Raw genomic sequence first — 67500 nt, forward strand, 5'->3', positions numbered from 1 at the left:
CTCCCACCCATGTCAAGCTGCTTAAGAATGTGTCTTAAGATTAACTCATCCCTGAAATGCGATTTCCAGTGCTCTGAGAGATTCATATCTCCGTTTGACTAATGATGGCGGATTCCAGAATCGTTCTTCGAAGAACAGGTCAACTGGTGATGGCAGATTCCAGAATCGTCCTTTGAAGAACAGGTCAACCGATGACGGCGGATTCCAGAATCTTTGAAGAACAGGTCAGCTGATGATGGCGGATTCCAGAATCGTCCTTTGAAGAACAGGTCAACTGATGATGGCAGATTCCAGAATCTTCCTTGGAAGAACAGGTCAACTGATGATGGCGGATTCCAGAGTCGTCCTTTGATGAGCAGGTCAACTTACGATGGCGGATTCCAGAATCGTCCTTTGAAGAACAGGCCAACTGATGATGGCAGACTCCAGAATCTTCCTTAGAAGAACAGGTCAACTGATGATGGCGGATTCCAGAAATCGTCCTTTAAAGAACAAGTCAACTGATGATGGCGGATTCCAGAATCGTCCTTTGAAGAACAGGTCAACTGATAATGGCGGATTCCAGAATCGTCCTTTAAAGAACAAGTCAACTGATGATGGTGGATTCCAGAATCGTCCTTTGAAGAACAGGTCAACTGATGATGGCGGATTCCAGAATCGTCCTCTGAAGAACAGGTCAACTGATGATGGCGGATTCCAGAATCGTCCTTTGAAGAACAAGTCAACTGATGATGGCGGATTCCAGAATCGTCCTTTAAAGAACAAGTCAACTGATGATGGCGGATTCCAGAAATCGTCCTTTGAAGAACAGGTCAACTGATGATGGCGGATTCCAGAATCGTCCTTTGAAGAACAAGTCAACTGATGATGGCGGATTCCAGAATCGTCCTTTGAAGAACAAGTCAACTGATGATGGCGGATTCCAGAATCGTCCTTTGAAGAACAGGTCAATTGGTGATGGAGGATTCCAGAATCGTCCTTCGAAGAACAGGTCAACTGATGATGGTGGATTCCAGAATCGTCCTTTAAAGAACAGGTCAACTGATGATGGTGGATTCCAGAATCGTCCTTTAAAGAACAGGTCAACTGATGACGGCCGATTCCAGAACCGTCCTTGGAAGAACAGGTCAACTGATGATGGCGGATTCCAGAATCGCCCTTGGAAGAACAGGTCAACTGATGATGGTGGATTCCAGAATCGTCCTTTGAAGAACAGGTCAACTGATGATGGCGGATTCCAGAATCGTCCTTGGAAGAACAGGTCAACTGATGACGGCCGATTCCAGAATCGTCCTTTGAAGAACAGGTGAACTGGTGATGGCGGATTCCAGAATCGCCCTTGGAAGAACAGGTCAACTGATGACGGCCGATTCCAGAATCGTCCTTGGAAGAACAGGTCAACTGATGACGGCCGATTCCAGAATCGTCCTTTGAAGAACAGAACTGGTGATGGCGGATTCAGAACTGGAAGAACATGATGGCGATTCCAGAATCGTCCTTGGAAGAACAGGTCAACTGATGATGGCGGAACAAATCGTCCTTTGAACAACAGGTGAACTGGTGATGGCGGATTCCAGAATCGCCCTTTGAAGAACAGGTCAACTGATAATGGCGGATTCCAGAATCGTCCCTGGAAGAACAGGTCAACTGATGATGACGGATTCCAGAATCGTCCTTTGAAAAACAGGTTAACTGATGATGGCGGATTCCAGAACCGTCCTTTGAAGAACAGGTCAGCCTCAGTCCGAGTTGAATCTATAGACCTTCCCCCTCCCGTCCAATGTATGGCACGAACGGTATCCCTCCCATGTACGAAATTCCCTGGGGTCCCTGAACCATAACCTACCGATTGTTTTTGCTCCATTAATCATTGTGAGATGGGTCTGGCCTACCTCTGGTCCAGCGGTCTCCCCGACGTAAATTTCTTTACAGCTACTGCGTAAGATTTTACAAACACAATGGATTTCGGATAATGAAAAACAAAGAGATGCCTGTTGAACTTTCGTTAACTTCGTGACAAAGCGCTGTATCTCCATACAAGAGTGAAACATGTTATATTCCATTCCATGCTTATCGCCAGCCAAATTCTCCAACGATATTTGTAGAATCGACATTAGTTTTATTTGAGTAATAATTCTTAGCCACGTAAAATAAGTCTAATCCTTCGGGCCAGCCCTGGGAGAGCTGTTAATCAGCTCAGTGGTCTGGTTAAACTAAGGTATACTTATAATATAATATTAATAAGATGCAACTTATACTGTTACCCTACGTTCTATAAGAGGCGATGCTTTATTTATTTCTCTATTTGTTACGCCCACATAACTATCAATCAATCAATCCATAACCGTTGAAGGGGTGGGGGGTTGACGGATTTGGGCCACTGACACCGACTTTTGGCAATAAATAATCATATCACTTTATCCTAAAACGACAAGGAATTATCTAAATTTGTCAGAGAATGTGAAGAACAATGCATATCTAAATTCTCGCCTTGCGGGAACCTCCTATAGTATTAAGATTCATTTCTAACGTACACAAAAATTCATCGGTACCCTGAAGACTATTTCGTGAGGGATTACTTATATGAGCATTCCTTGAAATTAAAAGATTATTAAGTAAAGCTTAAGTTAGCTGGAGATAACTTGCTTGGTTATCGTACAAAAAAGAAAAATGACTTCGATCAACAATATCTAATAATACTTTATGTTCGTGATGTCCTTTCAGTATATCAAAACAGCTGAGGTCTCCGGATTTTGATAATCTGAACACGGAAGCTTGAAAAACACATTTCTTGGTAAAAATCTGCGTTTTTTAATGGCTACCGTTATATTTCATTCTGCTTATCAATAATGATATTTATAATCTTCCAGCTCCTGTTTACTCATCCCGAGTTATCTATTTTCGTTTCTGAAAAAAGTGTACACACTTATTTTACTCGATGCGGACACATAAAAAAAGTACATGTATGTCGTAATGCAGATATTTTTTGTTTATGTCGACTGAGTAACCATAAAAATTTTATTATTCTTTATGTTTCTATACAGACCGGTGTAACAGCTACAGACTTTTGTAATGGTTGGGGCTTTTCTGTGCCCATAACTATTATTAGATATTACTAATAAAAAAAATTTATAGTATACATTCTACTAACTAAAAATCATAGTGAAACTACTAGTTAATCATGGTGCTATTCGGTGCATGTCATTTCCCTCTGTTCAGACTCAGAAATTCTTGTTTTAAAATATATTACCATCAGCTGTAATCATGGCATATTGCAGTGTGATAGGAATATTAACGTCGTTCCTGGTATCTATGTACACATGTGCATGTACCAGCATTACAGCTATCCCGCAAACAAGGTACAGAAAATTCTGAACTACAGTAAATCATTTGAATTCCTCATACCCCGTTTCTGTACACTTCACTAATTGATATTATAAACTATTACTATATTTATTGATATTTTATCATTTTACTATTCTATTATTATATTTGCTGATTTTTATATTCCATTCAATTATTGATGAATTTTTTTACGATATTTTCAAATTATTTCACCACTTTTTTTTACAGCACTGCATTAAGCCGTATGTTTAGATAGGTCCTAACTATTTGCCCACAGGCATCAAAACCCCCCTTCTCCAGCCACACCCCTCCCACTCATCGGAAAAAAATCTCAAGGCTCCGCCCCTGCAGTCACGCCCATGTGGACATACAAGTAGAAGTAAACAAAGAAATAAACAAATGAAGTCCTAACGCCACACACAAACACGTATACTGTCATTAGAATGACTTCCACTAAAGCTTCTACATGAGCGCGCGGGCGCACGCACACAAAAGCACATACACACACACAGATTGACTGACTGACTGATTTCTATAGACTGGTGGCGTCACAGCATCCATGGTCATGATGCCGAGAGAGGGAGAGAGAAATTTAAGTCTAACTTAGTTTAACCAGACCACTAAGCTGATTAACAGCTCTCCTAGGGCTGGCCCGAAGGATTAGATTTATTTTACGTGGCTAAGAACCAATTGATTACCTAGCAACGGGACCTACAGCTTATTGTGGAATCCGAACAACATTATAACGAGAAATGAATTTCTATCACCAGAAATAAATTCCTCTAATTCTTAATTGGCCAGTCGGAGAATCGAACACGGGACCAGCAGAGTGCTAGCTGAGAGCGATAACCACCCGTCCAATGAGGGACAACAGAGAGAGAGAGAGAGAGAGAGAGAGAGAGAGAGAGAGAGAGATGGTGAACAACTTAAGAGGTTTAATGTACTCGACAGAAAGAGAGAGAAGGAAGGACCACCGTAATTGTTTAATAACATCGTATAGAAAAAAAGTAATGAAGAAAAAATTGCAAACTAAAACCCGTTACTTGCATATGCAGTTTCAGTCAACACCAGTGACTTTAGCATTCGTTCATCGTCCCAATAAGAAGGACATTGACACCCCCCGATGATGTTCTTTAAAACGACATCAGTACCTCGATGGTACATACATCGGTACCGCGATGGTACATACATCGGTACACATACATCGGTACCGCGATGGTACATACATCGGTACCTCGATGGTACATACATCGGTACCTCGATGGTACATACATCGGCACCGCGATGGTACATACATCGGTACCTCGATGGTACATACATCGGCACCGCGATGGTACATACATCGGTACCTCGATGGTACATACATCGGTACCGCGATGGTACAACCATCGGTACCGCGATGGTACATACATCGGTACATCGATGGTACATACATCGGTACCGCGATGGTACATACATCGGTACCTCGATGGTACATACATCGGTACCTCGATGGTACAGGTCGAGTATGAGACGCTATTCGCTTTTTTCTCACCCTATCATAATTATCCTTGCATTTTAATAATTTATTTACATTTTTATCTATTCATCAATTTGTTAAATTTTCTCTATTTTAATAAGTGGGATCTCTTCTTTCCGTATTGCGCATCAACTTCTTCATACCCTGATACAATCCTTGCATACATTTTCATCTTTTTATTAATTTGGTTTCTTTTTTCTTTTTTAATAAGCGGTATCTCCTCTTTCTGTATTTCCCTTTACTTCCTCTTACTTCTTCCTAATGAACACCTTAATATTCTTTGGAAGTTTGAAATTCAAGTCAATGGCCCCTGTGGGCTTGTTCCATATGAATAGGGTTCATCTGAATAATAATAATAATAATAATAATAATAATAATAATAATAATAATAATAATAATAATAATAATAATCTCATAAAAGATGAGTCACTAAAATGGTGAAGAAATCCAAAATGGTGTAAATATCAACAATTATTTCTAATATTTATTTACACTGGCACCACTGTGGATTTCCTCACCAATAATAATAATAATAATAATAATAATAATAATAATAATAATAATAATAATAATAATAATAATCTCATAACAGCTTAAGTCACTACAACGGTGAAGAAATCCAAAATGGCGTCAATGAAAGATATATTTCTAATATCTCTTTACACCACTGTGGATTTCTTTACCAATAATAATAATATAATAATAATAATAATAATAATAATAATGCTAAGAAACCCACAATTATATAGCAAACCTTATTACTAAGTAAGAGATAAGAGAAGAGGGAAACAGTGTGGCAGAACGCGAGCATATTATGCAATGCAGCCAACTGAGATGGAATATGGTCTTCCCTCGCGGCCGAACGAACGACTTTATATGGGGAAGGGGGAACCGGGGGAGCCAAGTGATCAACGCCGAATATCCTAGAGAGGGTGAGCCAAATAGCCGAGGTACCACCCAGTGCCCATCCCGACTCCTATACCGGGGGTAACTGACCAAACAGTTGACCGCCGACGCCCGGAAAGTGAGGTAGGCAGAGGGACCCGGTTTTAATTTGCTCTCGTCTCCATAGCATACGGTAGGTGGCTCCAAAGCCTGGTAATTGCACGAGCGCCCGGATATACGAATGGCGACAGTTGGTGTTGGGGGGGGGGGTTGAGGAGGCCGCCATGTTACCCGGGGCGAGTTCGCAAAGTTACGGTGGTTTATAACAACAGTGATGGACGTTATGACAACGGTGAAAAGAGCAAGATCGAAACCAGGCGTGCATTCTCAAAATGCGATGGATATTACACCAACGATGAAACCAGCGGGGTCTCAACTAGAAATGCATTTCTCACAATACGGTGGATGTTATGACAACAGTGATGGATGTTATAACAACTGTGAAACCAGCGGGGTCTCAACCAGAAATGCATTTCTCAAAATACGGTGGATGTTATAATAACAGTGATGGATGTTATAACAACAGTGAAACCAGCGGAGTCTCAACCAGAAATGCATTTCTCAAAATACGGTGGATGTTATAATAGGAGTGATGGATGTTATAACAACAGTGAAACCAGCGGAGTCTCAACCAGAAATGCATTTCTCGCAATACGGTGGATGTTATAACAACAGTGATGGACGTTAAGACAACAGTGAAACGAACAAGATCGAAACCAGAAATGCATTTCTCACAATACGGTGAATGTTATAACAAAGAGTGGTGGATGTTATAACAACTGTGAAACCAGCGGGTTCTCAACCAGAAATGCATTTCTCATATTACGGTGGATGTTATAACAACAGAGGTGAATGTTATAACAACAGTGATGGATGTTATAATAACAGTGAAACCAGCGGGGTCTCAACCGGAAATGCATTTCTCACATTACGATGGATGTTACAACAACGGTGATGGATGTTATAACAACAGTGATGGATGTTATAACAACAGTGAAACCAGCGGCGTCTCAATCAAAAATGCATTTCTCACAATACGATGGGTGTTATAACAAGAGTGATGGATGTTATAACAACAGTGATGGATGTTATAACATCTGTGAAACCAGCGGGGTCTCAACCAGAAATGCAGTTCTCGCAATACGGTTTATGCTATAGCAACAGAGATGGGTGTTATAATAAGTGATGGATGTTATAACAACAGTGGTGGATGGCATAACAACAGTGATGGATATTATAACAGCAGAGATGGCTGTTATAACAACAGTGATACCAGCGAGATCTTAACCAGAAGTGCATTACCACAGGTGTGCAAAAATGGAAGTGGAGTGTTTACAAAGAAAAAAAATATATATATATATGTATACATATAATAGATATACATAAACATATATATACATATATATATATATATATATATATATATATATATATATATATATATATATATAATATATATATTAAGAACTTTCGCAGTGTTTCAATGTTGTTATTATCAGTGGTGTTTAAATTCAAAATGTTTGTTTAACTTGAACATTGAGACGAAGTCGAATCAGAAGGGATTTCGATGCAAGTCTCGTATCTCTTAGCTGGGAGTGAATAGTGTATGAGATGTTAATTTCAGTACATTGAAATGTGACAAACGTACGCGCGTAGTTAATATACATACATACATAAAATATATGTGTATGTATGTATATATATGTATTATATATACTGCAATATAAGTATATTTATGTACACAATTACATAATCTATATATACAATATATATTAATATATATATATATATATATATATATATATATATATAATATATATATATATATATATATATAATATATATATATATATATATATATATATATATATATATATATATATGTATATATGTGTGTCTGTGTCTCTTTGGTTAGGATGGGTTAATATCGATTCGAGGTACAAAACACCTGAATTACGACGGGAATAAATACAGAATAGTCGATATATATATATATGTATTTGTATATATATATAATATATATGATATATATATATATATAAACATTGTATATACAGATATATGTATATATATATATATATATATATATATATATATATATATATATATATATATATATATATATATTGATAGCCGAATGGTCAAGTCGACTGTCCATCACTGGCCGGGCCGGGTGGACTAATCGATAAAAATTAGTTGTCTTTGGCTGGAAGTTATTCCCCAGCTAAAATGAATCCGAAATCAAGTGATATTTGAGGTTTATTATCTATTATAAATTATATACATACATATATATATATATATATATATATATATATATATATATATATATATATATATAATATATATACACATACATACATACATAAAACCCCGCGCCACTGTGATACTGAGAATGAATTCATGATCAACGAAGTTATGACTGTCTCTATGGGGCTCGTATATTTGTTTACACTGCAACTCTCTCGCATTTAGATGGCGTCACTTTGCCCATCATTGGATGGTAGCCAAGAATTGTCATATCTCCTATATCCAATCTATCCTGATCAACTTTATGGTGTTTCAAAACACACACACACACACACACACACACACACATATATATATATATATATATATATATATATATATATATATATATATATGTGTGTACATAAAATATAATTGTATAAAATACCTTCAAGTTGATTAAATAGATTGACTAGGAAAACGTTGTATATGTATATGTATATGAAAAATAAAAAGGCCCATAAAAACACTATTTAAACGTTGAAACCATATAAAGGCATGCCCTGTTCACTGGTAGAATATGGACAGGTGGAAAGTTACAATGGTATATATACAAAAACATGAAGGTGTGGCCTTAGGCCTGATGTTATGGACGTATATGTATATATAATAATATACATATATAGATTATATATATATATATATATATGTATGTATGTATACACATACACAGACATATATACACATATATATATTATATATATAATATATATATACATATGACAGACTGACATACGTGTAATTACGTAACATAGAACACTAAACGGTGGATGCTGGTTACTAAGTGATACAATCCATCATTAATTTATACAATGATCTCGTTTAGGCTCCGTGCTGCATAATTTCTTCGGCCGTGCTCCATTAGCGGGAACTCATGTTTAATTGCCGTTTCCATAATCTACGTAAAGATACCTTTTATCTGATATGCTGAATATGCATGTTCATAAACATTGCGTAATTTACCCCAGTGGATGTGCGTGAAATGACAGTTTACGTAATTTATTTATCAACACATTTCATTTGATAAATATGACGTGAGTGTCTTTCTAAACCTTTCCATTTTTAGAAGGAAAACTAACACAATGATATTTAATTTTTAAAAAGGACCTTATCATTTCTTTGAGCAATGAAAACTCGCTCCTAGGTTATCACCCCACTGACGAATGTTGCAAGGAAGTACAGTTTACACTATCATAAAATCACAAGCACTAAGTTAAACCATGAAAAGGAATATCTTAAAGACGGCCTTGTCAGACTGTTTAAATATTCACCATCACTGCGAACTTTGCACTTGGATTTGCACCATGATGCAGATAGGTAACAGAAGGTGTACACTAGAATGATATTCCACCTGCTAAACCAAAACTTCAAAATAAACAATAACACATTGAAACAGCCATATCTGTTTCATTAAAAGGTGTGTGAGCTAAACTATGTAACGTGAACAAGTTTAGGGTAAAGTTGCCACAGACATCGTTTCAAAAATTAAGCTAACATAAAATACCTCTGGTTCTGCTCTTTCCCAGTTATACAAGTTATGAAGACTTCTTGGTGTTCCTAGAACCAGAAACACATATTATGAACAATGTCTCTGCAAAACGGAAAGAGGGATATCAACAAAGACGAGTTCTTCATTTAAAGGTGAGATAGCAATTTCTCCTCACTGGTTAATAACTATGTGATTGATCCATAGGTGGAATATTTTAGGGCTAGCTGACAAAAAATGGATGATTTTCATTTAGTCCACCCAAGGGAAGGATGAGGTATTTTTTCATTGGTAGAAGTATCAGTAATAATTGAGGCAATTTCTGGACTTGTCAGACAAAAGGTAAAATTAGTACTGAGCCTCTTTCATAAAAGAAAAAAATGAAACGGCAAAATAGGCCGATTACGCAAAACAGGGATTACGCTCCAATAGGCTTAATTTATCCTTCTTTTCCTCGTTTAATTATCACTGGTTCCAGAATTACCGGTTCACGGTTGTAACAGGCTCTCCATAAAACTGAAAACTCCTCATTTTCAATAGAGGTCTTACACATTTTCTTGTGTTAGAAAACTATCCCTTGAGATCAATCACAGCTCCAAACTTCACAATGAAACTACACAGATTTGGATTTTATACCTCAACTCCTCTTTGTCTATTCTCGTTCTTATCATTTTTATTATTATTGTTATTATTATTAAGAAGGAAGCTTACCCTCTCTTGAATAAGGCACGTTGAATAGGATGGTTGCATAATTAGAGTTAATTTATACTAAGTATTCTCAGTTTTCCGTATGATTCTTTTCCTTTCTACCTTAATATTGGACGATTGCCCATTGTTTATACACCAGCAGAGTGTTTACAGCAGTTTACATTCCCTATTCAACAGGCGATCCCCTAAGACAGTGATTCTCAAACTGGGTGCCGTGGCACCCTGGGGTGCCACAGAAAGTGCCCAGGGGTGCCGCAAGATTGTCATGAATTTTGGCTTTGCTAGATTTTCTCAATGAACATTTGTAAAAAAATAAATTGCAGAAGTCTTCATATAATTATTATCAGTGTCTACTCTAATATAAATATATATAATTATATATATATATATATATATATATATATATATATATATATATATATATATATGTGTGTGTGTGTGTGTGTGTGTGTGTGTGTGTGTGTATTGGTGTTAATTCATGCGACATCGTGGGATAGTGAAGAAGGGGTGCCACGGTAATGATTACATTTAGTTAGGGGTGCCATCACTAAAAAAAGATTGAGAACCACTGCCCTAGGAAAAAGAGCTGTGGGGGCCAACCCTCAGCAAAGAAGGAAAAAATTGGGGGGTAAACTCCAAGGAAAAAAGGCTTGGGAGGCAAACATGAAAGGTGCGGCCTGCCAGCGTCCCTGGCAAGTGAACCAGTCAGGAGTCTCTATCTGCTGACAGCTATCCTCCCATCACCACCATCCCCCTTCTCCAAACAATGGAGGTTAGGCTGGTGGGGGTGGTGGGACAGGGAAGATCTCTGCCAGTGGATGGAGGCTCCTTATTGGTTTGCTTGCCAACAGACAATTACTGCCCATGCATCCGGGAAGCCCTGCACATCAGGAGAGAGAAGCCCAACTGAATGATGTATGGGAGACTCTCTTCCTCTAGACTTCGGTATGGATGGCACTGCTCACCAGGATCCCTGGCGAGCGAACCAATCTGGAACCTCCATCCACTGGCAGTGATCTTCCCAGCACAACCATCTCCAATGCTCACACAGGTGGAATGGTGCAACCATCTGTTGCACCTATGTGAGCGCCAGAGAATGGTGGGGGGTGGTGGGGGTGGACAGTGATGGGAAGACCACTGCCAGTGGATGGAGGTTCCTGATTGGTTCGCTCGCCAGGGATCCTGGTGGGCAGTGCCATCCATACCGAAGTCTGGCCAATGATCTTAAAGTTGTCAAATCTTAATATTGAGGAGGTGTCTTGCAACCTTTAGCAAGATACATAAGAAATTTCAGGACTAGACATTCTGCAACCCTTACGGTAACTCACGCCCAAGTTAGAATCGGCTCTGAACTTGCGGAGACCATCGAGGTACAGAGCAGATCCTTGAAAGGAAACAGGTCTTAGGATTTTTCTGGACAAATTCAAGACTTAAAGCACCAATATGTTTTTGAACGATTCTAGCAAACTGCTCCGCAAAATTTTCATTCTATGGCATAAAACAAACGTTTGCTTATATGGTAAGTTTAGGTACATTATATTAAGATATTTATAGGTAAGTTTTTCCTCAAGAACTTTCTTAAGAACTGCAAGTACTAGATGGGCAGGGAAACAGTTATTAGAAAAGAACTGCTTTAGGAAGAGAACTTTAGATTGAAAAGATTAGAACTGCCTGCTAAAATCGTTCTAAGATATACCGGTTTGAATTGGTTCAGAAAAATCCTAAATCATTGGCTCTCTGTTTTTTACCAAGGATCGGCTCTGTCCCTTGATGACGTCGGGCTTCGTAATACCTATGTAAGTAGTGACCCGGATGCAGTTTCGGGAATTATACTGGTTCGACTCAACAGCTCTCTCATATAAAAAAATTTTAACGATAGAACACGAACTTTTATCTGTATTCACACCTACCAAGAAACCTTCAGGTAACATAAAGAGAAAAGAACAATATTTATCTTTTGTTTACAGTTTCGTTTATGAGCAGCTTAAGCTAAAACCTCCATACTCTACATCATAAGCAGTTACAGGCCGGTTGCCGCCTTCAATTCGTACAATTATTAATGTTTTTAAGCATATTTTTCTTAATGTTTCAGGTCACGATGAGGAAGGTTTCTCTTTTGACGGCGGTGATGCTAATAACCTCCTGTTCGTGGAGCTCGTTCTCAAACGCTTCCAGGGAGAAGAGATACCTATACACAAATGTCCACGCACCTGTTACACTTGGTAAGGAATCTTTCTTTCCCTCGATCAAAGTACCAAATATCAGCTTTCAAATATTTGGTGATATTGCTCATTTTTAAACGTGATGTATGTACAGACGAAACTTTTGACTGGAGAATCTAATAAAAAATAGGTATATGTTTCGTTTTGTAACTAAGGATACGTTCCTCACTTGGGTTAGGTTCCTATTCGTGTCACGAATTATTTTTCGTAGTTTTAATCATTGGCACTAAACGATCATCCAAATTTCAACTGGTACTATGCAGGGGAAATGGAAGATTTTCCTTCAGGTCTGTTCAGAGCCTCGAGAATGTTCCTGATACCTGAACACAAATCATAAAGAAGTCATTATGATAGGTTAGGAAAACAGACAGCAAGAGAGATAGCATTAATGCTTACAGTATAGCTCACCCACAGTGCAAAACAGTAAATAAACTTAGTCATGATCTACGAGACAAAGATGGACATCAAAAAGAAGGGTCTTACTCTCTTAAAGTGTGAAAACGCTTCTTATCACTAGACTGACCACAGGCTCTGCTCATAAAGTAAACAGACCAGAGGCTCTGCTCATCTTTAGACAGACCAGAGGCTCTGCTCATCATTAGACAGACCAGAGGCTCTGCTCATCATTAGACTGACCAGAGGTTCTGCTCATCACTAGACAAGACCACAGGCTCAGCTCATAACTAGACATACCAGATGCTCTGTTCATCACTAGACAGACCAGAGGCTCTGCTCATCATCAGACAGACCAGAGGCACTGCTCATTATTAGACAGACCAGAGGCTCTATTCATCATTAGACAGACCATATGCTTTGCTCACCATTAGACAGACCACAGGCTCTGCTCATAACTAGGCAGATCAGAGGCTCTGCTCATCACTAGACAGACCAGAGGCTCTGCTCATCATTAGACAGACCAGAGGCTCTGATCATCATTAGACAGACCAGAGGCACTGCTCATCATTAGATAGACCATAGGCTCTGTCCATCATTAGACAGACCAGAGGCACTGCTCATCATTAGATAGACCATAGGCTCTGTCCATCATTAGACAGACCAAAGGCTCTGTTCATCATTAGACAGACCAGAGGCACTGCTCATCATTAGACAGACCAGAGGCTCTGCTCATCATTAGACAGACCAAAGGCTCTGCTTATCATCAGACAGACCAGAGGCTCTGCTCTATCACTGAACCTAATACCACATTCCCTTCATTACCAGGCTTCATCCTCAACTTACCAATATCTTTCGCTATTCCTTCGTTTGCTCACAAGCTCTCGAGGTCCCTCAGCGTTCAGAACATCATCTACGAAGATGAAGAGACTCCAGAGTTAATGTACTGGGACGCAGCCTACTTGCCGCAGTTGCAAAAACTCACTTCATACTTCGCGTATTTGGAGGTAAGTCTCACACAGCTGGATGTCTCGTTGTATTGTCATATTGCAAAGACCAACAGAGTGAATCACGTTTATTTTCTGCGATATACTGATGATGCTAATAAACTAGCCTAGACGGAAGGGGTAACTTTCTGTACAGTGCAATGCTCTACATCTGAGAACGACAAAGAAACAAAAGAAAGAAAAAACTACTATTAGGAATATTTTTATTATTATTATTATTATTATTATCATATAGCATATTTCTTTAAAATCCTAAACAATGAACATCTCTAGCAAGCCTCCACAAAAATGTCGTAAAATAATGGAACATCTTAACTAAAATGGAAGTGAAACTGAACATTGTACAGAATACTTAACAAAAACCCATATTGTCGGGAAGTAAGTATCTTTTAAGGGAATAATCCTGAAATTTCTCAAGCAAAGCTGAACTATACCCCAAGGTTCAAGGATATTGGTTGTTATAAAGAGTGAGGAAACTCATCCCTGTTCTGAAAACGACCCATTTACCACAAAGGACGTAAGACGCTTTGTCAATTGAACAAACCAAGACTGAAAGTTACTTATGTCAGATCAAATAATCATCACCAGAATGTATGAAATGTATAAACTTGTGAAATAATCAGCAAAGAAACCAATAACAATAGATTAAGCAACATTTCCAACAATAACAACGTTGATAATAAATTTCTGACGTTACATGAGGGAGATCTAGGATTTTGCAAAGTAACAAGACTAAAATTTGGACGGCCTTATGGACAAAAGAAATTTAGCAAGAAAATATCCTAAAATACTCTTCTTTCTAAAAAAAAAAAAAAAAACAGTATAGCATAGCTTTTCTGTGGCAACCTCATCTTAACGAATATTGAAAGGATTATTGAGCGGATACTTTCCATTCCATCCAATGAAATTTGGAACTCAAAACTCATTTAAATAATACCAGTTATCAAATTTGTATGATGAAAAAAAAATACCAAATCATTTTTACCACACTGATGAATGACCCCCTCGTACCACACCTTCAAAAGTATTTTGTGATAATTGTAAAATTTGAAAACTAAGATACCTTATACCCATACCATCTTTATAATCCCTTAGTGGTATGTGGACTAAAAATTGTTTCCTCCCCAAAATATAAAAACAGCATAACTGATCATTCTTCCACTTGCAGCTCTTCTCCATGGGGTGTCAAGAAAGGCTCATATGTGAACTGGCTGCAGAACCAGAGACCTTTTCACCAATGGCGGAGGCTTTCTTGAAGGAACTCAGGTACGAAATTGCATCTTTTCACTCCTTGCTTTCATCAGTGATGAGTTAGTTCACTCAACTATTTATACACATTAATTTCTCTTCGATAAGCCACGCCATTCAACTCACCTAGGCCTTTGTAATTCAGTTGCAGTGCAGTCTTGTTTTCCATCAAGAATCTGGATGCTCATAAAATCGATATCTCCCTGCTCTCTCCATATTCAATTAAAGGAGAGAGAGAGAGAGAGAGAGAGAGAGAGAGAGAGAGAGAGAGAGAGAGAGAGAGAGAGAGAGAGAGACCTACAAATCTATACATTTCTACGTTTTTCTTTTCGACCCTGAATTCGATATCTTCCATTTACCTCCATTTTCTCACCAAATGGCAGTCAGTTATTACAATATTTAACGTAAAAGAATAATACTGTTTTTCAAACGGACGACTACAATCCTGATTCCCCTCCTAATCTTGTTCACTTCACTGAACCTCCCGTGCGTTTTCAAGAAACCTCTGGGTTTTGGGTGACAGGGAAATCTCTCTATTTCAGATTATTACGGGTTACACAAATGCATTAAAACTATTTCCATAAAGTTGTATACCTGTTAAACAGCTGAATTCTATAGCTACTTGGTCTGAAGATATTTTTACCATAAAATGTGAGACTTTCTGAATGCAACCATTATATTGAAAGTTTAAAGGTCTCCGAGTAACAGAGACAGTGACAGGTCGACTGGCTGTAGCACAATGTCCTGAGACTGAACCACGCCTAAGGCTACTGATGGCTCAGCAAGTATACCTATGCCAAACACCCCCTACCCCCAACCTATCTCCCCCCTCCCCTAAAATCCCTCTGCCTAGAATCATGGACACGGAAAGGTCGTGACTCGTCTTACCAGTGAACTCGGGACCACTACACTGGGAAGTTCAGACACCCATTACCTAGCTATGGCTTATAGAATCAATTCCCTTTCAGGAATCAAACATACAATCCAGAGGCTATTTTGTAATCGTTTAGATAAGTTGTCACCTGCATGAGACTGATACAAATTAAATATGATTTTAAAGTTTTAATTATCATTAAACAGAATTTCCTTAAAATTCCTGAACCGCTGACGTTAATTTCAACGTGAAAACCATTTTCTGACAAACAGATAATTGAGGAATTTGGTTCCACAAGTCACATTTGACCCTCTTGACACTCTTCTTCTGTAAAGTCTACTTTTCGCATTCTGTTTCTGTTTCATTGGAAATACATCATGGGTGAGAGAGAGAGAGAGAGAGAGAGAGAGAGAGAGAGAGAGAGAGAGAGAGAGAGAGAGAGCTTCCGAAGAAAATTTCCTCGACGTAGAAGATAACTAATTTCACAACATAAGCTCAAAATTTTATAACTAAGCACCTAACGCAAAACAGAGAGAGAGAGAGAGAGAGAGAGAGAGAGAGAGAGAGAGAGAGAGAGAGAGAGAGAGAGAGCTCAGCTTCCGAACTAAATTTCCTGGACGTAAATAACAAATTTCATTACTTAAGTAGCTCAAAATATCACAGCTAAGCACCTAACCCAGAAAAGACTGATTGATTTATGGCTACTAAAACTGGCGTCACAACATCTAGGTTACTGACGCCGTCCTAAGTCTGGAGAGAGAGAGAGAGAGAGAGAGAGAGAGAGAGAGAGAGAGAGAGAGAGAGAGAGAAATACCAGTCTCAATACAAAAAAATCCTCGTTTTTTGCAGACCATTGTACGGGCCCGTCAAACGCTCCTCGGACGGCCTTATGTGGCGCTACATGTTGGCCATGAAAGACGGCTTCACAGCACCCATTGAGGCCTGTGGGAGGTCATACCCCAAATGCCCGCTGACTGCGAAAAGGATATTCAACATGCCGTTGCTGAAAGTGTGGCAGTTCCTTGCTTCGAAGTTCAGTATCCAGCTAGTGTAAGAGAGTGGTTACGTTTGTCATGAAAATATCGAAACTATAAAGTCCTTTGTTATTTTCGGGAGCGATAAATCTACCTCGAGATTACTGACATATAGAAATATATACGTACCAAAAAAATGAGAAAAATAAAAAATCCTACACAATTTAATTTGTCCACTAATTCCATCCAATGATTGATGTCACTGAAAATTTACACGATCTTACCAAAGGGGAAGAGAAGAAGTTACCTTTTGAAAAGCAGCAAGGTCATTATTCCTTTAATTCAAGAACTGTAAAAGGGAAGGGAAGCACGAGAGTTACAGTTTCGGTACAAACCTGGAGTAAAAATAGAATAGAATATGGACTTACGTCCAAAGGCCAAGCACTGAGACCTACGAGGTCATTCCGCATTGAAAGGGAAACTGAGAGTAAAAAAATTTGAAAGGTGTAACAGGAGGAAAACATCGCAGTTACACTGTAGAACAATTGTCAGGACAGTTTGGAAAGTAAGATGGAAGAAAGAGAACATTAAAGGAGGTACAGTAAAAGGAATGAAAGGGGGTGCAGCTTGGTGCCGAAAGGACGCTGCAAAGAACCTTAAGTAATGCCTACAGTGCACCACCGAAGGTGCACTGACGGCACTAACCCCCTTAGGAGAATAGAACATATACTTTAGCCCAAAGGCAAAGCGCTCGGACCTACGAGGTCATTCAGCGCTGAAAGGGAAATTGAGAGTGAAAAGGTTTGAAAGGTGTAACAGGAGGAAAACCTCGCAGTTCCACTATAGGACAATTGTCAGAACAGTTTGGGAAGTAAGATGGAAGAAAGAGAGTATGAACGGAGGTTCAGTGAAAGTAATGAAAATGGTTGCAGCTAGGGACCGAAGGGACGCTGCAAAGGACCTCAAGTAACGCCTACAGTGAGACCAAGAGTAAGGATCTGCATTCCTGGGATAAAACCACAAATTGGAGAGTAAATATATTCAGAAACACAGGCTACAGTTTCAGAGGGCCATGTTCCCTCTCCAGTATGTAGTTGGGTTTAATGTCTCCAATTTACGCTTTTTTTTTTTTTTTTTTTTTTTTTTTTTTTTTTTTTTTGAGGTTGAGGAGGTCGATACTGATCTGCCATCATCACTCCTGAGATAACTGCTCTTACTATAGTACGTGATCTTGTATAGATATCCCTTATCAAAATTATAAAGAATATACTTTCGTTAGAGGGAACGCTAATCTAGACCGTGACATTTAACATACAGGGCTACATCAGTCTCCTTTCATGACATCTAAGGTTGAGAGGTACATCAAAAGCATTCCACAACACAAACCTTAACAAGGTATCAAATATCAGAAAGCATCTGAATTCTGTTACATGTCACATTCAGAGCCTGTTAATAAACATGGAGAACTGCTGGGTAGCTGGATTTTATCATGACGCCTGGTGTAGACCTCCATATTTTGCCCAACCAAAAAGACAGAGGTAGGTTTCCAGAAACCTCTTAGCAATGCGCAACGGATGATGGTAGCAAGATAATATAAGCTAATTAAGGATTCACTTCAAGTTTGTTGATTTCCTCTGGTTAAAGTCATAAAAATGCATACGGATAAAATATTGTAGTAAATATTATTTACTACAAACTGTATTCCTAATGGGCAAATTTGTAATCAGCCTTCAACTACATACAAGAATTGCTTACAAAAAAAAGGAAACTTCTTAGATCCCACTCAGAACACTGGTTAAAAATCGTATAGTTGAAAAATTACAAAAACCAGGTGAGCACATTGACCACAACAGCAAAACCACCCTAATACACGCAAAAAAAAAAAAAAATACAAAACACTACTCTGAGGACAGGTCTGCTCTTTTGATCCTGCCGGGTGGTTAAAAGTGCGGGGATGAACGAACTCTCGTACTGTTCTAACTATTACAGTACCTAAGATTTCCCAAGCCATGTGGCTCTTTTTGACTGGAATATGTTTCCCCTTTCCGCACCATAATAAATATTCAGGTCTACTACTTGAAACAGAGGTAAGTTCCCAAGAACCATCGATCCTTTTTATGGTGCTAAAAGCTCCATCTCATGTAACATGCAATCTACAGAACACCAACGTGTTATCTGAAGAAAATGTTATAGCAAATTCTGTTACCAAATCCACCAAAATGAAAACAGAACTACAACCAGAGGTTTTAAAAACTGCACTAAATATGGGTGTTATCTATCAGATTCAAGAAATGTGAATCACTTCTACTGTATGTCAGACTTCCAAAACATATGTCGCATAACTCAAAAATGTTCCCTTCAAGCTACTTGGACTGAAATATTCCTCTGAAATTTTCGTGCCTAGTTATTTAATAAGTTAACATTTTGTTATTTATTGGTCATTCATGTGTTACCCCATATTTTTTCTACATTGCACATTTTCATAATTCCTGACCTTTTTCCATGGCTATTTCATTTATTGCATATTTGTACAGTTAGCATAATCCAACAGGTTCCTTACGGACCTTTTCATTTGTTTTCCATTATTTCACTTATTAGTCTCTTTCTTCTTATTGGAGTATGTCATGGCCATTTAATTTCCCAAGGGAAGAGTCATAATATGTCGAAAATATAGGTGTTGATAATATATATTTTACAATATTTGGATCTTTCCAAGATAGTGACCCCCAAGGGTTTTAACCCGGTAAGTATCCGCCTTTAGTACAAGCCCGTTAGGGATTACCGTAAAAACATAAACAAGATTTAAATATCGTAAAGATAATGACCCCCAAGAAATGTTAGTCCTAGACAACGACCCTTGCGGGTTACTATCCAGGAAAGAACCCAGTATTTTATATTATACAGTTCGAATGAATTTGTCTCTTTAGAGGAGTAAAACTGAAAGTGAAGTTGCGCATCTCGGAATGGGGCAATCAAAAATGAAAACATTCATTGTGAAGAGTGATGAAAGCTATGCTATTTGTGAATGAAGAAATGCTAAGCAATAATCGAAGTGATCTATGCTTATGGGTTTTCGTTGGTATAGACTACATCACGCGCAAGCTCTGTAAAAGTTCAACTTTCATTTGATAAAGAAAAGGTTTTCAATGAAGAATACGTTTAGTGTATTTTCAATGAGAATTTTATTTTTAATTATTCTATAATTTTGAAAAGTTTTTGTCTCTTTGGACAGTTTGATGAAAAAAAGGGCTTTAGTTAATCACATTTTTTTCAAGTTTAGCTCACATGTACAAGGTTTATGAATATAATAAACAGTTTTAAAAAAGTATAATGAACTTTTATTTTCTTTCCATAACGTTACTAAGGAGTATAAAATTGTGAGGAAGATTAGGCAAATTCTCGCAAGTACTCCCAGCAGTGTATTAGCCCGAAGAAGATATATTTCAAGGCAGTTTCCTTGACGTATCAAAAGACCACAGAAAACTGAAAAGTTACAAGGCAACTCAGAAACCTTCACAGAAAGGTGGTGCAGATATTCGAAACAAGCCAGTCCCCTATAAGACACAAAGGCTCGACAACTAACAGCTGGAAGATAATCGTGTGCAGAACTTGCAAGATTATCGTATGGGATCCAGACGCAAAAACAGCCACATTAAGAACAGAGTATTCTGAAGTTATAAAATGTAGTGATAAGTGTCAATACTTTGAAAATAAAGAAGCATATCTTATCCAAGAAAGGGAGGGAAAATAACGGCAACTCAGACAATAAGACACAGCAGTGACAAGAGAAGATAACAAAATATTAGCAAACTATAAATTTAAAACCTGAAGTGGATTTTTAAAAATGGGAACCGGAAGTAACCAGGAACAGCCAGAAGTCCTTATCAACAAACTGGCTGGAAGACCCTTATAAAGTTTTAAGATGAACTATAAATCTCAGAGCGCCTGCAATTCAGAAACAAGGGAGTCAAAACAAACAAAGAAGAAAACGAATGTAAAAAAAACAAGAAAAGAACGACAATGAGAAATGCTGCATGAACATTTCAATGTTTATTACTTCAACGTAAGAGTAATAATAAAAAATTATTACTTCAACGTAAGAGTAATAATAAAAATTATTACTTCAACGTAAGAGTAATAATAAAAAATTAAAGGTCTTTAGATGAAATACAGCAGAAGGTAAAGTTAGTTCAGTCGCAAGTATGTGTGAACATCATGAATAACAGGAACTGTGAACGAAGTGTAAAACTGTCACTGGAAAGAAAGCTAAGTTAACAAGTGTCAAATTTTAATTAAAACGGCACCAATTAAGCCATAAACGGGACTTTTGTTCATAAAGAGGTACACTTCTATTAAAAAGGAGATCAATAAACAGACCAAAACGGAGAAATTAATCGTAGTGGGAAGATTGACTGATTTATAGATTTTAGGCATACATACCAAGCACTGGGGCAAATAAGGCCATTCAACGCTGAAACGGAAATTGACAGTAAAAGTTTGAAAGGTGTAACAGGAGGAAAACCTCGCAGTTGCACTATAACCCAATTGTTAGGAGAGGGTGGAAAGTAAGATGGAAGAAAGAGAATAAGAACGGAGGTACAGTAAAAGGAACGAAAGGGGTTGCAGCTAGGGACCAAAGGGGTGCTGCAAAGACCCTTAAGTAATGCCTACATTGCACCGCATGAGGTGTACTGACGGCACTAACCCCCTACAGGAAATCGTAGAGGGAGACTGAGTGTAAAACAACAAAAACTACTGGAGATATTACAGAAAAAACACCCACATACACACACACGCAAATAGATCGAAAATGTACAAGTCCATGAAAAAAAGGATTAAAATTTCAAAGTCACCGTTCGGTTAGAGCCTTCGATGTATACCAACAAGGATCGATGCCCTCTGTGATATCGTAATCCATATTAATTTTAGAATCAGACCCAGAACGCGTGGCTAATACAGAGCAGCAGTTGGTACATTCCAGTTTTGTCACTTCTTGCATGACGGAACCCTTACCAGTATCAAGACTGCTCCAAGTAAGCTGTTTTAGTGTATTTTGAATAAATAATTACAGTCTTCATTACCAAATGAATAACGATTGAATTCTGAAGCCAACTACACCGCAGGAACGAAGGTAAGTTATGAATTTTAGTGTGGTATTTCTATTTCTTAATTATTTTGGCTGCGATTCTCCATAAGAGACAGGCCATGATTACTTCCATTTCTGATTATCACCAACTGAATTTTCCTGCGATCTCTGTATAATCTACTTTGTTTGCACAAACTAATAATGCCCCAATGCACTTACAATTCAAGAAATAATTCGCAGTGCTGTAAGAGGTGATGATGGTTCCGTTAATTATTAAATTCTTCTACAGTACCTACTCACGGCCAAGGGGAAATAACAGACAAAATAACAGCAGAAATCAGCAATACCCTACTTCCATTAATCTGAGATCTTCACTTGCTGTGATGAGAGAGAGAGAGAGAGAGAGAGAGAGAGAGAGAGAGAGAGAGAGAGAGAGAGAGAGAGAGAGAGAGTTAAACATACGCAAAATTAAAAAGTTATAAAAATAGGTACATAAAACCCCGTTACGCGGATATGCGGTGTGAATCAATGTCACCGACTGGAAGTACGCGTAACCAGCCGAAACCGGAAGAAGCTATTGGCACTCTATATATAGCCTTACCCGCCAAACCGATTTCAGGAGCTTGGCCCACCCACTTAGTCACTATTTTAGTGAACGTTAACCCCTTTAATATCGTTAGAGTTGAAGATAACCCCACATTCCTTATTGCTGCTTAATCTGTTTATAAAAGGAGAGTCAAAAACCAAGTGCTACAACAAACATTAACTTGGCGTTTTTAAGATGTAGCTAAATTAAGTAACAATGCCTGATCACTTTGTCTCTGATGAGGACACTATGACCGTCCAGTCGACTGCCGGCATCCGCAGAGTGAGGGCCAGATAGGCAAAGGATTAAGTTGCTTTGGTCCACGAAATAAGGTGAGATATTTCGCAGCCTAATAATTAATTATACATAAGTCATCATATGATTATATATATATATATATATATATATATATATATATATGTGTGTATGTGTGTGTATGTGTCTGTGATATGTGTGTCTGTGTATATATATGTGTATATATATATATATATATATATATATATATATATATATATATATATATAGTGTATATAATGACCGCGTCTTTCTTTTAACAAGATTTTTATGGCATAAATACGCGTTTTGGAAGTGCAGTGGTTCCAAATAAGTGTCCTAAGTACAGCTGGGAAAGAGAAAAGCTGAGATTTAACAGATGGAAGAACACGCTGACGGATGCAGCTGTGACAAAAGGACTTGCTGAATGTAGACTGAATCTTTATTTGACTCGAGTGAAAGATAAAACAGATGGAAGTCTTAGCTGGTATTATAAGAATTAACTGAAAAGAAGATAACGATAAGAAAAACTCAATGAAAGATGGGGTTGGTTTAAAGACGTGAAAGATGGATGCTTATATGAAGAGTTGCAGAGTTCACAAGGAGGGACTCTTGCTTCAGAATGGTGAGTCGCGGAAACAAAGACAATTAATGGTGGGACAGAGAAATGAGAAATTCATTAAAGGCAAAACAGATGTTACAATCATGCAGTGCTGTTGAGGATATTAGGTGGTGTATTAAATGACTGAAGAACTGAAAGCACCAGGAGTTTGATTGATTTTATGGAATTTAGGCTGACAAGCCAAGCACTGGTGCGCTTTCGGGCCATTCAGTGCTTAAGACTGTGAAAAGAGCAGGAAGCTAGAGTGGGTGGACAGCCAGACAAAGAGATCCAAAAATTAAATTAAATGAAATACAACACACGTGCACTAGGAGGGAATAGATAGAGAGGTTGAACAGCAAGACTGACGAAAGAAGCTGGAATGGAGGTATAGCTAAAAGATGGGTGCAGCTAGGGGCCGCAGGAACGCTGCAAACACCTTTTAGTAATGCCTACAGTGCACCAGTTGAGGAGTACTGATGAAACTAGCCTCCCAAGTGGGGAACGACACTTTTACTACTTGACTATCCACACGTGGCAGTTAAAACACAAGTACAAAATGCGCAATCAAGTTTTCTGTACAGCCGTTACAGCGTATAATCAAGGTCACCACCAAAAACACATCTACCTTTCGGCGGTCTCGGTATAATGCTGTATGAACCGCGGTCCATGAAACTTTAACCACTGCCCGGTGGTGGCCTATCCTATATCACTGCCAGAAGCACGATTATGGTCAATTTTCACCTTAAATAAGATAAAAACTACTGAGGATACAGGGCTGCAATTTGGTATGTTTGATGATTGGAGGGTGGATGATCAACATACCAATTTGCAGCTCTCTAACCTGTGTAGTTTTTAAGATCTGAGGGCGGACAGACAGAATAAAGTGCGGACGGACAGACAAAGCTGGCACAATAGTTTTCTTTTACAGAAAACTAACAAGGTGAAAAGAGGGCACAGAATAAAGAAATACAAAGGGCGAACAAGTAACTGAAAGGGAATAGGAAAATGGGAAATGAAAATGGGGAAAACAGGATATGTAAAGATGATTTACCACATCCAAATATTGAAGATAGTTAGAAGTGTTGGCTTTGTTGTAATGCCACTATTAACTAATAATGAAGAAAACGTATCAACTGCGGCACAATTATTTCATTATTTACTAACGGGCCTGACCCTGACTTTGTACCACAAGGTCAAATAGATATAAGTTGTTCATTTCGATAATACTGCTAATTTGAAACAATAAACTGAAAAGACACATAAACACATCAACATTTCATCATTTTATGACGACTTAATCATTCCAGTTTGCACAACGAACCGGTAAAACAATAAAATTTAAAATTTCTACTAATGAAATTAGGTCTAATATGATTTCGAAACTAAAAAAGAAAAAAAAGGGGGCGTGGGGATCTTCACTCTAACCTTACTGTTTCAGTGTGCACTGAGAACCCTGAACCTCGGTTAGGAACTTAGAAACTGTTGGCGCAGACAAGTAATCAAAGGTGCAAGCTATGGTAATATTACAACTAGTAAATTTACCTTTTGAAAATAAACAGTTAACACATTCCAGTTTGAACATTTCCACACCGACTCTGCCATCTCATCGTGCATACTAAATACACGTGCCTAGGTTTATACGCTGGATGCACGATGAAAATACTAAAGGTCTTAAACCATTACTTGGTAAAAACAGTAATATCGTGAAATTAAAATACCTTTGTACTGACTTTGTTATTCCTGACTCGGGGTTTATACTCCCAGGAACAAGTGAGCCCATCACTCGAGAAACATGCTAAGCGTCATTCTGTTTTTTTCAATCAGTAAGTCGTTATTGAAAATCTACTACTTTCCAATCGAAATAACATCGTTATTTATCATTTCATGAACTTAATATTTTATTCAACTGAACTTAATTCTACGTAAACATGCTCCTATAACGAAAAAGGTTTTATTAGTTTTGGAGATACCTGCCAAAATATGCTGGTAGGTCTTCATTTTCTTTTCCTTCTGCTCCAGTTCCCAATTTTATGCATTACAGTTTTTATAGTATGAACCCATCAAGATATTTTTGTATTCTTACCTCACATTGTTTTACAATGATGTATGGTAATGAGAAAAAATTTTGCCCACAACCCAACTAATTTTTTTCTTTCCAAAAATTTCCAAAATTTTCCAAAAGCTTTTGTCACATATTACACAAACAGCAATAAACATTGATAAACAGGTCACGGATTACGTTAATAATAATCCAAACAACCTGAGAATGATGATTACTAATGAAGATAACACCGATCAATGCCAAAAAAAAATTAATACTGTCAAATACATTTAACAAACATTAATAAATACGGAGCATGTAAATTGTAGCCCTAACAAACCTGCGACTGATGATTAATGATGAAAACAATGGTGATTAATGTAAAAATTTTATAAACAAAGTTTTATAAATACAATAATTAAAATATTCACACCTGGTTAATAAGCATTAATAAACATGAATAGCCTATGCCAATATTAATAATAATAACAAACTTGTGATTAATGATTGATGATGAAGACAATGGTAATTATGCATAAAAATAACCAATTATGGATGAAACAGCAAGAAAAAGACGAATAATGAAAAAAAGTTTTACTCACCTATACTGGTGAAGTTCTTATCTCGTTTGTAATTTTTGTAGAGTGGTCAGTTGATCCTGCTTTAATCCATAGTCAGTCGGGGAGGGGAGGGGAGGTTACGCTCACCAATCAGTGGTGGAGGGGGATAGCAACGTTGAAAAGACTACGTCACAGTTCGCGAGTGCCAGCAGACTACGCCAAGCTGATGGGGGAAAGAAGAGCAAGTGGCATGATCTGCAGTAAGTCCATGTAAACACGGGAAAAAACTAGGAAACGTCATAGGCCTACGTGTTCATGGACGCCCTGTTATTTTCATGATCTTGGGGTTCGTGCCCCTCAGGTCCTTAATTGCTTTTCCATAGCAGCTTGGGACCTCATGGCGATTACTGCTTGATTGAAAAGGAAGGCAGCTGTGCAGATTATTTTCTTGCCATTGAAGGTAAGTTATTCAATGGCCACTTCTTTCTTCGACCTTAGATCATTGCCTCTTGATGGGTTCCCTACAACTATTTCTTTGGAGGTAAGCTGTCTGCCAATATGCCCACAAGATCACATTAATACTCTCATATCCCACTTTGTAAACAACATTCTTCTTGCTGGTGCATGGGTGACGGACCTTCTTAGCTGGACCAGTTTTCCTAGTACCAGTCTTCTTTAAAAATTAGCCTAACATCAGCAGGCTGCGTTCTGGTCTATTAACACAAAAGTGTTGATAGACCTTCCTTGTTCCTGAATTACCGGGTGCTCAACCTCATCAATAAAACGTTCCACAGGTTGGGAACCACTATGGTGGAGGCACCGGTACTAGCTTCAAAACTAATGGAAGAGGCACTCTTGTCCGTACGAATGGGGCTGCTTATAGGTGCACGGTACTACTGCATCAACATCACTGTTACAGGAATGCACCCAATCGTCAGCTGTTGTGTCACTGTAATCGTCATAATAATGATGATGTCCTTTTTTCCCTCTTCCTTGTTACACTAGGCCTACGCCTAGCCTACTTGCCTTCCCTTTACCCCTTCCACCCCTGATCTTTAATATCACTGCTTTCCTCTTTACACTCAGCTATTATGTCACGGTAATGCACAAAAATATCATCACAAGATCTATTACACGAAAAGGCTCATAATCATCACACTTGCCATCATCTGAACGTCAGTCATCCCGAATAACTTGGCTTTGTTGTCACAGACACTGAAGCCTGGTGCTTGTTTTCTTGTTTTCCACACTATCCGGGGATGGCTCGTCACATCGAACACTTCTAAAGAATCTTTGTTGTCTAAACTCGTTATGGCAGTAAAACCATCACTCGTTGATTAATAATACCGAGACAAATAGCGATAAAATTGTTCGTTAACGGAGCATCGCATGCACTCAGAAGATACGGAATACACTAATACTGATCGGCTTTCAAATGTTAGTAGTAGAACACGGGATTTGCCTTCGAAACAGATCCCTTCCTCGTTCTATTCCTCCTCTGATTATGTTTGTTCAAGTTTACTGCCTCGCATTGGCTGGTCAGTCGCTCGGTCTATAAACATTATTAATGATGTTAGGAATCCCTTATGACGGCTCACCAGAAACCTGGTGTGTTGACTGCCTGGCCTTCTCGATGAAGTAAAATCTCCCTATCGTTTCTCTAGAAGGATGGTTATGCCGTCACTCGCGTTGGGTGAAAAACGCTTTGCATTCAAAGCAATTTCCGACCGTAATGGACGCGACGCATGGCATTGTTTTCTCGAACGCTTTAGGAACGGATTCTTTCCCGTTCTAACCTAAATTTCGTTGGAAGTGGCGAGGAACTTATTTCTCCAGCAGGGTTGGAGTAATTACACTTGAAGAAATAAATTACAATTACAACTACAATTACTTTCAAAAAATGTAAATTACAATTACAGTTAGAATTACATTTGGAAATAGCAATTACATCACAATTACAATTACTTAACAACAAATTCAATTACAATTACAGTTACAATTACAAGGGGTTTGGATGCAAGAGTAAACGCTAATCTTTGGCTCAGGAAACAGTGCACTGAGGCGAGCAAATCGAGCTGATAGAGTTTCATAATTGATTTCCAGTAGTGTAAGTGATAGAAGAGCAGAGGTCATATTAAAACAGCATTTATTAGCATTAGTGGCGGAGCACCAGCAAATTGAAATCTTATAAGCAAATTGAAAGCACCCCGTCACTCCTAATGGAGCCCGACCTCTAGAACTTCAATTTCATAATTACAATTAAATTACAAATTACATCATCCTGTAATTAAATAAATTACAATTACTTGCTATAATTTCATTTTCAATTACAATTACAGTTACACGGAATTCTATATTTAATTATATTTCCATTAAATTATAATTGCAAATACTCCAACCCTGTTCTCCAGTGATGGACTCAAATAATGTAAATGGGCAGTACATGGTCTACCACCATAATATTAAATCTGCTATAAACAAACAATTAAAAACCTTTGTATGTATATATGTAAACAAAAATGAACCTATTATCATTATTCTTAATGTCCATACGATGCTTTACAGAAAAGGAAAGCTAACCTTGCAAGCTTCCGGAGATCAGAACATCAAAAACAGAGAATGATATTCACATTTAATAAACTTTGCGGTCTGAGCCAGATCTTCTTCATTTACTTATCTTCCATACATTTCAGGTTACGATGAGGAAGATCACACTTTTAACAGCGGCTGTGCTTATAACTGCTTGCTTGTGGAGTTCGTTCACAGATGGTTCCAGGCAGAGGAGGTACGGGTTCATGAACCCAAGCGCGCCTACTCTTATTGGTAAGGAATGTGCTGTTCCCATATTCAAACCATTAAACATTAACTTTCATCAGGTTCAGCCGAAACTCAAACAGTTAATCAAATAAATAGATAGGTCTAATTTCTATTTAATAATCAATGTTTTCACTTAGTCTACTCCTAATTTGGTGTCACACATTAGTCTTTATTATTTTAATCGCTGGCTATTAACTAAACATTCAAATTTCAAGCAGAATTACGTAAGGTAAACACTAGTGCTTTCCTCAACTTTTGAATTAAAGCTCCGCAGAGTCTTCAGTATCTAAACGCACCATACAAGGCTACAAGTCACACACTCACAAACACACGCACACAGCAGTTATCTTGCTTCTAGTTTTTAGCATAACCATACAGAAAAACAATCAAACATTCAGTGGCGCTGCTTCACTGGTAAAGTTTGTCATCAATTACCAAATTTTTGGCTCCTTGAGGCTTCCCATTCCTTGCAAAGTGTTAAAACCTTCCCAAATCACTAGACCGACCTTAGACTGTGCTCAGTCATAGCACCTAAACGCACTTCTCTTTTGTGAACAGGTTTACTTCTCACTCTCCCCATATCTCTGGCCGTTCCCTCCATAACTCAGAAGTTCGGGAGGTCCCTCAGTCTTCAAGAACTGATTGACGAAGATGGTGAGATTGCAGAGGCACTATACTGGGACCCTGCGTACGAAATGCCGCTACAAAAACTCGCCGTGTATTTCGCGCATTTGGAGGTACGTTTAATAGACCCATGTAAGAGCCCAAGACTATCGTGTTAACATCAACTTACACTGACAGTGTATTTGAAATGACAAAAAACGATAATTATATTAATAAGTATTATCATAATAATAATAATGATGCTACTGTGATTAATTACATGTAGTGAAGTACCTTATTTTCTGTACGATTTGACGCCCTTTAGTAGAATACATGTGATGGAAGAGAAAATGAATGCAATGAACAGGATGTGCATTTAAAAACAAATGACAATAACTTATTGGCCATTGAAAGGACCAATCAACCAAATGAATAAATAAATAAATAAAACGAGGGAAGTATCCGTAATCCTTCCATCAAGCAAAGGATAAAAAAAAAGAAGGCTCAAGGAAGCCATAGTCCAGTCGCTACGGTACAGCCAGAGATTGGAGCACCCAGAGGAAGACGACTTAACTTGTTTCTCAAGCTAGCCTGCGTTCCACTATACTATCTATAGCGTTCTCCCAAAAACAATTACACGTCGGAGCTGAGTCTAGTCGTGTAAAAGATATATATATATATATATATATATATATATATATATATATATATATATATATATATATATATATATATATATATATATACATACATAATCACCATACCTTAAAATACTGCTTGTGATACGAAAACCAAATCAGCACAGCTTTCATCGGGAAACCATCACTTAGGCTGATTAGGCTACTATATGTACAAGGTGAACACTGAAATTCTGCTTAAACAGATGATGTTCAATGAATCGAAATTAGCCAAAAACATTCGATTTTACATACAAAAATCATTTTCAAAACCGAAAAAGGATAATCTTGCCGATTAGTGAAACAAGATTTCAACCCAAAAACTGCCTCCATTTCTATATAGTATCAACGAATACCAAGCCTAGTACCACACTTCCAAACGCACACTGTAATGAGTGTGAAATAATCACTTTATGTTACATGGTCTCAGAACTCAGTTTCTTCCCCCAAGAATAATTAAAACAACATAACTGATAATTCTGATAATTCTTCACCTTGCAGCTCTTCTCCATGGGGTGTCAAGAGAGGCTCATATGTGAACTGGCTGCAGAGCCAGAGACCTTTTCACCAATTGCAGAGATTTTCTTGAAGGAACTCAGGTATGAAATTGCGCCTTGCTTTCATCGCTTGTATTATACCTGGTAGTTTACCGTTGCCATATATCCAGTTCTTACCAGTAGAAGAGTTAGTTAACCATTAGCCAGGCTGAGCTACTCTTTGTTCTTGATTAGTGCAACCCTATAAAATTGTTCGAGATTAAGGGTTTTCATTATAATCAGTAAATGTCGATTGCGAACTATACATTAACGGATATTATCTTTTTAAAATTTTCAGCTTTTATTTATGAAAGTTATACGAATTTTTACATAGGAAAGTTATGCGAATTTGCCACCAATTTATTACTCTTGGTAAAGACATGGCAAGCAACTCATCAAACCGTTTCTCAATCAATAGTTATGCACTCTACTGAAGAGAGAGAGAGAGAGAGAGAGAGAGAGAGAGAGAGAGAGAGAGAGTATTCTTAGTACTAGTCCGGAAAAGTGAAGTAATAAAAATTGCTTGTTTTCGCAGACCACTACACGGGCCCGTCACACGCTCTCCTGATTCCCTGATGTGGCGTTACATGGTGGCGATGAGAGAGGGTTTCACGGCCCCCATTGAGGCCTGCGGGAGGTCATACCCCAAATGCCCACTGCCAGCGAAGAAGATCCTCAACATGCCAGTGCTCAAAGTGTGGCAGTTCCTCGCTTCCAAGTTCAACGTGCGGCTGGTGTGAAAGGAAAGATATATCTAATAATATCTAAAATATTGAACTGAAGTCCTTTCTTACTTGGTGGAACATTAAAATTAACGACAAATATGTGCAAATGAGGTTACATGATAAACCTCCAAAATCCTGACATACTAACCCTGAAGCCTTATTCAGCAGTCATATCCTATGACAGTTTATTCCCACAAAAACTTAATTTACTGAAAACTTACATAATCCCTTAAAAAGCAGATCGATCACCAGTCCATGATTTCAAGATCTCTAAAAGGAAGAACACCATAAAGTTCTGAATTCCAACAGCAATTTCTGTTATTGCATATTGGATCTTTCCTAGACAATGACCCCAAAGGGTTTTCGGGGTTCGATATCTAGGAATATTTCTTGGGAGTCATTATCTTTATGATATTTACAGTCTCTTGTTTATGTTTTTACGGTAATCCTCAACGGGCTTGTACTAAAGACGCCGCAAAGGTGGGTACATATCGGGTTAAAACCCAGAATATTAAATACATATGTCCGTTAACTAGAACGCCAATCAAGACAGTGATCCGTAACATACAGGGAGGGCTACACCAGTCTGTTTACACTCCTGTGGCTGAGACATCAGAAAAACATTCAATAAAAGAAGCCATGAAAACCTATCAATTGTCGAAAGCATCGAAATTCTGATGCAAACCACAATCATTTTCTACTAACATACATGGATGCATGTTGCTTAGATGGTTTAAATTAAGGGGACTGGCGTGGGCCTCATTAATATGACCAACCAGCAGGGCACAAGAAGGTACTCACTAACCTTTAGTAAAATGTACAATAGAAGATGGAATCTTTACAATCACAAGATATCAAAACAAACCCCTTTCAGCTGTATTCATATGATACAATCTATGGACACTAGTCTCTACGAAAGAAGCATTAAAATATTTGAACTAGCAAGGAACAGGACCAACGGTACTTTTAGCTCTTTTCACAAAAGTTCAAGGTTCTCGTATCATTTTCTTTCTCTCCTGAGTTACAACCGTTTTCTGTGACATGGAAGACTTCCAGCTACAGAAGAGGTTCACAGTCAAAGAAGTAAAGTCATGAATAAGTGGTGAGCACTTTTACCACAATAGCAAAGCCATCCTAACACAGAAATAAATCACAAAACTGCCTTGAGGATAGGTCTGCTCTGGTAGTTGAAAACGACTGGGGATGAACTCTTGGTCTGTTCAAGTCGTTACAGAGCCTAATACTTCCCAGGCTAGCTGGGTCCTGTTCTTGACTGAATGAAATATGTTTCCCCTTTTGTACAACAGTAAATATTCTGGACAGCTGTTCAAAATGCTGGTAATATCCCAAGAAACCACAACGCCAACATTTCAGTGCCTTTCGATGTTGCCAAGAATTCCACTTTATGTAATATTCAACATAAATAACAGCTAAATTCTGTCTGAAGATATTAACACTTGAGTAAATTCTGTTGCCGAATACATCAAAATGAGACAGAAAAAGTCAAATATTTAGACCACGTACAAAGATCGTCATTCCATTTTAAACTCAAGAGGAGTGACTGATTTCCTAATTAACTTAACAAAGGCACATGGCATATATAAATAATTGTTCCCTTCAACTTCAACAAGAAAGGACTGAAGTATTTTTCAAGGAACTTTTTTTTTCTAATAACAAGGCTATTCAGTTAGATATTCTTATAGTGATAAACTGGGCATTAGTGTAATTTCTCGTATTTTTTTATACTGTACATCAGTGTTAAGTCTTCTCTATATAAGCTATGTTGTTAAATATTCTGTTAATAAAGTATGTTTCATTCATTACATTCATTCTTTTAGTTAGTGTTTTGCACTCCTTGTTGAATAGATAAGGTTTGGCAAATGACCACTGACTTGTGTGTCTTTTAATGAATGTATGGCAATGAACTTCCTAAAACTACTGCCATACATCAACAGGTGTTACTGGCACCTGTCAAAATCACTGCAAATTACCACGGGAAACAGATGTTCACGCCTTTTTTTTTCTTTTTTACTGTAATTGCTGGCATACAAAGCTTCACATTTCAGAAACCTACCAATTAACAGAGACTGAGTAAATTCAATAAAAGACTATTGATTTTAGAAGAAATTCTCGTCAACCTAAAGTAATCAGTTTTTAATATGCACTGAATAAATGGTATGCGTTTGCTTAACTTTAGTATTGAATCTTGTTGAGAATGCTGTAAATACTGATGAGATACAATTTAGTACTTAACTATTTAATCAACAAATAGTTTGCACTGACATTGGTGTATTTGTGTATAAGTGGGATACAACAAAAGATTCATACATACAACCCAATTTCAAATGCATGAATAATTCACTAGTTCCATAGTTTGAGGATAATTATCGAATATAATACATTATGGAAATGATGATATTTTGTTTGAGGTCACTCTCATGAACTCCCTTCTCTGCTGACAGTAATTCTATTCCTGTAGGTCGTTCCACAAAAACCTCTGTGACTTCATATCTTTTTAAGGCAGTTGCCGAGCTAATATAGACTAAATTCCTTTGCTCTTATAATGTATTTAGTTTTTGTTATATATATGTGTGTGTATATATGTATATATAATGTATATATATAATATATATATACACACACACACACACACACACACATATATATATATATATATATATATATATATATATATATATATATATATATATTTAATATACCTACATATAATATTTACATAAACAATACACCCTAACCTATCCTAATTTTATACACATATACACACATACACACACACACACATATATATATATATATATATATATATATATATATATATATATATATATATATATATATATAGGTGTGTGTGTGTAACAAAACTAAATACATAACGTTTTTCATGGTTATTTTATATTCACTGCATAAGCCTATAATAAATTCAGTAGTTATTGCGTGGGTCTCTTAGCTTCCATTCCACTCTCTCACCATTCTGTTCCTGCACGTCGGAAAACGTCGTGGAACAGAAGGACTGGCTTACCTTCTACCTTGCTATAGAATGGCCACATACCTGGTTCTCTCAATCCAGTGGTTGCTCAGACTAACGTCACAATCCTGCACCTACTTCACACTTTTGAGCCCAATAAAACCTCTTTCATGTAACTCCATGTCTCAATGTTTACAAATGACGTTGGCAACACTACTGTTTTCTTTTTCTCTGACTTTTACTAAGGTCCCATACTTCTTCGCTTCCCCAGAAGGGAACTCTGCCTAAGTCTATTATTATTATTATTATTATTATTATATTATTATTATTAAAACAATATCTTCAGTCTTCTGTAAACCACTCCTCATAGGGTTATTCATCTGTATTCAACTTGGAAAAATGAAAAATGTAAAGCTAAAGGTATCAACATTTACTGGCAATTTCAACTGAATCTCTCTCAACCTCAGATTTTATCATCTTTTTTTTGTTGTTTTCATTTACTAATTATAATCACTGATTTACTGTTGAATTTTTTTTTTTTTGGCCAGTTCATCAATCAACATTTGCCCCTTGTTACTGCTACTCCTAATATCAACAAATAGAATTATATCTAATGCACAGCTTCTTATCAGTGTTTAAAATAATATATATATAATATATATATGTGTGTGTGTGTGTAAGAAGAGTGCTGCAATAAAAGAAATGCTAAGTAAAGCTTGACATCAATGCTAAATATGAAGTAACTTTTGAGCATTCATTCTGAAAGGAAATGATGGGAAAAAAATATTTTGTGAAAATATCCAACAATTTTTACATTTCCTTAGGAGAAATGTAAGAGTAGAAATTTCTGAAGAAACCACTTTTAAGATATATAACTGATAGCTTTCTTTCTTGTTTGCTTTCAGATACAAAGATGAGGGATTAAATTAGCCTCTGACACTAAGAAGAAAAAAATACATGGAAGGGGGTTGGGTGCGTACTAATTGGATCAAATAATATGGGTTACCCCAATTAGTACGCAGTTTTTCAAAACATGTTTAGAAGGTCGTATGCAGCGGTGACATAACATTCCACCTTTGTCCTAAGGGCCTTTGATAAAAGGGTGCATTTCCAAAGAACATTTTAGGAGTGACTGCCTTATGAACTTTGGAACTTTTGCACCAGAGAGTACGCACGTATAAGACCCCATTTGTACGCGCGTACTAGTAAGAGCTGATTTCTTTGACGCGCGTGCTAATGGGTGCTGATCACTTTGACGCACGTACAGATACTTGTATGCAACATGAAATAATTTGTACGCACTATTAAATTATGCATGTCATTAAGAGTTTTTACTTTCACAGGTTGTTGAAAGTTAATTATACAGTAATTAGGCCTAGCCTACATTCTTAAAACTGAACCCCCCAGTTAAACGTACAAAGAACAGAGAGCCAAAAGGAAAACGAAGGCAGTATAGTGAAGAAGCTCTCAATGCTGCCATTAAAGATGTAACAGAGTGAGTATCCCAGTACTCCATCAAAATTTAAAGAAGCAGGTCTATGATGACATTTCTCTCTCTCTCTCTCTCTCTCTCTCTCTCTCTCTCTCTCTCTCTCTTACTTGCAATTTTCTGGCAGTAAATGGAGCCTGCATGTCTTTTTATTTTATAGGATGGGTATGTCTTTTCGAGGTGCTGGTAGAAAACATAATGAGCCAGAAGCCACAGTTAGGCATAAAATGTCTGGATTTCGTCCAAGAAACTGTAGCAAACCTGTCCAAAGACGCTGTTAACGGAGGCAGAGGAAGAAGTTTTGTAAATTACATACCCCAATCCCGCAAGAGGGCACACATCCTCTGTCACCAAATGTAATGTACTTTCTGCTGTCACGAGTACACTTCAGGAAGAAAAGAAAGAAGGAATACAAAGAAAAAAAACCTCCCACATTCCATGGAAATACCCCTGGAAAGAAGTGGTTTTCCCTATTTCTGAAAAGACGTCCAAACATCTGTTTTTTAGAACTCCAGAGTCACTTAGCAACGCAAGGAAAAATTTAAATGTTGCTACAATCAAACAGTGGTTTAACCTAACCAGAGACTACTCACAAGAGGTTAATGCTTTGGATATCTCGAATGACTCCTCCAGAATTTTTAACATTGATGAATCTGGCTTTACGCTCTCACCAAAACATGAACGAGTCCTTGCAATTAAAGGATCAAAGCACGTTTTTGAGGAAGTTTCAGTGTATGAGAAATCAAATATCACAGTGCTAGCAAATGTATGTGCAAATAAATGGTTCAGTACCACCACCAATGATAATATATCCAAGAAAGAGAATTAACACTATGATTGCTGAAAAATTCCCAGAGGGGTATGATTTCACAGTAGGGAAGAGTGAAAAAGGCTTCATCACCTTTGAAACTCTGTATGAGTACTTATGTAATGATTTTGGTGATTGGTTGATCCAAAAGAATATTCAACGGCCAGTGATAGTTTTCACAGATTGGCATGAAACAATGAATAATTACTACCTAGCAAAATCCCTTAATGAATTAAATATCATTCTGTAGGTTTGCCTCCAAACACGACGCATCTATTGCAGCCATTAGATGTGGCCGTGTTTGGCCCCCTTAAAAAAGGATGGACAAGAGCTGTGAAAGAGTGGGAGAAGGAACATCAAGATGAAATTCTGACACAAGCTAATTTTGCAGAGGTGTTTTACCTGCTTACAGGAAGTATGTTACAGAAGAAAAAATCCTAGCTGGATTTAGGCAGTGTGGTATATATCCCTTTAACCCTGAAGCACCTGATTATTCAAAACTGATGTCAGCAGCGGCAGAAAAGGAGCATGAATCTACAATTTTCGAAGGAATCGATTAAGGGGGATTTAAGGAGAGTTCAACCCAAACTATGCCCCCTTATCTTATCAACAGATCCTCTCAAACAGATTCTTTTTTTCCATTCAGTCTCATGACATGAGAACAAAGAAAAGAATTCTTCCAATATGAGGGGTCACTTTGTGATATGATCCTGGATAATGCAAGGTATGCTCCCATGCGAAAAATGTAGATGGAATCTACCATTACCACACTCAAGGAAAACTTAACAGCTGATTTTACAAGCACGCCTATGAGGACTCCAAATAAGCCTCTACCAGAGATCGAGTTGAGTCCCAGTCCAAGTACTTCCACATCATATAGTTATAGATCAGAGAACAACACACCAAAAACCAGCTCAATTAGAGGTGTAATGCTACGACACAAATTTTATCTTGAACGTAGGCCAGGGCGTGGACCAAAGTATGTCAAGACAATGCTCGACAGATGTTTTTCCCTTTCAAGTAAAAAGATTATAAGGGAGTTGGAACTTCGTCAGAATGTACAATAGTAAAAAAAAATAAAACAGGCTCCTAAACAGAAGAACTTTACAAAGAAAAAAACACATTTAGCCACTACAAATGAGCCTTCTACCGCCTCAGTAGCATCAGTAGCCTTTCCAGAGCCACAACCTCCTGCATCGCCAGAGTTACAAGATACTTCTGATTCTGCTGATGAACACAGTAAGTACTGCCGATTTTTACTGAACCAATCAGCATGGATATCTTGATTGCCCATAAGTTTTAGAGAAAATAAATAACTCATGACTGAGTAATAATCTATCTACAATACATATTATTTTTTACATTTAAAAGTATGTCTTCCCAATTTAAAATTCTACTGAAAAATTGTCAACTTGTGTGTCACACATAGCATGAATTTCTTTTTCCTCAATCCAGTGAGCGTGCACGATACCTCAGATAGCAGTATAGGAGAAAGTCCTGATATAGGTTTAAGTGACTATTAAACTTCCCATGGAGGAACCTGAAGTAGGGTCTTGGGTTGGAGTGAAAATAAAAAAGTCCCAGGTATCATCCAAAGGGCGAATTACAACACCCTATGAGGTTTATGTGGCAAGGGTAAGTTACTGTAATCGGTACAGGCCTTTTATGATAATTATAAAATATAAAAATAACCTCACCATGCCACTGGCTAGAGTTCCAGGCTAAACTTTTCCTTTCCTTTTTCTGTTCAACTACTCACTTGGATGGAGTCTATAGAGATGTACTATAATCCCTTGCCCCTCCCTTTCATTAACAACTTTACAACGGTATTACCGTTAAAGCCTATTCTTTTCATGTCTTCAGGTGAAAGATAAGGATGATGGAGGATTTGCGGTGGCCTTTCTCAAGGAGAAAACTAAAGGATTTTACTTTACTCCTGAGGCAGAAGAATTGTCATACCCAGTGCACCCCGAAGAACTGGTTGTCTTACAGCCACCAAAACCTCTCACAATAAAAAGAACATTTGGATTCTCGTTTCCCATTTCTCTGAAAGAGACACTAGAGGCTTACTTTGAACTGTAGGAGACAAGTAGCAGCTTCGTATGAAAATTTTGTAATCAGAAGCTAAGTACACTATTTTGTTAATATTTTAGAACTTTACTAAAGGTTTAAAATTGTTTTGCGACGTCGCAATTTTTTTTTTCATATTTCTTCCTATGTCATCTAAATGGCCCAGTAAACATAATTTTAGTTTTTTCTATCTATAAAAGCTTTCAAAACATTCATTTTTGTTAGTTTATAATAATTTTCAGCATGTATTTCGCTTCAAATTTGCATTTTATCATCTTTGTGGCCGTGAACATATAGGGAATGTTATGGCTGTTTTGAAAAGTACCAGCCATAAAATAGTCAGTAGACCTTCAATTCTGATATATTGGTCAGCCAGTTCAATATCTTGAAACATCTGAGAAGTACAAGACAATGAGTCCTAATTGGGTCAAGCGAGTACAAAATAGAAATCGTTATCCTAATCGTACGCACCCACATTTAATTCATCTATTGTCCAAGATAATGCACTCAGCCAAAACACCTCTATACTCGTATATGTTATTGGGAATTTACCTGGGTTCACACTATCATTGCTAATTCTCTAAGCCTTGTTGTTTTTTATTTGGTTACTAAAAACTTCGACGTAAGTGACGCTTTCCGAGTACTAATTGGGGTCTTTACCTCCAGGGGGGGGGACCTGGGCACGTGTCCCCGCATGAAAAATAATGACAAACTAATATTATTGAAGATTTACATAATAATATGGAAAATGGAAAAATACCTTTTACAGCAATAATAAAATTGAGAAAAAATTATAACAACCTTAATGATTTTATTTATATATATATATAATCATTATATATATATATATATATTATCATTGATATATATATATATATATATATATATATATATATATATATATTATATATATATATTACCTCGATATATATATATATATATATTTATATATTATACATTAAGATAATATATATAATATATACTGTATATATACTGTATATATAAAACACTAGCGGATCTGAAAAATTTCATGGAGGGGCACCAATTTTCATATTATACACACATATATATATATGTATATGAAAATTGGTGGCCCCTCCATGAAATTCTTCTGGATCCGCTAGTGTTATATATATATATATATATATATATATATATATATATATATATATATATATATGTATATATATATATATATATGTATATATATTAAAAATAATTATCTTTGTTATAGCTATGTATTTATTTTGCTATTTATATATACAATATATATATATATATATATATATATATATATATATATATATATATATATATATATAGATTATAGATTTATATATATATATATATATATGTATGTATATATATATACATACACACATACATACTGTACAGGTACATATAAGTAAAATAAATATGTAGCTATAATAATGATAATTGTCTACTCGCCCCTGTCTCATATACATAGTAAACCACAGAGCTGTTTGTAACATAACCAGTGTGGAACCAGGAACAAGAACCATTAGAGATGAGAGGTTCACCAGGGTGACTTCCTCATTTACAAAGAATCCACCAATGACCAAGTGATTTGATATACGGGAATTATACCCAAACAAGTGAGAATGGTGGATGATACATGTATATGAAATTGGGTTGTATCTCTGAAGCTTTATATAGTCTGCACTGTTTCCACTTGTGTACTTAAACTAAAGTAAGCTATTTGTTGATTAAACAGGTAAGTGCAAAGGTGCACACTATCCACCACTGCCAAAATGATATGGAATTTGGGAATTATTCCCAAACAGTAAGACTGGAGATGATACAAGCACACGAAATTGGGTTGTGTCTATGAACCTTTATCTGCATTGTTTTCACACTGAAGTAAGCTATTTGTTGATTAAATAGTTAAGTGCAAAGTTGTATCTTATCAACATCATCAGAATTCTCAACTGGATTTGATACTCAAGTTGAGCAGAGAGATAGCATTTATTCAGTGTGTATTAAAAATTGTTTTTTGACTTGTCTTTGGTCGACGTCATTCCTTTTTGAAAGCACACGCATAGAAACAATCTTTTCTGAAGCTCACCTTAGGCAGAATAAATATTCATCTAGGGGTGCACATCTTTAAGTCGTGGATAATATAACCTACTTTATTAGATACTGGCCAAATTGGACTTACATTACATAACAGCATAAATAGATTACGCTTAACTTAGATGTACAATACGGAAAACACGAGAAATTACACTAATGCCCAGTTTATCACTGGAAAAATATCCCACTGAACATCCTTGTGAGGAAAGTTTATAGGAGGAATACTTCAGGCCCTTGCTACTGAATGGAACATTTCAGATTTATGCGATGTAATTTTGTTAAGTTTATTGGGAGATAATTTACTGTTCTTGAGCTTAAAATGGAACGACCGTCTTGTTATAAGTGGTATTAAAGTTGTTCTTTCCTTTTCTTTCTTCCTTTGGTGTATTTGCTGACAGAATTGGCTCTAGTATTTGCTTCACACAGAATTCAGGTTTTACTTATATTGAAGATATCATACCATAAACAGGACTTTTGTTCATAAAGGGTTACACTACTATAAAAAGATCAATACACAGATAAAATCAGGGAAATTAATCGTAGTGGGAGACTTTGAATGTAAAACAACAAAAACTACTGAAGATATTACAGAAAAAAAACACCCACACACACGCAAATAGGTTGAAAATTTACAAGTCCATCAACAAAAGGATTTAAATTTCGAAGTCTCAGTTCGGTTAGAGTCTTCTCTGTATATCAACAAGGATCGACGCCCTCTGTGATATTGTAATCCATATTAAGTTTTGAATCGGTCCCAGAACGCGTGACTAACACAGAGCAGTAGTTGGTGCATCCCAGTGTTGCCACTTTTTGCATGACGGAACCCTAATCAGTATTACGACTGCTCCATGTAAGCTGTTTTAGTGTTAATTTTGACTAAATCATTAAATTTTTCGTTACCAAATGAAAGAAGACTGAATTTTGAAGCCAGCTGTTTCACTTCGGTGACCAAAAAGGGTTAATGTTATAACTGCAATAATAAATGAAGATATATAAGTTACGGAATTCAGTTTGTGGTGTTTCTATTTCATGTCTTTGAAAACCAGATACTTTTATCATTTTGACAGAGTTCTGTGATGGTTCCAAGCACAGTCATTCTAAAGGGCCACGCTGGAAGGCAAAGAGAATATTCATGCAAAATCTATCTATTTAACATAATTTAGATCTATGTAAGGCGCATTTATATATATATATATATATACAGTATATCTAAATCATAAATTATGTATAATATATATAATTTATGATTTAGATTTATATATATATATATATATATATATATATATATATATATATATACATATATATATATCTAAAATGTGTTAGATAGATAGATATATACAGTACCGTATATCTAAATCATAAATTATATATACTGTATTATACACACACACACACACACATATATATATATATATATATATATATATATATATATATATATATATATATATATATAATATATTTACAGACATATAAATGTATATACATATGTATATGTTATATATATGTAAATATATATAAATATGTATATATATAAATTATATGTGTGTGTGTTTGTGTATGAAACTGTTTATGTCAACCTCGGTCATTGTATGAACCTATTTATCACATTATTCCAGCGCAGACTCCACAGCTATTTCTAAGGAGAGAGAGAGAGAGAGAGAGAGAGAGAGAGAGAGAGAGAGAGAGAGAGAGAGAGAGAGAGAGAGACCGAAGGTTAAACAAATGCAAAAACTTATAAAAATACGTACATCCGTTACGCGGACATGCGGTGTGAATCAACACCACAGCTTTACCTCTGAGATTGACACTGACCAACCAGTTGACTGCTGGCATCCGCAAAGCGAGGGACAGATAGGCTATACAGGTTAAGGATTACCTTACTTTGATCTACGACATAAGGTGAGATATTCCACAGCCTAATAATTACATAAGTCATCATATGATTTTATATATATATATATAATATATATATATATGTGTATGCATATATGAAATTACATATAGGCCTATACTAATATATATCTATATTTATATAAAACTTAAGCATATCTTAGTTTTACCAGACCACTGAGCTGATTAACAGCTCTCCTGGGAATGGCCAAAAGATTAGACATATAAATACATACATACATACATATATATATATATATATATATATATATATATATATATATATATATATATATATATATATATATATATATATATATATATGTTCTTTCAATAAAGCTGGTATGATATTAATCCACGTTTTGGAAATGCAACGTACCCAAATAAAGGTATTCCTAAGATAAGCATCCACAAAAATTAGTTGGGATATGTTCGTGGATGTAGCAGTGAGAAAATTAGTAGATTGTATATTCAATATTTTATTTAATTAATCTTTATTTGAGTAAAGTGAAAGATAAAATAGATGTCATTTTAGGTTGAAGTGGAAGGGGAGAAAATGCACTTGTTAAGCCATGTCAGAACAAGCGATTTTGTAAGAAGTAAATGAAAAGATGATAAAAAAGCGAATGAAAGATGGGCTTGGGTTAAACACAAGAATGTTGAATGCGTATGTGAAGAGTAGCAGAGTCATCAAGGGGGGACTCTAGTTTTAGAATGGTGAGTCCAGGGAACAAAAACAATTAATGGCGGGATAAAGAAATAAGAAATTCAGTAAAGGCAAAACTGAAATTATAATTATAAATGCTGCTGAGGATATGAGGTGGTGAATTAAATGGCTGAAGAACTGAAAGCCCCAGATATTTGATTTTTTGAAATTTACGCTGCCAAGTCAAGCACTGGGGCACTTTCGGCCATTCAGTGCTTAAGACTGTGAAAAGAGGGCGGGAGTTAGGGTGGTTGAACAGCAAGATAAAGAGATCCAGAAATTAAATGAGATAAAATACAGGGACCGAAAGGCTGAACTGGAAGAAAACCCCACAGTTGCACCAGGAAGGGAAAGTTAGAGGTGCTGGGCAGCAAGACTGAAGAAAGGAAACTGGCTACAAGGTGGATGCAGCTGGGGCCGGAGATCACTGCAAACACCCTTTAGTAATGCCTACAGTGCACCAGTTGAGGTGTACTGACAGAACAGCACTACTACTCTTTTTATATGGGGAAAGCCACAAAGAATTGTTGAGGCTATCAATGAGGCCTAGCGGTATGGTGGCTGACAATACACAGAGGTGAGGAAAGTGTGACAGAAATGACCCAGACCTTAGACATTACCCAAGACAGAAGCTGACCATCAGGTTAAAGGAAGTTAAGCTGCTCCATATCCAAAAATCCTGTCCTCTCACTTGACTGCTGAACTTCTACCTAACCATCCACACGTGGCAAGTAAGAAACAAGGTGGAGAGAGGGCACAAAATAAAGAAATGCAAAGGGCGAACAAGTAATTGAAAGGGAATAGAGAAGTGGGAAATGAAAATTGGGAAAACAGGATATGTATAGCTGATTTAACACATCCAAATATTGAAGATAGTTAGTAGAAGTGTTGGCTTTGTTGTAATGTCACTATTAACTAATAATGAAGAAAAACGTATTAACTGCGGCACAGTTATTTCATTATTTACTAAAGGGCCTGTCCCTGACTTTGTACCACAAGGTCAAATAGATAGAAGTTGTTCATTTCGACAATACTGCTAATTTGAAACTATAACTTGAAAAGAAACATTAACACATTAAAATTTAAGTATCTTTATGACGACTTCATCATTTCAGTTTGCACAACGAACCGGTAAAACAATAAAATTTCAAACTCTTAAACATCGTGATTTTATATTGCACTAAGAACCCTGCCCCCTGGCGGCAACTGATGAAATTAGGCAGTAGGTGGTCTGCCCTAATATGATGTCGAAAAATTAAAAACAAAAAGGGGGAAACATCTTCACCCTGACCTTACTGTTTCAGTATGCACTAAGAACCCTGAACCTCGGTTAGGAACTTATAAACACTTACATCCTGAACATTTTCATACTGACATTACCATTTCATTATGCATACTAAATACAACTGCCTGGGTTCATACGCTGGGTACACGATGTTAATATTAAAGGTAAAAACAGTAAGTTTACAATCCTGAATCTGGGTTTGCACTCCCAGGAACAAGTGGGACCATTACTCGAGAAACATGCTATGCGCCAATCTATTTTTTCAATCAGTAAGTCGCTCTTGAAAATCCACTTCTTTCAAGTCGAAACAGTATCGTTATTTATGATTCCATGACATTATTTCTTTCCAATTAACGGTGATTCTATGCATATTAGGCCCACGTAACAATTTTTGAAAAAAAGGTTTATTAGTTTTGGAGATATTTGAAAAATATGCAGGTAGGTCTTTATTTTACTTTCCTTCTCCTCCAGTTCCCATTTTATGCATTACAATTTTTATTTCGCTCTAAGTCCAACTAATTTTTTTTTTTTTCTGTAGTTTTCAAAAATTTTCCCCCAAAAATATTGTCACTTACTGTACACTTAATAAACACCACTAAACATTAATAAAGACAGCACGGAGCATCTTAATAATAATTTTAACAAACCTGTGAATAATGAGTAAGAAAGCAGATGATGGTGATCAATGCAAAAAAATACAAAAAATTAATATCGTCACATACATTTAACAAAATTAATAAATAGGGAGCGTGTTAACTATAACCCTTACAAACCTGTGAATAATGGTAAATGATGAATATAATGGTGATTAATGTAACAAATTGTAAAAATAAAAACATTTCTACATAAATTAATATTCACACCTAGTTAATAAACATCAATACACATGAAGTAACCTTGAAGTGGCTCATGTAAATAATAATCCTAACAAACGTGAATAATGAATAATGATGAGGATAATGGTAATTAATGCATAAAAAATAATCATTTATGGATGAAACAGTATGCAAAAGAGATGGATAATGGCAAAACAGTTTTACTCACCAAAACTGGTATAGTTCTTGTCATGTTTGTAATTTTTGTAGCCAACTGACCCTGCTTGAATCCACAGTCAGGCTGGAGAGGGTCTTCACCAAGGCGTTGGGGGGTGGGAGGGGGGGACAGCAATGTTGAAAAGACTACGCCAAGCTGACGGGAGAAGGTGGAGAACGTGGAAACATGGAATAAACTAGGAGACATTGTAGGCCTACGAGTTCATGGCCGGCTTGGAATTTTCCTGGTTTTGGGATTCGTACCCCTCAGGTCAATTGCTGTTCCTCCTTCAGACAGCTTTTCCATAGCAGCGTGGGTCATCATGGCGATTATTGCTTGAATGGAAACGGAAGAGAGATTTGCAGATTGTTATTATTTTCCTTGCCCTTGACGGTAAAGTTATTCAATGACCACTTTTTTCTTCGACCTTAGATAGTTGCCTCTTGAAGGGTTCCCTACAACTATTTCTTTGGAGGTCAGCTGTCTGCCAATATGCCCACAAGATCACATTAATACTCTCATATCCCACTTTGGAAACAACACTCTTCTTGCTGGTGCATGGTTGACGGACCTTCTTGGCTGAACCAGTTTTCATAGTACCAGTCTTCTTTACAAATCTAGCTTAACATTAGCAGGCAACGTTCTGGTCTATTAACACAAAAGTGTTAATAGACCTTCCTTATTCCTGAATTACCGGGTGCTCAGCTTATCAATAAAACGTTCCACAGGTTGGGAACCACTATGGTGGAGGCACTGGTACTAGTTTCAAAATGGATGGAGAAGGCACACTTGCCCGTAGGAATTGGGTTGCTAGATGCATAATGTCACTGCATCAACATCACTGTTACAGGAATGCACCCAACCGTCATCTGTTGTATCACTGTCACTATAATCTTATACTAATGATGATGTCCTTTTTTCCCCCGCTTCCCTGTTACACTAGGCCTAGCCTACTTGCCTTCCCTCTACCCTTCCCATTCCCCTTCTCTTTAATATCACTGCTTTCCTCTTTACTCTCACCTATTATTGTCATGGAAATGCACAATAATAACAATAACATCATCAACAAGATCTATTACCGGAAAAGGTTCATAATCATCACACACTCGCCATCATCTGAACACGAAATGTCAGGTTGTCAGTCACCCCGAATAACTTAGCTTTGTTGTCAAAACACTGAGGCCTGGAGCTGTTTTCCTTTTTCCCACACTATCGGGCGATGGCTCGTCACATCGAACACTTTTTAAAAAGCTTTGTTGTCTAAACTCGTTATAGCGGTAAAACCATCGCTCGTTGATTAATAGAACCGTGATAAATAGCGATAAAAATGTTTGTTTACGGAACATCTCGAGTATTCAAGGGATACGGAATGTTACTGGGGCTGATTGGCTTTCAAAGTTTCAAGTGAAGAGACAAAAGCGCTAGTTGTGGTAGTAGTAGTAGTAGTAGTAGTGATTTGCCTCTGAGACGGCCCCCTTGCTCGTTCTACTCCTCCTCTGAATGTGATTATTTATGTTTATTGTCTTTGATTGGCTGGTCCGTCGCTCGGTCTATAAGCATTATTATCGATGATATGAATCCCATATGACGGCTCACCAGAAACCCGGTGTGTTGATTGCCTGGCCTGCAGTATGGCGCATGATTCTTGGTGAAATCAAATCCCCATATTGTTTCTCTAGAAGCATGGTTATGCAGTCATTAGGCGAAAAGCGCTTGGCATTCAAAGCAATTTCTGACCATAATGGACGCAACCCACGTCATTGTTTTCCCGAATGTTTTAGGAAGGGGGTCCTTCCTGTTCTAACCTGAATTTTGTTGGAAGTACAACTCTACACCGTCACAATGTTAAATCTGTTAAACGGAGAGTTCATCTATTACGTAAGGGTTAGTCACCAGTCTGGTTTTTATTGTTCATTATTTTCACCTTTTCACTTAGGCCTAGGTTAAGCTAGGCAGCGCGAGGATTTAACATGAATTTTATTTGCATTCTCCACGATAAACAAACAACTGCAATTCTTTGTATGGTTATAAGTAAGTAAAATCATCTGTACGTATAATTAACCTTCTCTCATTGTTCTTAATATCCATACGATGCCTTACAGCAGAGTAAAGCTAACCTAGCAAGCTTCCGGAGATCAGAACATCAATAATATTATTTCCGTGAAACACAACCATAAGAAAAAAAAGTGAGAATGATATTCACATTTTAAAAAAAACTTGTGGTCAGAGCCAGATACTTCTTAAATTCTTATCTTCCATACATTTCAGGTTACGATGAGGAAGATCACGCTTTTATCAGCGGTTATGCTTATAACTGCCTGTTTGTGGAGTTCGTTCACAGATGCTTCCAGGCAGAGGAGGTTCGGGTATTTAAACACTGGCCCACCTATTTCTCTTGGTAAGGAACGTGCTATTCCCATATTCAAACCATTAAACATTAACTTTCATCAGGTTCAGCCGAAACTCAAATAGTTAATCAAATAAATAGATAGGTCTAATTTCTATTGAATAATCAATGTTTTCACTTTGGTGTCACACATTAGTTTTTATAATTTTAATCGCTAGCTATTAAACATTCAAATTTCAAGAGGAATTACGTAAGGTAAACATTAGTGCTTTCCCCAGCTTTTGAATTAAAGCTCAGCAGAGTCTTCAGTGTGTAAACACAACATACAAGGCCATAAGTTACACACTCACAAACAACACACACACACACACAGCAGTTATCTTGCTTCTAGCTTTTAGTTTAACCAAACACAAAAACAATAAAACATTCAGTGGCGCTGTTTCATTGATAAAGACCGTCATTAATTATCAAATTTTTGCCTCCTTTACGCTTGTTTCTAACCTTTTCTATTCCTCATAAAGTGTCAATCCCCTGCCATATCACTAGACCGACCTCAGTCCTTCCCCCGTCATAGCACATAAACCCACTTCTCTTTTGTTAACAGGCTTACTTTACTTCGTCCCCATATCTCTGGCCGTTCCCTCTATATCTCACATGTTCGGGAGGTCCCTCAGTCTTCAGGAATTGATTGACGAAGATGATGAGATGGCAGAGGCACTCTACTGGGACCCTGCATACGAAGTTACGTTACGAAAACTCTCCGTATATTTCGCGCATTTGGAGGTACGTTCAATAGACCCATGTAAGAGCCAAGGACTATCAGGTAACTGCATCTTACACTGACAATGTCTTTGAAATAAAAATAAACCATTATTATATTAATAATTATAATCATAATAATAATGGGACTACTATGATTAACTATATGTAGTGAAGCACCTTATTTTCTGTATAATGCGACGCCCCTTAGTAGAATAAATGAGATGGTGGTGAAAATGAATGCACTGAGCAGAATGTGCATTTAAAAACAAAATGACAATAACTAATTGGCCATTGAAAGGACCAATCAACCAAATGAATGAATGAATAAATAAAACGAGGGAAGTATCCGTAATCCTTCCATCAAGCAAAGGATAAAAAAAGAAGACTCAAGGAGGCCATAGTCCAGTCGCTACGGTACAGCCAGAGATTGGAGCACCCAGGGGAAGACGACTTAACTTGTTTCTCAAGCTTGCCTACGTTCCACTATAACGTTCTCCCATCTATCTGACAAAATAATTGCACGTCAGATATATATATATATATATATATATATATATATATATATATATATATATATATATATATATATATAATCACCATACCTTAAAATACGCTTGTGATACGAAAACCAAATAAGCATAGCTTTTATCGGGAATCCATCACTTAGACCGATTACTATGAGTGCAAGGTGAACGTTGAAATTCTGCTTAAATAGATGATGTCCAATGCATCGAGATCATTCAGCCCCGCACATTTAATCTTCCGACAAAAACTGATTTTCAAAACCGAAAAAGGATGACCTTACCGATTAGTGAAACAAGATTTCAACCCAAAGTTTCTTTATGAACAAAATTTATATCATTTGTGAACACCAGGCTAGTACCACACCTTCAAAAGCACATTGTAGCCTAATGATTTTAAGATTATTCCCTTTAAGGTATGTGGTGTCAGAACCGAGTTGCTTCCGCAGAAGATAATTAAAACAATATAACTGGTAATTCGAATGATTCTTCACCCTGCAGCTCTTCTCCATGGGGTGTCAAGAAAGGCTCATATGTGAACTGGCTGCAGAACCAGAGACCTTTTCACCAATTCCAGAGATTTTCTTGAAGGAACTCAGGTATGAAATTGCACCCTTTCACTCCTTGCTTTCGTCACTTGTATTATGCCTGCTAATTTAATGCTGCCACGTCTCCCTTTCTTACCAGTAGAAGAAGGGTGAGCTAGACATTATGCCAGGCTGACCTACTCTTTGTTCTTGATTGGTGCAACCCTCTAAAAAATGTTCATGCATTGGTTATTTAATGCTTGAATGGCTATAAAACTGTTCGAGATTAAGAGCTTTCCTTATATTCAGATTTCAACATGTTATTCGTGAGTAAATGACGATTGCGAATTATACATTAATTAACTGATATTAGTTTTTTTAAATTTTCAACTTTTACATATGACAGATATACAAATTTGCCACCAATTTATTACTCTTGGTAAAGACATGGCAAGCAACTCATCAAAGCCCTTTTCAGTCAATAATTATGCACTCTATTGAGAGAGAGAGAGAGAGAGAGAGAGAGAGAGAGAGAGAGAGAGAGTATTCTTAGTACTTGTCCATAAAAGTGAAATGAAAAAAGATTGCTTGTTTTCGCAGACCACTGCACGGGCCCGTCACACGCTCTCCGGATTCCCTGATGTGGCGTTACATGGTGGCGATGAGAGAGGGTTTCACGGCTCCCATTGAGGCCTGCGGGAGGTCATACCCAAAATGCCCACTGCCAGCGAAGAAGATTCTCAACATGCCAGTGCTCAAAGTGTGGCAGTTCCTCGCTTCCAAGTTCAATGTGCGGTTGATGTGAAGACAGCTATATTTAACACGATCTAAAATATTGAACTGAAGTCCTTTCTTACTTTGTGGAACATTAAAATTAATGATAAATATGTGAAAATGAGGTTAAATGATAAAACTAGAAAATTCTAACATACGAATCCTGAAGCCTAAGACAGTTTTTTCCAACATAAACTTAATTTACTGAAAACTTACATAATCCCTTAAAAAGCAGATCGATCATCAGTCCATGATTTCAAGATCTATTAAAGGAAGAAGTTTACAAGTTCTGAATGCAAGCAACAATTTCTATTATTGCATTAAAGAGTTCCCTCCTAGAGTGACCGCCAAGGGTTTTCGGGGGTCGTTATCTAGGACTAATATTTCTTGGGGATCATGAGCTTTATGATATTTACAGTCTTTTGTTGATGTTTATACGGTAATCCCCATTGGGCTTTTACTAAACACGCCGCAAAGGTGGATACATACGGGGTTAAAACCCTTGGGGGTCACTAAGTAAAGATCCAAAATATTCAGTAGATATGTCTGTTAACTAGAACGCCAATCAAGACAGTGATCTGTAACACACAGGGAGGGCTACACCAGTCTCCTTAAGCTCCTGTGGCTGAGACACCAGAAAAACTTATAAAAGAAGCCATGAAAACCTATCAAATATCGAAAGCATCTAAATTCTGATGCAAACCACATTCACTTTCTGCTAACATATATGGATGCAGGTTGCTTAGATGGTTTAAATTAAGGGGACTGGCGTGGGCCTCATTAATTTGACCAACCAGCAGGACACAAGAAGGTTCCCACTAACCTTTTAGCAATGTACAATAGAACATGGCCAACTGGAATCTTCTTTGCAATCACAGGATAACAAAACAACCCCCATTCAGCTGCATTCATACAATACAACCTATAGATACTGTACTAGTCTCTACGAGAGAAGCATTAAAATATCAGAACTAGCAGGGAACAGGACAAACGGTACTTTCAGCTCTTTTCACAGAAGTTGAAGGTTCCCGTCTCATTTTCTTTCTCTCTGGAGTCACAACCGTTTTCTGTGACATGGAAGACTTCCTACTGCAGAAGAGGTCCACAGTCACAGAAGTGAAGTTATGAACAGGTGGTGAGCACTTTTACCACAGTAGCAAAGCCATCTTAACACACAGCAATAAATCACAAAACTCTGCCTTTGAGGACAGGTCTGCGCTGTTGCCAAAAATTCCACTTTATGTAATATTCAACATAATTAATAGCTAAATTCTGTCAGAACATAGAGTATTATTAACACTAGAGTAAATTCTGTTGCTGAATACACCAAAAAAGGAGGCAGAAAAAGTCAAATATTTAGACCACGTGCAAAGATGGTCATTCCATTGTAAACTCAAGAGAAGTAACAGATTTTCTAATAAACTTAACAAAGTCACATGGAATATATTAAAAATGTTCCCTTCACCAACAAAGGACTGAAATACTTCTCACTGAAACTTTTTTTTTTTCTATTAACAGGGCTATTCAGTTAGAGATTCTTACAGTGATAAACTGGGTATCAGTGTAATTTCTCGTTATTTTTTTTATATTGTGCATCACTGTTAAGTCTTGTTAGATATTCTGTTAATAACGTGTGTTTTATTCATTACACTCATTCTTTTTAGTTAATGTTTTGCACTCCTTATTGAATATTTGTTATGTCTTAGGTAAGGTTTGGCAAACGACTGAAGAAATTTGTGTGCTATTTACAAATGGATGGCCGTGAACTTTCTAAAACTACTGCCATACATCAACAGGTGTTACCTACACCTGTCAAAATCACTGCAAATTACCGTGGTACACAGATGTTCACTCCTTTTTTTTCTGTAATTTTCGGCATACAGTTTCACATTTCAGAAACCTACCAATTAGCAGAGACGTTGGAAGCTTAATAAAAGATTATCGATTTTAGAAGAAATTCTCGTCGACCCAAAATAATAACTTTTAATAGGCATTGAATATATGGTATGCCTTTGTATAACTTCAGTAGGTGATGAGATACAATTTAGTACTTAACTATTTAATCAACAAATAGTTTAGCACTGACATTATTGTACGCATGTGCATAAGTGGAATGCGATAAAAGTTTCATACATATAACCCAATTTCAAATACATGAATAATTCACTAGTTTCATAGTTTGAGGATAATTATCTGATTATTTTGGCAGTGGCAGATAACTTGTTTATGAGGGAGTCACTCTGCTGAACCTCCCATCTCAGCTGGTTGAAATTTCTGGTTCCTTACAGCTCTTTCTACAAAAACCTGTGACTTAATATCTTTTTAAGATAGTTGTTGAGCCAATGTAAATACCTTTGTTATCGTTGTGTATTTAGTTTTTGTTACACACACATCTATATTTGCATATACGATTATGTTATATATTTGTGTATGTGTATATATATACACTGTATATACACACATACATACTTATATATTATATATGATAATATTTACATATACAATATTCCCTAACCTATCCTATTTGTACACACACATACATACAATACAATAAATATATATATATATATATATATATATATATATATATATATATATATATATATATATATATATATATATATATATATACCATTTCAGATAATGAGTTGACCCAATTTTTTTAATCAGCGCCTTTATATGTAACCAAGATTTTTAGCTTTTGTGCCTTTCAAATATTTTTTTCCCTTGTATAGTAGACCATTTAATAGTCGCCCCCCCCCCCCAACCTCCACACTTATCCCACTCTCTCCCAACCGGTTCTACTCCACAGCACCTGAATAAGTGTTCTGCTGTTCCCTCCTCTTCCTTGCATAAAGGTCACGAAGGTCGTCCTCATATTTTCCCTTAAAATTAGCTTTCATATTTACCATATTTTAGCCTTTCTTTCGTTATTAGTACTGTATAGTTCTTTCCAAGCTCATTGAAAAGCTATCTCTTACCTCTCCCTTCTATAACTCCAACTTACTTGAATTGAAGTGAATAAAGAATTTAGGCCAAAGGCCAAGCACTGGGACCTATGAGGTCATTCAGCGCTGAAACGGAAATTGACAGTAAAAAACTTTGAAAGGTATAACAGGAGGAAAACTTCGCAGTTGCACTATAAATCAATTGTTAGGAGAGGGTGGAAAGCAAGACGGAAGAAAGAGAATATGAAAGGAGGTACAGTAAAAGGAACGAAAGAGGGTGCAGCTAGGGGCCGAAGGCACGCTGCAAAGAACCTTAGGTAATGCCTACAGTGCACCGCACGAGGTGCACTGACGGCACTATCCCCCTACGGGATCTAACTTACTTTAATTTTATCTTCCTCTTCATTTCTAGCATTTTTTTTTTTTGCGTAATATTTTAATCAATTATTTTCTTCCTCCGTTTTCGTTGCATAATTCCTCAGGTTTCCGTGGTTATGTTATTCATTGGATAACTGTATAATAAATTTAGTAGTTATCGCGTGGATGTCTTAATTTCCATTCCTCAATTTCTCTTATCAATCTCTTTCTGGACATTATTATTATTACTATTATTATTATTATCAGCAACCCTATTCATATGGAACAAGCCCACACAGGGCCACTGACTTGAAACTCGAGCTCCCAAATATGGTGTTCATTTGAAAGCAGAAACAAAGGTAATGGGAAAAAAGAAGAGATAAGTTATCAGAAAAGAAAAAAACATTAACAAACTAGTAAATAGATAGATAATAAAGTAAGTCAATTATTATAATACAGTACAAGAAGGAGAATTGACTTAGGGTAGCAATGCATTGCGTCTTCACTTGTGCTTTTGAAATGACTGTTGCACAACAACTAAAGATGTCTTGAAAAAATGAAATTCATTTATATTCTCCCTTGCTTGAGAATGGCCATATATCTGATTCTGTCATGTGGTTGCTCAAACTGATATCACAGTCCTGGATTTCATTGTTCTCAGTCCAATAGCCGGCCCCCAGAAAAACTCCTTTCACGAAGCTCTAAATCTCAATGTGAATTAACATTATTCCCTATTTTTACAACGGTCCAATACTCCTTAGTAGGATATCCTGCTTAAGTTTTTATCTATTTATTGTTAGAACAATGTCTTCAGTCTTCTGTAAAGCACTCTCTTAGGACCAGGTCTCCATTCAATTTTAATCCACTTAGGAAGATGGAAAATGTACATCTAAAGGTATTTATACTCACTGGCAATTTCTATGGAACCTCTCTTGACCTCAGGTTTTATACTCTTTTGTTTCATATTTTTCATTTACTAATTACAATTAGTGATTTACTGTTGAGTTTTTTTTTGGCTAGTTCATCAATCAACAGTTGCCCCATTGTTATTGCTACTCCTTTCCTATTAGCTGGAAAGTAATATCATCAACAAATACAATTATATCTACATCAATGCTTCTTATCAGTTTATATATATATATATATATATATATATATATATATATATATATATATATATATATATATATATATAATATACATATATATATATATAATTATATATATGTTTATATAATATATATATATATTATATATATAATATATATGTTCATATAATATATATATATTATATATATAATATATATGTTCATATAATATATATATATATATATATATATATATATATATATATATATATATATATATATATATATATATATATATATATATATATATATATATATATATATATATATATACACACACATTGCAAAGATAGCTACACCTGCTGGAAGCCTGTCTCAAAAAGACAGTACACCACAGACCTGTTTGCGAAATAACCAGTGAAGAACCAGGAACCAGGAACAAGAACCATTAGAGATGAGAGGTTCACCAGAGTGACTTCCTCATTTACAAAGAATCCACCAATGCCAAGAAATTTGATATACGGGAATTATACCCAAACTGTGAGACTGGTGGATGATACATGTATATGAAATTGGGTTTTATCTCTGAAACTTTATATAGCCTGCATTGTTTCTTTTTGTGTACTTACACTGAAGTAAGCTATTTGTTGATTAAACAGTGAAGTGCTGAGGTGCAAACTATCCACCACTGCCAAAATAATATGGAATTCGGGAATTATTCCCAAACAGTAAGACTGGTGGATAATAACTGCACATGAAATTGGGTTGTGTCTACGAAACTTTGTTTATATTGTTTCCACACTAAAGTAAACTATTTGTTAATTAAATAGTTATGTGCAAAGTTGTACCTTATCAAACGTCAGAGTTCTCAGCTGGATTTGATACTCAAGTTGAGCATAGCGATAGCATTTGCATATTAAAAATAGTTTTTTACTTTTCCTTGATCATTCTGCGTTGACGAGAAATTTGTCTAAAATCGATATACTATTAAACTTAGGGGACTTTTGCTAATTGGTATGTTTCTGAAATGGGAAGCTTTGGTTTTGCATATTTCAGTAAAAAAAAAAAAATTATGAATTTGTATATTTGATTATTTGCTGTGACTTTGCGAGCTGTTGTTAACTCATGGTGATATATGGCAGTAGCTACGAAGAGTTCACTGTCATACATTTTTAAAAGCACACACATTTAGGCAACCATTTGCGAAGCTCGCCTGAGGCAGAGTAAATATTCATCTAGGGCTGCACATCTTTAAATAAATCATGGACTAACTAAAACCTACTTTATTAGATACTGGCCAAATTGCACTTACATTACATAACAGTATAAATAGATTGCACTTAACCTAGATGTACAATACGGAAAAGACGAGAAAATACACTAATGCCCAGTTTATCACTAAAAGAATATACAACAGAATAGCCTTGTGAGAAAAGTTTATAAGAGAAATATTTCAGGCCCTTGTTACTGAATGGTGCATTTCAGATCTAATCGATGTATTTTTGTTAAGTTTATCGGGAAATAATTTACTTCTCTTGATCTTAAAATGGAACGACCGTCTTGTTGTATGTGGTATAAAAGTTGGTCTTTCCTTTTCTTTCTTACTTTGGTGTATTTGCTAACAATTTGCTGTAGAATTTGCTTCAGACAGAATTCAGGTCCTATGTTGAAGATTACATAAACTTGAATTTTTGACAACATTAAAAGGTTTCTTGAATAGTCTTGAATATTTGCTGAAGTACAAAATGGGAAACACTCCATCCAGCCCAGAATATGAGCCGGCTAGCCTGGGAAATCTTATCTAGTGTAACGACAGGACCAGACCAATGGTCTACAAAGATCTACAAAACGGTTAGGTTAGTTCAGAAACAAGTGAACTACAACTGACACTGTTACTCGACTGAGAAGATCTCCCCCAAGTGTTATCCTTGCCTGCCACATAGACAGCTCTGAAGTGGTAAGCTTGCGCACTTAAACCTAACCCTGATACGGTCACTCTTCCCCTTGAAGCTCTCGATACAATAAGGGTTTATCATCCGTCTATAAAATGAATGCCTTACCATGACGACAAAAGCCTAATCAGACCTAATGATACCAGAAAGCATGGCGTGGCACCAACTTTCAAAAGTAGAATGTAATTTTTTCCTGATCAAGCATAGCCACTGTGACAAGGGTGAGTTGAATACCTTTCATCCTGATCAAGCAATACCTCCTGACGGAGCAGCCTTCGTGGTGCTGCCGCAGTAGTAGTATTAATCGAGAGTAGCCTTTGAAACGGCTCCGCGAAGACTGTGTCGACAAATAATTTGAAGCATCAGTCCTTCAGAATGAAAGTTAAGAGCCAGTTGACCAGCTCCTATTGTATATTATCAAAAGGTCAGTGGACACTTATCTCTGCTTCAGTTGGTTGAAAAAATTACATAGGTCCACACCAGTCCCCTTAAAAAATCAAACAACCAGCCTGCATAATTGTTTATTAGCAGGCTATGAATATGGTATGTATCAGAATTTAGATGTTTTTTTGCTATTAGATAGCATGTTAAAGATAGCTTTATTGAATTATTTTGTTCTCAGCCACAGTGTCGTGAAAGAAGATTGGTGTAGTTAAAGGAGGAGTTCCTTTTAATGGACATCTGTGCTCTATAATTTTTTAGGGACATCTGTAGCAGATGTACTTTAATATCATGAGAAACTATTGCTGGAATGCAGGACATTCCTCTTGGTTTGTAACGAGACTGTGGCCTCTTGTGGTCCAACTCTCTCTTTTGCTCTTGAAATAATGACTGATTGATTGATTTACAGATTTTAGGCATACATGTCAAGCACCCGGTAACTACGGCCATCAGCGCTGAAACGGAAACTGACAGTAAAAGTTTGACAGGTGTAACAGGAGGAAAACCTCGCAGTTGCACTATGAATCGACTGTTAGGAGAGGGTGGACAGTAAGATGGAAGAAAGAGAATATGAAAGGAGGTACAGTAAAAGTAATGAAAGCAGTTGCAGCTAGGGGCCGAAGGGACGCTGCAAAGAACCTTAAGTAATGTCTACATTGCACCACACGAGGTGCAATGACGGCACTAACCCCCTACGGGGATGGAAAAGTAATTTATCTGCTTTTTAAAAGGGAACTTGTGTCCTTTCCTTATGGTAAGATCAGGTAAATTTTCTGTAAATTTAGTTTTTGTAGAAAAAATTGTCATACGATATGACAGTTGAACACTTTCAAGATTATTCACGCCAAATTTTTTTTTATCTATCTCATTCTTCATCACCTGCATATATTCCTCCCTATACTCGTATGTCATTATCATTCCGAAATAGTTTAATCGTTCCCTAAAATAAGAAAGGGCTTTATTTCCATATTTTCGATCATTTAAATGTTTCCTTTCACCTCAATCGAATGTTGAACTTGGAAGCGAGGAACTGCCACACTTTCAGCACTGGCATGTTGAGGATCTTCTTCGCTGGCAGTGGGCATTTGGGGTATGACCTCCCACAGGCCTCAATGGGGGCCGTGAAACCCTCTCTCATCGCCACCATGTAACGCCACATCAGGGAATCCGGAGAGCGTCTGACGGGCCCGTGCAGTGGTCTGCGAAAACAAGTTTTTATTTATTTTTCTTGACTGATACTAAGAATTTTCTCTCTCTCTCTCTCTCATATTATATTCAAAATGCTAAAGAAACAATGTAAGAAGTAGACCTAAGATAAACAATAAGAAAAGCGTCAAGTTTAGCTTATAAGACCAAATCCCTAACCATCTGTTTCTAATGAAATAGTTTTATCACATGAAAGTAGTTTGAAATGTTCTTCACTTGAGGAAATCATGTTTAACGAACACCTTTAACGCCTTAGTTTTAATTTACATCTATCAACTACAGGTGGGAACTTAACTGAATGAGTTAGAAAATGGCTTTAGGATATTTTGTGGATAAAATGTGGAGATGATCAACAGCTCATTTCTGATCTGCAACTAAGAAATAATAAATTGTGACAAAATAGTATAATTTTCATATGCAAAATTTTAATACTTCATAGCGACACATATCATTAAATATATAGGTCTCAATAAATCATTTAGTTACTAACAATACGTTGCAATTTGAATGTAAGAACAATCTCGAACAAATTCACTGAGCTCTCTAAGTAGCAAATAACCAATGTAGGACATTGTTTTTATAGGGTTGCTGTAATCAAGAACAAAGAATGTAAGTCAGCCTGGCTAATGGTTAACGAACTCTTATTTTGTCGATAAGAACTGGAAATGTGACAGCATTTTAATAAACCAGGCATAATACAAGTGATGAAAGCAAAGAGTGAAAAGGTGCAATTTCATACCTGAGTTCCTTCAAGAAAATCTCTGCAATTGGTGAAAAGGTCTCTGGTTCTGCAGCCAGTTCACATATGAGCCTTTCTTGACATCCCATGGAGAAGAGCTGCAAGGTGAAGAATTATCAGAATTATCAGTTACAGTGTGTTGTTTTAAATTTCTTTTGGGGAAGAAACTCAGTTCTGAGTCCATATACTGATTCTGCAATGATTGCGATGTGCTTTTGAAGGTGTGGTACTAGGCTGGTATTCAGTAATATTTCGTCGTTAAAAAATTTGCCTGGCTAATTTCGATGCACTGGACATAATCTGTTTTAAAAAATAAAGAATTCAAAGTTCACCAAGACACTTAGGGTAATCAACCCAGGCAATAATTGTCCGGTGAAAGCCTGGTCAGATTAATTTTTTCGTAGCACTAGGTTTATTTTATAATATAACTATTTTATTATATTTTAAAATTCATCCAACTGCATTTCTGTTGTAAAATAAATGGGAGAGCGCTACTATGGAACGCAGGATATCCACAATGTTTCCAAAATCTCTGGCTGCACCAACGCCACTGGTCAATTGCCATGAGTCCTGGGTGTGAGTTCCTAGTTTATGGATTTACTTCTTCTCTTTCGTTACCCTTTACTTGAGGAATGAGTCAAGGATACTTTCCTCTGTTTATTTATCTATTAATCTCCTTGACTGAACCTTTCATGGCTAATCAGTTCATGTCATTTCTGAACAGTGCATTTGCTTTGACTTCTGTCAAACTACTTTGTTCTTTTCTTTCATACTAGGCCATTCCATTTGTGAAAACACGCTTAGAATGTTCAATGTCTTTAGGTTGTTCCATTAAAATTATGCGCAATAATAAAGATAAAAGTGATTATAAACATACTTGCATTCATAAAAGTTTAATCTGTCTTATGATGTTTCTGAGCTGTTTCCAGATAGATGGCATCACATTGTGCAGAAAATAAGGTACATCACTGCATGTAATTTATCATTGGAATCCCACTGTTATTATCATTAATTGTATTATTATTGTTTTATCATTTCAACTACATTGTTAGAGCTAGATACGGTTAATGTGACTAATAAAACCTACCTCCAAATGCGCAAAATATACTGCGAGTTTCTCTAACTCCCCTTCGTAAGCAATGTCCCAGTAGAGTGCCTCTGGAATCTCATCATCTTCGTAGATCACTTCCTGAAGGCTGAGGGACCTCCCGAACTTCTGAGTTAGGGAGGGAACGGCCAAAGATACGGGGATGGAGAGGATGAAACCTGGCAATGTAAGAGAAGTGCTTTTGGGTTCTATGACTGAGCAGAGTCTAAGGTCGGTCTAATGAAAAGGAGGGGTCTTTACACTTTACAAGGAAGGGAAAGAGTTAGAATAAAACGTAAAGCAGAAAAAAAATGTTGTTTCCTCAGGTCCCTAATCTCAGGTTTTTATCTACGGAGTCATGACGCTGACTATTTTATTGTCTTCCACTCTCGGTAAACTCGCAAATCCTCAAAAGCATCATTTGTTGAAATCTGGTTTAGCTGCTAGCTTCGGCAGCCAATCATGAAGCGTCCCCACGGTCACTTACTCATATGTCACAAGCTGTCACTAGTTTTCCAACCACATGCCCAGTCAAATGCCTGTCTGCTATCCTGTTAAAGCAGGTAAATTTCTGGAAATAAAGTCAGGCTCACTCCAGGCTCCTGTATGTCTCTTTCCATTGTACTGCTGACCTCTATTAGCACCTGGTAGATCAACCTGGTTTTTGCATAAATATCCTGCCAGTTAACAGAATCAATACAAACATGCTCTACCACTAAAAAGAAGCTACTATAACACCAATGGACCAAACACAGTGCTTGAGTTCTAGCTTCGCTCTTCGTTGAGTGCTCAATGTCGTACTCCACTTGCCCATGGACCCAAAATGGTATTTGCATAAACTCCCAATAATTAACAGGCTCACAATAGTAACAGTAAAGTATTTTTGAGGAAAAAAAACCCAGGATGTCTATGGATGAACATGAATGCCATCAACCTATGCCAGAAGCAATACCAAACTCAAAAACAACCTCACATGCCTTAGCTGAGACACTCCTCAGAGGATGGGTCATTTGCTCTAGCATACCTGAAAAGTAAGCTTTAACCAAAAACCAGCCTTCATTTTTAAGATATGACCACCAGAACAAATTAATGGGGTCAGAATCTGCCAAACCATTATTTACAGCCCAGCCACTTATGGCACGGCAGAAAGAACCCATTGCTGCCTCAAGGCCGCCCTTATCACCAGATGCAGAGGCCCAGACTGACAGTCACAACTACCCTGGGTCTTCCTCAGCCTTCTCACTCTTTGCAGGAAGAAATCAGGGCCTCTCCTAATAAAGCAGTATTTGACAAATTGCTCTGCATTTCAAGTGGAGTCTTCGCACAAAAGCCAACGTCCAACCTAAAGAAGAGCTCTCAAGACTCATCAGAAATTACCACCCATGCAGACAAAGCTACAGGGAAACAAAGTATCAGTCTTCACCGAGAAGCGTCCAACAAGGCCTTCAAGCCTCCACTAACAGGCCCAGGACCCTACCTCGCATCACTCATGAGAAAAGAGCATTCAAGTTCCAACTCCTTCGGCAAAAGGCCTAGGCCTCCACTGACAGGCTAAAGCCTGCTTACCTGGAAGCAGACAAAGCACTACCACCCGGCCACCACGTCACCCTATCCAAGACCGGACATCAAGCCCGATCTCCACAAAAACTTGATCTCTGATAACATAGTTTCTTTTGAATAACATCCTAGTATCTTAACAGCATCCTGAAAGGCATCTACCTAGTAAGGACGTGGAACGGCTGCGTATATTTTATCTTGTATCAGCAAGTGCTATTGAAATATTCTGTTTTCAGTTTTCACAGTAACCAGTTTGCCAGCAACCTCGTGCCTTAACAACACCCTGAAAGGCAATGACCTAATAAGAATATGGAACAGTCAACTTGTTTCCAGTGTAAGCTCAAACTGTATCATCATTTGTAATTTAGTCATAACAACATACAAGCACCTATAATAACTTGAATATTGTTGTATCATTATTCTCTTTTGACTCTTCTGAGTGGGGAAGCCTGTAAGCCTTCAAAACCTTCACTACTGAACTCTGTTTTAGCAGCCCGCCAGCTACAGAAGCTTATAGTCACTAGAAGTACCTGTCACTAGTATCTGCACAACCATTCAATTAGTGTCACTAGTCTTATGTCCTTGAACTCAATCAAAACGGGTCAATTTCTGTAAATAAAGTCAGTCTTACTCTGGGCTATTGTGTCTCTTTCTCTTGCAGTCTAAATGAGAGAGAATAATTGCTGTTTGTTATCAGTGTGTGTGTAACTTATGGCCTTGTTTATTATCTGTCCAGATACTGAGAACAATGCCGAGCTTTAATTCGAAAGTTCAGGAAAACTCTTTATGTTTAACCTACATAATTCCACTTCAAATTTGAGCCTTTGGTTAATAACCACGATTAAAGCAATTATAAATGATGTGTGACACCAAGAGAGGAGTACCTCATGTGAAATTTATACATTGTTGAATAAAAAAATCAGACCTATCTATTTATTTGGTTAATATTTAGTGTTTCAGCTGTACATTATGAGATTTAATTAATGTATACTGGTGTAAATATAGGAATAACATTGCCTTACCAATAAGAGTAGGCGCGCTTGGATTCATGAATCCATACCTCCTCTGCCTGGAAGCATCTGAGAACGAACTCCATGAACAAGCAGTTATTAGCATAACCGCTGTTATCAGAGGGACCTTCCTCATTACAACCTGAAGTGATAGGAAGATAAAGATATTAAGTGCCTCGTTCAGACCACAAAGTTTTTAAATATATACATCTCACTCCTTTCTTAGTCTTCCGCGCTTTGTTCTGGGAAATATTGATAATTCTGATCTATGGAAGCTTGACAGATCAGGTTAATTTTGCTACATAAAGATGCATGGGCGTTTGGAATAACGATAGTACTGTGGGTTAATTATAAGGTAAAGGTCATTGTATATTTATATACCAGCACACGCAGAATTTGAATTTTTTTATTTACAGAGGAGAATGAAAATACAATTAGTGTGAGGTTTAGCTTGAACTAGCCTAATGTAGGTCAGAGTGGAAAGAGGAAAATAATAAACACTAAGCAGACTGGTGTATAATTCTGACGGGAGTGATAGGCTGAGTTCGAAACGTTACCTTTACCTTTCATCTCCAAAGCTCTAGAGGAACAATAATATATATATATATATATATATATATATATATATATATATATATATATATATATATATATATATATATATATATATATATATATATATATATATATACATATATATATATATATATATATATATATATATATATATATATATATATATATATATGTATATATATATATATATATATATATATATATATATATATATATATATATAATATACGTGCGTTAGCATTCCTTAATTTATTACTCATTGCTTTTTACCCAGGCGTTGTTACTCACATTATTTGATAATGGTTTACATTTCGTCGAAGCTTCCTGTGATAAAAAGCTCCTTTGAAAGTTCATATTATCGTTGCATATTTTTCCACATTTTGAACACTGCTACTTCTACTAATACTAATATTATTACTATTCCTCCAAGCAATAATGATGGTGATAATTCCTACTGTTATTATCATTCTCATTTGAAGTGTCTCTTTCTTGCTATTTTTCTTTCGGACCTTGCAAAGTGACCTTCAACTTTGACCAGATACCTTCGACCAAATACGTGTCAAAATGTGGCAACTGGAGTCATGATATCTCAAGAGTATATATATACAGTATATATATATATATATATATATATATATAAACAATGTGCAGGTCAAGCAGAACAGAAATTAGAACTTTTCTTGAAAAAATATAAAAAAAGTTCATTTTAAGATACAGAATTTCAAAGAGAGCTCAGAACTTTTCTTTTGGGAAAATAAAAGACGTGAATGTTAGGATACAAAATTTCAAAGTGATGGACATCATATAAGAAACATTACAGGAACTTCAGACATCTTCTTCTGCCAGTTGAATAAAAAAAAAACCTCGATTTATTCAGTAGTGTATACAAATACTTAACAATCATAAAAGAGTAATATGCCTGATTTTACGTTGACTCATACGCATAGCGGATATAGTTTTGTATATCTTCTGCCAATTGAATAAAAAATCTAGATTTATTCATATACACAAGTACATAATAAACATAAAAGTCAGTTAAATATGTCTGATTTAAAGTTGGTCGAACATACGTATATTGGATATAGGATAGGAATATATGATTTAGGCCAATGGCCAAGCGCCAGGGCCTATGAGGTCTTTCAGGGCTGAAACGAAAATTGAGAGTAAAGGAGGTTTGAAAGGTGTAACAGGAGTAAAACCTCGCTGAAACAATTGTTAAGAAATGGTGGATAGCAAGACGGAAGAAAGATAATATGAATGGAGGTACAGTAAAAGGAATGAAAGGGGTTCCAGCTACTGGCCGAAGGGACGCCGCAAAGAACCTTTAGCAAAACCTACAGTGTCCCCTGTAAGGTACACTGACGGCACTTCCCCTATGGGGGTGTCGGTTATAATTTTATATACCTTCTACCAATTGAATGAAAAACCTTAATTTATTGAGTAGTGTACACAAGCATTCAATATTCCTCAGAGAGTTAGTTTAATACATCTGGTTTCAAGAAGGCTGAACATACGTATCTATATCGGATATAGCTTTGCAAATACACAAAGAGCATGTAAGGCATATGTATGTGTATATGCATAATGGCGTATGCATGTGAATATTAATACGTGTTGTCAAAATCATCGCCTTCTTTATATTCATTCATTCGCATATATATGTGTTGTGACACAAGAATTCCCGCATTTGCAAATCATGCAATATTTAGATGTTGCGTAGATTGTGGTGCTTCCGGACGTTTCTGTGTTTTTTTCTTTCGCTTGGCGAATGATTCTCTCTCTCTTCTTCCGTCTCTTTCGTTCTCTCTCCTCCCTTTCTTCCTCTCTCTCCTTCCTTCTGTCTAGCTCTCTCCTATCCTCTTTCTCTCTCTCTCTTCCCTTCCCTCTTCTTCATTCTCTCTACTTCCCTTTCTTCCTCTTTCTCCTTCCCTCTGTCTCGCTCTCTCTCTTTCTCCGATTCCTCTTTCTCTCTCTCTCTTCCCTTCCCTCTCTTTCTCCTTATCTATCTCTCTCTCTCTCTCTCTCGCACAAATTCAATGTGTTCACGGCTTATAATCTTTTAGTTAAGACGCAGAGCAAATCTCTAAACAGATCAATTGTTTATAAAGTTAAAGATACCTAAATATTTACCTCGAGCGAGAGAGAGAGAGAGAGAGAGAGAGAGAGAGAGAGAGAGAGAGAGAGAGAGAGAGAGAGAAACAGGAGTCTGGCAGAGTCATGTGAATGTTCCCCATGCCAGCCGTGTCCCTACAACCCTATTTTATATCTCAAGACCATTCCTATTCATAAGGGCAGGTAAAGGGTCGCCGAAGCTTAATTGGTATGCCCTGCCCCTCCTACGAGTTGATAGCATTCGGCCAGGGGCATAACGGTTCGTTGGTAGAGGGACATGCGCAGTAGATGAATCTGTAATGGCGTCCCCTCCCCCCCCCCGCCAATTGTTCCGGGCATTAAGCTCACGCGTCGATGCTATGCCGAGAGAAGAAGTTTCTTGTGTGTCTTTCTGTGTCTCTCAGACGTGTTCGGGAGACACTGACCTCCAGGAATGTGACGAGGGCGTTCAAGTGCATACTGATGTTTTTTTGTGTATGGGAGGAGTATAAGAAGCGGAGGGACTTGCGTTGGTATGTGGATACGATTATACAGGAACACATGAAATACAGTGTATGTTTGTATGTATGTATATTATATTATATATATATATAAATACATTATGTATAATTATATATTATATATATATATATATATATATATATATATATATATATATATATATAGAGAGATAGAGAGAGAGAGAGAGAGAGAGAGAGAGAGAGAGAGAGAGAGAATGTTTGAGCGAGTGTGTGTATGTGTGTGGGTGTGTATGTGTACTGCATTATGATGACTATAGTGCAAATTAGTGACCGACCAATGAACGTATTTTGTATAGATCAGACGAATATTAAACATTAATATATTAAAGAAGCTAGTTTTTTGTATATAAGGAAAACTGTATTAGCGGATGGGAAGAATCAGTTACCTGCTCAACAAAGCAGGGAACTGGTAATGGTCTCACCCCCAGGGGTCCGCCTATGGTTTGCCGAAATATCTCTGAAACAGGTTTTGGAGAAACTCGCTCAAATCTTACGTGATCCCTCCCAGGCGATTCAGTAACTGTCGGCTGCTGAAAAAGATCTACCTGCAATCATGCCTATTCTCCCTAAGGTATGAAAATAGGAGATTCACCATCCATATCTAATGAAAAGATCTCGGTGCTACCTTGGCTAGTTATCTAAGCGTCACCTGCTCCGAGGTGCTAGTACTAAACATAGGAGGAGGCTCCTTGGGACGCCGGGTTCAGTACTAGCCCCTCGGGGATCAAGGTATTATATAAACCCATTTTGTGTGGTCGACAAATTATATGTATAAACGATATCTTCGTGCAGCCGTCTACTTGACATTTACCATACGGTGTTTAGTACTAGCACCTCGGAGTAACAAGCCAAAGTAGCAGCCAGATCTGCTTGTAGCCATATTTAAGGATTAACTCGCCCACCAGAGGAAGATAGAGGTCATAAAATATTTCCAGTGGGTCCTGTTTACAAAGATGGTTCTCACTGAGAATATAATCTTGATAGCTGATAGAGGCTTAGACGGTGATATTATTGAAGGGTGACTGGATGCAACGGTTGGGAAGATTAAGAGTAGAGAGAGAATCCTAACTGTACTATACAGGAGTTTAATA

General features: G+C 36.9%; 4 protein-coding genes across 6 annotated transcripts in view; 3 read left to right on the forward strand and 1 right to left on the reverse strand.

Moving 5' to 3' along the window:
- The first annotated feature begins 5766 nt into the window (after positions 1 to 5766).
- On the forward strand, positions 5767 to 20236 carry LOC136826172 (uncharacterized). Of its 3 annotated transcripts, XM_067083217.1 has the most exons (6): positions 5781 to 5942; positions 9625 to 9739; positions 12385 to 12514; positions 13736 to 13914; positions 15083 to 15180; positions 16886 to 20235. In XM_067083217.1, exons 2-6 carry the CDS (start codon positions 9677 to 9679, stop codon positions 17088 to 17090), a joined length of 675 nt encoding a protein of 224 aa, XP_066939318.1. In that variant the 5' UTR covers positions 5781 to 5942; positions 9625 to 9676; the 3' UTR covers positions 17091 to 20235. The 3 variants fall into 3 exon arrangements, with proteins under 3 accessions (XP_066939320.1, XP_066939318.1, XP_066939319.1); XM_067083219.1 differs by lacking the exon at positions 9625 to 9739 and having other exon boundaries at positions 5767 to 5893; positions 16886 to 20236; XM_067083218.1 differs by lacking the exon at positions 9625 to 9739 and having other exon boundaries at positions 5816 to 5942.
- A 2477-nt stretch (positions 20237 to 22713) lies between these two features.
- LOC136826173 (uncharacterized) lies at positions 22714 to 33405 on the forward strand. The gene is made up of 5 exons (XM_067083221.1): positions 22714 to 23014; positions 28854 to 28983; positions 29536 to 29714; positions 30759 to 30856; positions 31329 to 33405. The coding sequence occupies exons 2-5, from the start codon at positions 28860 to 28862 to the stop codon at positions 31531 to 31533; spliced, it is 606 nt and encodes a 201-aa protein (XP_066939322.1). The 5' UTR covers positions 22714 to 23014; positions 28854 to 28859; the 3' UTR covers positions 31534 to 33405.
- Positions 33406 to 42797: 9392 nt separating this feature from the next.
- LOC136826174 (uncharacterized) lies at positions 42798 to 50881 on the forward strand. Its single transcript, XM_067083222.1, has 5 exons — positions 42798 to 42870; positions 48153 to 48282; positions 48836 to 49014; positions 50016 to 50113; positions 50642 to 50881. The coding sequence occupies exons 2-5, from the start codon at positions 48159 to 48161 to the stop codon at positions 50844 to 50846; spliced, it is 606 nt and encodes a 201-aa protein (XP_066939323.1). The 5' UTR covers positions 42798 to 42870; positions 48153 to 48158; the 3' UTR covers positions 50847 to 50881.
- A 5595-nt stretch (positions 50882 to 56476) lies between these two features.
- The window catches only part of LOC136826177 (uncharacterized), a 16056-nt gene continuing 5032 nt past the window's right edge, over positions 56477 to 67500 (reverse strand). Inside the window, exons 2-5 of the mRNA XM_067083228.1 lie at positions 63213 to 63342; positions 60634 to 60812; positions 59547 to 59644; positions 56477 to 58800 (exon numbers count right to left, since the gene is read on the reverse strand). Of these exons, the coding sequence (XP_066939329.1) occupies positions 58596 to 58800; positions 59547 to 59644; positions 60634 to 60812; positions 63213 to 63336 (606 nt within the window). The 5' untranslated portion in view covers positions 63337 to 63342 and the 3' untranslated portion in view covers positions 56477 to 58595. The remainder of the gene's footprint in view (positions 58801 to 59546; positions 59645 to 60633; positions 60813 to 63212; positions 63343 to 67500) is intronic.

Source organism: Macrobrachium rosenbergii, chromosome 40, assembly GCF_040412425.1.
Source record: "Macrobrachium rosenbergii isolate ZJJX-2024 chromosome 40, ASM4041242v1, whole genome shotgun sequence".
NCBI lineage: Eukaryota > Metazoa > Arthropoda > Malacostraca > Decapoda > Palaemonidae > Macrobrachium > Macrobrachium rosenbergii.

Excerpts from the sequence above, each read along its gene's own strand:
- LOC136826172 (XM_067083217.1), top strand. The coding sequence starts at position 9,677 with ATGAACAATGTCTCTGCAAAACGGAAAGAGGGATATCAACAAAGACGA. Across the intron at positions 9,740-12,384 it reads GACGAGTTCTTCATTTAAAG|GTCACGATGAGGAAGGTTTC; the intron begins GTGAGATAGCAA and ends TTAATGTTTCAG. Across the intron at positions 12,515-13,735 it reads CCACGCACCTGTTACACTTG|GCTTCATCCTCAACTTACCA; the intron begins GTAAGGAATCTT and ends CTTCATTACCAG.
- LOC136826174 (XM_067083222.1), top strand. The coding sequence starts at position 48,159 with ATGAGGAAGATCACGCTTTTATCAGCGGTTATGCTTATAACTGCCTGT. Across the intron at positions 48,283-48,835 it reads TGGCCCACCTATTTCTCTTG|GCTTACTTTACTTCGTCCCC; the intron begins GTAAGGAACGTG and ends TTTTGTTAACAG. Across the intron at positions 50,114-50,641 it reads ATTTTCTTGAAGGAACTCAG|ACCACTGCACGGGCCCGTCA; the intron begins GTATGAAATTGC and ends TTGTTTTCGCAG.
- LOC136826173 (XM_067083221.1), top strand. The coding sequence starts at position 28,860 with ATGAGGAAGATCACACTTTTAACAGCGGCTGTGCTTATAACTGCTTGC. Across the intron at positions 29,715-30,758 it reads TGTATTTCGCGCATTTGGAG|CTCTTCTCCATGGGGTGTCA; the intron begins GTACGTTTAATA and ends TTCACCTTGCAG. Across the intron at positions 30,857-31,328 it reads ATTTTCTTGAAGGAACTCAG|ACCACTACACGGGCCCGTCA; the intron begins GTATGAAATTGC and ends TTGTTTTCGCAG.